This window comes from Manis javanica, chromosome 13 (assembly GCF_040802235.1).
Source record: "Manis javanica isolate MJ-LG chromosome 13, MJ_LKY, whole genome shotgun sequence".
In the NCBI taxonomy this organism is placed as follows: Eukaryota; Metazoa; Chordata; class Mammalia; order Pholidota; family Manidae; genus Manis; species Manis javanica.
Genome location: NC_133168.1, coordinates 97,636,130 through 97,692,373, shown reverse-complemented (window position 1 = coordinate 97,692,373; position 56,244 = coordinate 97,636,130). Strand labels below are relative to the sequence as shown.

At 53.9% G+C, this 56,244-nt stretch overlaps 2 protein-coding genes across 2 annotated transcripts; both read left to right on the top strand.

The window, feature by feature from the left end:
- Positions 1-30,920: 30,920 nt before the first annotated feature.
- Positions 30,921-33,032, top strand: LOC140845437 (uncharacterized). The gene is made up of 4 exons (XM_073219515.1): positions 30,921-31,126; positions 31,697-31,786; positions 32,091-32,239; positions 32,359-33,032. The coding sequence occupies exon 4, from the start codon at positions 32,370-32,372 to the stop codon at positions 33,030-33,032; it is 663 nt and encodes a 220-aa protein (XP_073075616.1). The 5' UTR covers positions 30,921-31,126; positions 31,697-31,786; positions 32,091-32,239; positions 32,359-32,369.
- A 244-nt stretch (positions 33,033-33,276) lies between these two features.
- Positions 33,277-38,188, top strand: LOC140845435 (ral-GDS-related protein-like). Its single transcript, XM_073219514.1, has 7 exons — positions 33,277-33,853; positions 34,168-34,271; positions 34,755-34,824; positions 35,524-35,589; positions 35,892-35,963; positions 36,868-36,989; positions 37,723-38,188. Exons 1-7 carry the CDS (start codon positions 33,674-33,676, stop codon positions 38,186-38,188), a joined length of 1,080 nt encoding a protein of 359 aa, XP_073075615.1. The 5' UTR covers positions 33,277-33,673.
- Positions 38,189-56,244: the final 18,056 nt, after the last annotated feature.

The following is a 56,244-nucleotide window of genomic DNA, read 5'->3' as shown; positions in this document are numbered from 1 at the left end:
GGTTCTGAGCAGCGAAATATGATCACTTTCTGATAGGTAGGTCATCTACACTAGTGAGGGGGAAGAATTTAAGTGGGAGGCACTGAAGGCTTGGGGGTCAAGTAGGAGGCCACTGCACAGCTTAGGGGAGAGACGGTGAGGGCTTGGGAACCCAGTGTGGTGGTGAGAACTGAGAGGAGACACAGACGTGAGAAAGAGCAAAGTCACTGGAACTGGGCCTGACTCGCTATGCGCAGGACGGAAGGGGAAGGCGTCCCCTGGCCCTGGGATGGCTGGGGGACAGGTACCGATACTGGTAAGATACTGTGGGCAGAGGAAGATAATGGACTAAGTTTGGAAGATTTTAGGTTTGAGATACTTGTGAGTAACCAAGGTCGGTAATGTGTTAACAAGAATTTGAATTCATGAGTCTGAAGGTCAGAAGAGTCAGCACGGGCAGCTGACCACTCGAGCAGATGGCTCACCTACGCAGGCTGCAGGAAGAAAGGAGCAGCAGCCCGTGGGGACAACCTTGGGTTTTCCCAAAATTCAGGAAAATCTTGATGCTTTTTGGAATAAGCAAAAACAATTCTACACGAAAATGTAAAGCAGGTCTCATATCAAATCCTGAGAGCCAGCTAAATGTCAGAGAAAAACAGAATGGTTAACTTAATACGATATATCCACACCCGAGAATGTTGACTATTTTAAATGATGTGTAGGAAGAGTTGACAGAAAGATAACACGTTTATGATGAAATGTCAAAAGTTTTTTACCTTTATTTTTAAGACTGTGTGTTGTGTAAACCTTTAACAATATGCATAACAAAGCCTATAAATAAATATATAAATATATTAAAGTAACTTTTCAGATAATTCCAGATTGTCCGCATAATCTTTTATAATGGGGAAACAACTGTTAAGAGTACACTTCCCCACTACGAGATGACAGCTCACATCGTAGGTGTCACCTATTGTAGGGTGGCTATATCAAAAAGAGACAGTGGCGAGGATAGGAGAAACTGTGACCCCCATAAATTGCTAGCAGAGACGTGAAATGGTGCAGCCACTTTGGAAAATGGCTTGACAGTTTCTTAAGGTTAAACGCAGAGCTACCATGTGACCCAGCAACTCCTAAGGATATACCCAAGAAAAATGAAAACATACATCCACACAAACACTTGCACAGGGCTGTTCATTCACAGTAGCCAAAGAGTCCAAACAACCCAAACATTTATTCAAATGGTGACTTGAAATGCAGGACAGCCATACAATGTAATATTATTCAGCAATAAAAGGGAAGGAAGTACTGACATGTGCTCCAAGTTGGACGAACCTTGAAAGCATCATGTTAAGTGAAAGAAACCATGCTTCAAGGACCCCAGATTGTAAGGCTCCATTATATGAAATGTCGAGAGCAGCCGTATCTTATGGACAGAGAGGACGTGGGGAGGTGGGGAGAGGAACTGGGGTAGACCAGTAAGCCGGATTGGATTTGTTTTGGGGGTGATCAAGTCCTAAAATTAGATATTGACGGTGACTGTGCAACTCTGTAAATACACCAATATCCATTGCACTGTATACTTTAAGCAAACCATCTGGTATATGAATTATAATATCTCAATAGAGCCTTAAAGAAATGTTTCCTCAACAACAAAATGAAAAGGTAACTTACTGTATGGAAGGACATATTTGCAAATGACAAAGGGCTAATATTTACCAATATGGAAGGAACTCATACAACTCAACACCAAAATAACAACAAATAATCCTATTGAAAAACGGCCAGGGGTCCGGAATAGACATTTTTCCAAAGAAGACATACAGATGGCCAACCGACACATGAAAGGATGCTGCACGTGGCTCATCTTCAGGGGAACGCAAATCAAAGCTGCGCTGACGTATCACTTTCACACCAGTCAGAATGAATGGCCACCATCCAAAAGACAAGAAAATAACAAGTGTTGGTGAGGGTGTGGAGAAAAGGGAACCCTTGGGCGCTGCTGGTGGGAGCGTAAACTGGCGCAGCCTCTATGGGAAACAGTATTTAGATTCCTCAAAAATCTGGAATAGAAATACCACACAACCCAGTAATTCCACTTCAGGGAATTTACTCAAAAGAAAACAAAACCACTAATTCGTGAAATCGTATTTGCGCAACCGAATGACAATGCGGCCCCCTGTGCCTCCACGCTGTATTCGTCTCCTCTGCTGCCTTAACCTTTGGGCCAAAAGGAGAAAGGACGAAGGGCTTCTGCTCAGGCTGCAGCCCTGCACACAGGCTTGTTGATCCTTCAAAGCAATTCGGCTGACAGGGTGAGATTTCTGTCAACAGCCCCTTACCTGAAGCTTGCCTCCCACAGGACATACGGAAATTATGTATCAAAATAATGACTGTCTTGTCAAGGAGTTTTAGGAGCATCCGACCAGAACTAAGTCGGCAAGAGTCACCTAAGCAAGGACACAGAGTTGCTCAGCTCTCCGTGGAGCCTCGCTGGCACCCAGATGTCTGCAGGCTTCTCACACCCAAACCTGCTCCCCCTCCCGTTCCCCCTCCCGTGAGCACAGAAGCAGCTCGCAAACAACCCTTAGTTAAGGTGGGGCTTTAAGACACGAGTGCCCCGTCTTCTAGGTCGGCTGGCTCTCCGAACAAAGCTGCTTTCCTTGGCCCGCCGCTGCTCCCCGTCCAGCCCCGCTGCTGCGGCGCCTCCTCCTCCAGCCCCGCGGCCGCTGCTCAGTGTCGATGCTCCTCCTCCCCCTCCTGCCCCGCCGCTGCAGCCCCTCCTGCCCCGCCGCTGCAGCCCCTCCTGCCCCGCCGCTGCAGCCCCTCCTGCCCCGCCGCTGCAGCCCCTCCTGCCCCGCTGCGCCTCCTCCTCCATCCTTTCAGCCGACAGGGGGAGAAAAGTATCTCAGCAGTGCATCGCATCTCCAGACCGAGGTTGTCATTCCGTCAGAAGGAACCTTCCTGTCCTTTCCCTTCCAGAAGCCGTCCCGCTGGCCCATCCCATTGACGGCACCACGACGCCTGCACCCAGGGATCAGGAAGCACACCCTGTCTGAGCCCCCTGATAGAGCGGTCACGGGTCAGAAGGTGGGAAATAAACGAACACAAATTCAGGGGCCTTTTTCTTTTCTTTCATTTACCATTTATTCTTTTTTTCCTTCTTCTTGATCTTCCCTTTTTCTTTTAAGTTTTATTTTGGTATTATTAATCGACAGTTACATGAAGAACATTATGTTTACTAGGCTTCCTTCTCCCTTCACCAAGACTCCCCCCCCCACAAACCCCATTACACTCACTTTCCGTCAGCATAGTAAGATGCTGTAAAATCACTACTTGTCTTCTCTGTGTTGCACAGCCCTCCCCATGCCCCCCCCATAGTATACATGCTAATCATGCTGCCCCCTTTCTTTTTCTCCACCCTTATACCTCCATTCCCACCCGTCCTCCCCAGTCCCCTTCTCTTTGGTAACTGCTGGTCCATTCTTGGGTTCTGTGATTGTGCTGCTGTTTTGTTCCTTCAGTTTTTCCTGATTCTCATACTCCACATATGAGTGAAATGATTTGGTCCTTGTCTTTCTCCTCCTGCCTTAGTTCACTGAGCATAATACCCTCTAGCTCCATCCATGTTGCTGCAAATGGCAGGATATGTTGTCTTCTTACGGCTGAACAATATTGCATTGTGTATATGTCCCACTTCTTTATCCATTCACCAACTGATGGACATTTAGGTTGCTTCCATTTCTTGGCTATTGTGAGTAGTGCTGCGATAAACATAGGGGTGCATCTGTGTTTTTCACACTGGGCTACAGTATTCTTAGGGTAAATTCCTAGAAGTGGAATTCCTGGGTCAGATGGTGTTTCTATTTTGAGCTTTATGAGGAACCTCCATACTGCTTTCCACAATGCTTGAACTAATTTACATTCCCACCAGCAGTGCAGGAGGGTTCCCCTTTGTCCACACCCTCGCCAACATTTGTTGCTGTTTGTCTTTTGGATGGTGGCGATCCTTACTGGTGTGAGGTGACATCTCCTTGTGGTTTTAATTTGCATTTCTCTGATGACAAGCGATGTGGAGCGTCTTTTCAGGTGTCTGTCGGCCATCTGAATTTCTTCTTTGGAGAACTGCCTCTTCAGCTCCCCTGCCCATTTTTTAATTGGATTATTTGCTTTGTGTTTGTTGAGGTGCGTGAGCTCTTTATATATTTTGGATATCAACCCTTTATCGGGTTTGTCACTCATGAATATATTCTCCCATACTGTAGGATACCTTTTGTTCCATTGACGGTGTCCTTTGCTGTACAGAAGCTCTTCAGCTTAATAGAGTCTCACTTACTCATTTTTGCTTTTGTTTCCCTTACCGGGGAGATATGTTCATGAACAAGTCGCTCATGTTTATGTCCATGAGATTTTTGCCTATGTGTTTTTCTAAGAGTTTTATGGTTTTATGACTTACATTCAGGTCTTTGATCCATTTCGAATTTACTTTTGTGTATGGGGTTAGACAACGCTCCAGTTTCATTCTCTTACATGTGGCTGTCCAGCTTTGCCAGCACCAACTGTTGAAGAGGCTGTCTTTTCCCCATTGTATGTCCATGGCTCCTTTATCATCTATTAATTGACCATATATGTTTGGGTTAATGTCTGGACTCTCTATTCTGATCCACTGGTCTGTGGCTCTGTTCTTGTGCCAGTACCAAATTGTCCTGATTGCTGTGGCTTTTTAGTAGAGCTTGAAGTTGGGGAGCGAGATCTCCCCCACTTTGTTCTTCCTTCTCAGGATTGCTTTGGCTATTTGGGGTCTTTGGTGGTTCCATATGAATTTTTGAACTACTTTTTCCAGTTCGTTGAAGAATGCTGTTGGTAATTTGATAGGGACTGCATTGAGTCTGTATATTGCTTTGGACAGGGTGGCCATTTTGACAATATTAATTCTTCCTAGCCAAGAGCATGGGATGAGTTTCCATTTGTTAGTGTCTTCTTTAATTTCTCTTAAGAGTGTCCTGTAGTTTTCAGGGTATACGTCTTTCACTTCCTTGGTTAGGTTTATTCCTAGGTATTTTATTCTTTTTGATGCCATTGTGAATGGAATTGTTTTCCTGATTTCTCTTTCTATTAGTTCATTGTTAGTGTATAGGAAATCCACAGATTTTTGTGTCTTAATTTTGTATCCTGCAACTTTGCAGAATTCTGGTATTAGTTCTAGTAGTTTTGGAGTGGAATCCTTAGGGTTTTTTATGTACAAGATCATGTCATCTGCAAATAGTGACAGTTTAGCTTCTTCTATACCAATCTGGGGTTCCTTGTATTTCTTTGCTTTGTCTGATTGCCGTGGCTAGGACCTCCAGTACTATGTTGAATAACAGTGGGGCGAGTGGGCATCCCTGTCTTGTCCCCGATCTCACAGGAAAAGCTTTCAGCGTCTCGCTGTTCAGTATGACGTTGGCCGTGGGTTTGTCACATATGGCCTTTATTATGTTGAGGTACTTGCCCTCTATACCCATTTTGTTCAGAGTTTTTATCATGAAAGGATGTTGAATTTTGTCGAATGCTTTTTCACCATCTATGGAGATGATCATGTGGTTTTTGTCCTTCTTTTTGGTGATGTGGTGGATGATGTTGATGGATTTTCGAATGTTGTACCATCCTTGCATCCCTGAGATGAATCCCACTTGGTCATGGTGTATGAGCCTTCTGATGTATTTCTGAATTCGGTTTGCTAATACTTTGTTGAGTATTTTTGCATCTACATTCATCAGGGATATTGGCCTGTAGTTTCCTTTTTTAGTGGGGTCTTTGCCTGGTTTTGGTATTAGGGTGATGTTGGCTTCATAGAATGAGTTTGGGAGTATTCCCTCCTCTTCTTTGTTTTGGAAAACTTTAAGGAGAATGGGTATTATGTCTTCTCTGTATGTCTGATAAAATTCCGAGGTAAATCCATCTGGCCCAGGGGTTTTGTTCTTGGGTAGCGTTTTGATTACCGCTTTAATTTCGTTGCTGGTAATTGGTCTGTTTAGATTTTCTGTTTCTTTCTGGGCCAGTCTCGGAAGGTTGTATTTTTCTAGGAAGTTGTCCATTTCTTCTAGGTTTTCCTGCTTCTTGGCATAGAGGTTTTCATAGTATTCTCTAATATTTCTTTGTATTTCTGTGGGGTCCGTCATGAGTTTTCCTTTCTCGTTTCTGATTCTGTTGATGTGTGTTGATTATCTATTTTGTTTATTTTCTCAAAGAACCAGCTCTTGGTTTCACTGAGTTTTTTCCTTTTGTTTCATTCTTCTCGATTTTATTTATTTCTTCTCTGATCTTTATCATGTCCCTCCTTCTGCTGACTTTAGGCCTCATTTGTTCTTTTTCCAATTTTGATAATTTTGACTTGAGACTATTCATTTGGGATTGTTCTTCCTTCTTTAAATATGCCTGGATTGCTATATACTTTCCTCTTGAGACTGCTTTCGCTGCGTCCCACAGCAGCTGGGGCTTTGTGTTCCTGTCATTTGTTTCCATATATTGCTTCATCTCTATTTTAACTTGGTCATTGATCCATTGATGATTTAGGAGCATGTTGTTAAGCCTCCATGTGTTACTGAGCCTTTTTGTTATCTTTGTACAATTTATTTCTAGTTTTATACCTCTGTGGCCTGAAAAGTTGGTTGGTAGAATTTCAATCTTTTGGAATTTACTGAGGCTCTTTTTGTGGCCTAGTATGTGGTCTATTCTGGAGAGTGTTCCATGTGCACTTGAGAAGAATGTGTATCCTATTGCTTTTGGACATAGAGTTCTGTAGATGTCTATTAGGTCCATCTGTTCTAGGGTGTTGTTCAGCACCTCTGTGTCCTTATTTATTTTCTGTCTGGTGGATCTATCCTTTGGAATGAGTGCTGTGTTGAAGTCTCCTAAAATGAATGCATTGCATTTTATTTCCTCCTTTAATTCCGTTAGTATTTGTTTCACATATGCTGGTGCTCCAGTATTGGGTGCATATACATTTGTAATGGTTATATCCTCTTGGTGGACTGACCCCTTTATCATTATGCAACGTCATTCTTTATCTCCTGTTACTTTTCAGGGGCCTTTTGTCTTAGAGAACGTTCTAGAAGTCTATCGTGTGGGCCTGCCAAGCTCTCCCTTCTAAGGTGGTGAATGAGGTGCTGCATCTGGTCTCTTCTCCCCGCCCCCGGCACACACACACATAAAAGGGCACAGCAGCCTGGTGGACCACCTCGGATTCCAGAGGCAGCACAGACCTCATTTCCAGTGGGCTACTCTGACCCATTCACTGATTGGTCTGAAAAGCACCTAGTTTGAGAGCAGCCTGGACCTTTGGTAGGTGGATGCCACTAGGAGACACAACCTGGAACTCCTCCCATTGCCATCCCTTCAAGGTGCACACCTGAAAATGGCCTACCGGGGGACTGACCTGCCCAAGATCACAAGGCCTGAACCAAGGCCTGACTTGCGTGGTGTTCCACGCTCCATGCCAAGCCTGGTTGGCATTCTGCCATCTCTGAGTCTGTGCATCAGACACATGTGACACCAGCCCCCAGGAGATGGAGGGGTCATCCATGTATTCCTGGGGACGTCCCTAGGGAGGAAGGTCTGGTGTGACCCTGCCTGTGCAGGTTGGGACATTGGGCAGCTCCTGGGGGGTACCGTGGCCTCAGAGGGACAGGGAACTGGGGAGAAAAAGAGGCCTGAGCTCAGCTCTTGTCTCCTCAGAGCTGGGACCCTGGTGTCATTGCCAAAGAGAGAGGGGAGGGCTCTGGTGGAGATCTGTGTACTCATGCATGGCAAGGGCCAGGAGGGTAGGCAGTCAGCAGCCCAGAGGAGCATGTGGGTGTGTCTGAATGCAGGGAGGGGCCCCGGAAATGGACCCTTGAAGAAGTGATGTCACTGAAGACACGCCCAGTAGAACCTGAATTGTGACCCGGACGGAACCCAGATCCTGGCCGCAGACCCCAGTCCTGCTCACTTGACCGGAGGCGCTCAACAGAGCAACATGCGGTCTTGTTTTGCGGAGCCTTCTGAAGGCGTGGGAGTCAGGGAAGCCGAGACGGAGAGTCCTACTGCTCGCTGTGGGCGCTGGCTCAGTGACCTCCTCCACCGCCTGTGTCCGTGTCTCCCGAGGAGCCCCGAGGTAACACAGGGCGGCCCAGAGCGGGCCCCTCCAGGGCCAGGTCACAGTGTGACCCATCCCGGGCTGAGCTTCCAACGGCCCTTCCTGTGTGTGTGTGTGTTGGGCGTGGGACATGGGTGGGACTGAACGCTGGGGATGAGGGGAGCTGTTGTTCCTGGGTGGCAGCACGTCCTGAGTTGGTGGAACCCTAGCGGGGCAGTCAGTGTCACAGCTCTGGTCTCAGCATTCAGGACGTGGAGGTGAGTGTTCAGACCCGGTACTTCCACCCACATGTTAGTCCTGAGCCCGGGAGTGTCCTCTCCTTCCCTCAGGGACTGGATGTCTAGGCAGATGGCCCCGTGTGCCTGATCTCGGGGGCACGGTTTGGGGCCCACACTTCCCCCTGCAGGGAGGTCCAAGCAGCCCCGGATGCCTCCTCCGCAGCTACGAGGCGCCAGCTTTGCAGAGCTCCACCCTGGGGTGCGACGTGCAGCTGGTGGATGGATTCACCTACTCCATCTCCCAGGACCCGGGGCAGGCTGTCTACACCCAGGACCCCGTTCCAAACCTGGCAACCTGCCAGGGCCCTCCCAGGGCTGCCCCACGAGAGTGGCCGACAGGCCCACTCCAGAGGGTCTGCAACCTTGTCCCCGGGGGCACCCCGTGCCTCTCCTTGCTCGCACTGGAGGGGGCTGGAGGCTCTCCGGTGAGCTGCGAACCTCCCTCACCCTGGTGGTACCTGGGTTTCCCACTGACTATATCCCTGCTGCCCCCCTCAGCCTGAACATGAGCCAACTGTCCCTGGGACTGAGGTCCCCAGGCTCAGGGCTCCCCGGACTCGCGTGAGGAGGAAGTGGAGAAAGCGCTCGGCACGAGTGGGACAGGCTCCAAACACCAGCCGGAGCACTCCTGAGGTCACCCTCCCTCCCGAGGAAGCCGAGCAGCCGACCACGGGACAGCGGCTCCCCTGGTGAGCACCCAACCCCTCCTCGGCACAGTCGGGCCTCTGCCCACAGCCCGCGGTGTGTCTTCAGTGTGCCCACATGTGTCTGAGCCATGGTGTGTTCCTCTGATGGGTAGGGTGGCTGGTGATCAGCCTGTTAGGGTGCCCATGGGGAACACGGGAGGAGCCTCAGAGGGGCTCCCCAGGCACTGGGTGCTGCAGAAAGGACTCCCGGCCAAGCTGGGCCACTTTGGGGCTATTACTTCTCTGTACCTGATGAAAAGCCTTTGGCTTCACCCGTCAGTGGCCTCACTTTGGAAAAGCACAAGGAAAGCAGCCTTGGCAGCAGAGGCTCACGATTCCCTGTGGCTGGGCCCGGTCCTTGTCCTCACTGAGGCCACATGAGGGGCCTCTGGGGGCAGCAGAGGGGTACCTGGACAGGTTCTGGGGGGACTTCCTTCAGCAACAATAGGTGTGCAGCACCCACTTGGTGCAGGCCCTTTGGGCACACTTAGCATAACTGCGTGAAGGAAGCAGGCACAATACTGGGACCCCGTCCCGGGGGGAGTCGGGCAGTCACCTCAGGCGTCATCCGCAGGTCATGGCCGGGGAGCGTCATGGGCGATGCCCTCACAGCCTCCTCATGTGATGGAGGGCATGACAAGCGGCCAGAGGAGGAAGTGAGAATGTGAGTTTTCACCAGGCCCAGAGGGGGCACTGCCCGTGTGCACAGAATGGGCAGGGGAGGCGTTTGGGGCTTGGGGCAGGGGGCGCCCAGCAGAGCCCAGCAGGTCACCCATCTTTGGATTCCCACGGGCGGGCTGACGACTGGGGACTTCCTACTCGGAGGACGGGAGAGGATGGGGACCCAGGACAGACACGCAGGGTCAGGAAGGGGGGTGGCAGGTGCCTCGGCAGGCAGGGGAGGGCAGAGCGGCTGGAATGACCAGGCTTCTCACTCTGCCACCCCCCGGTTATATCCTCTTGGTGGACTGACCCCTTTATCATTATGCAACCTTCCTAGGCGCCTTCCCTGGGAGCCCGAGAGTGTGTCCAGCGTCCTCCACTGCACCCAGCCTTCAATCACCCTGAAAGGCCAAGTCCTCCACCACTTGGGCCAGAAGGAGCACCTGCAGCCCACGGTGGCTGAGCTCAAAGGTGAGGGGCTGGACCCAGGGAACCGTCTAGGGTGTGCTTCCCGGACTGGGGTTCCCTTCACCCCAGTGAGGCGCGGGGAATCGGGCACGGGTTGACGCTTCCTCTGTGTCCTGCTCCAGCACAACGGCAGATGCAGCTGGGTCCAGAGACACAGAGAAGACCGTCCTCAAGGCTAGAGCCCATCCCGGAGCTCCCTGACACCCCTGAGCTGGAGCTACGACCGGTGTCACCTGCTTCAGCCCGTGGAGAGCCGGAGGATGTCCCAGCAGTGGCCTCAGCCCCGGCTCCAGGACCCAAGCTGGAGCCCCATGAGCCCTCAGGCGTGGGGCCCGGAGCACCTGTCGGAGTGGCACCGGGCCTGCCAGAGCCAGAGGTGGGCCTGGACCCCACCAGACACTGTGCCGTGAGCCCCTGGGACATCCCAGGAGGGGTCTCATGCCCCGAGCTGGAGCCCCGAGAGCCCTCGGGCCCGGGGCACGTAGCACCTACCGGAATGGCACCATGCACGGCAGAGCCAGAGGCAGGGCCAGTGCCCACCAGCCCCTGTGCCGCGAGCACCCCCTGTGCCATTAGGGAGGAACCGCTCACCATCCTGCAGTTCCCTCCCCACCTGGTGGCCAAGCAGCTGACCCTGATCTGTGCGGTGAGTGGAGCGGGCTCTCGGGGTCGGGGCTGGGCCTTCCCTGTGTCACGGGCTGCCCTCGACCTCCCCTCCCCTGACGTGAACTCCAATGATGTGCGCCCACGTCCCAGCTTCCCCACGGACTCAGCCTGTGCCCTGAGAGACCCTCCCCACGCCCAAGACTGCACTGAGCACAGGGGGACGGTAGGGCTGGCCCTTAGGGTTCCTTGCCGACCAACGAGGAGGAGTGGAGGGAAGGTGGGCAGGGCCTGGCCGGGCTGGGAGGGGCAGGGCAGGGGAGGGGTGCTCAGGGAGGTGTTGCCAGGGCCTGAGGTCCTCCAGCCATTGGCCTGGCAGTCCTCCACAGCCTCGGCACTTCAGAGGCCCCTGCCATGGACCTGATGGCGTGGGAGACACAGACACCACCAAAGGCCCAGGGTGGAATTGTTTTGGGGGAAACTGTACCTGACTGGGTACCAGCATCCACGGGGTGGCAGAATGGGAGGCAGATACCCCAGGATGGTAGGGTGAGCGGCCTTGTGCTGCAGGGAGGAGGTGAGCGAGGGTGCCTGCGAGCAGAGCCCCTCCGTTCCCCACCACTGTGGGGCCCTGTGCATCTGGTCCTGGGTGCCTCAGTGGACGGGCTGCAAAGCCCGGATGGCCACAAGGCTCACAGCACACCCCCAGCTGCCTGGGCTCCAGTTCCGACCGGTGGCTGCCTGGCACAGCGGCACCAGGGGCAGAGCTGGATGACACCCCTTGTCATCTCCAGGAGCTGATCACCAAGGTCACCCGTGATGAATGCGAGGCCTACGTTGCATACAAGCCACAGATGGGAAGAAGGTACCAGCCAGGGAAGGCAAGCATTGAGCACATGGCCCCCACCATCCATAAGGTCATGAAGAAGTTTGAAGCCACGGTTAGGTTGGTCACCACCTCCTGCCTCGGGACCCCGAGCATGACAGCCCAGGACAGGGCCCGAGTGGTGGAGTTCTGGATCCGGGTGGCCAAGGTGAGTCATGGGACGGCCCCCGGGGTCCATCCTGGCGTCTTGGGACCTGCTCCCCCCCTTTGCCAACTCTCATGATGAATGCCTGCGGTCTGCCCTGCACTGTCCCTGGGCCCTCCTGCCAGGGGAGTGCGGACCTGGACTCACAGGCCCCAGGGGGGGACAGCCATCCCTGCCCCTTCTTTGGGTTGAGCCACCCAGGAGGGCTGCTCACCAGGTACCAGGTGTGCTGGGCTTCAGGACAGGAGTTCATGGGGGGACAGAGCAGAGAAGCAGGCCACGCTCTCAGCTCTGTCTTCCCTCCCAGGACTGTGAGACCTTCCTGAATTTTGCATCCCTCCACGCGATTCTCTTGGCCCTGCAGTGCCCTCCTGTAGGTCGTCTTCAAACCACCTGGGGACATGTTTCCTGGTGGGTAGTCCTGTCCCCGGGACCAGGGCACCTGAGGGGACACGGATACCCCTAGGGCCTGGGAGTGTCCCCTCAGTCGGCTGGGACTTCCTGGGTGGCAGCAGAGCCTAGGGACAGGGGTGGTGGGCTCTTGAAGCCCCTGTGGGTTAGGGCAGCGATACCCCTGGAGGAATCAGTTTCCCGCAATGTCAGGTGTGGGGTGAAGCCAACGGGAGATCTCGAGCATGCGTTCTGCAGCAGGAGGTCTCTGCCCCAAGGACAGCGACCTGGCCCAAAGCAGATTCGCCCCCAGGACACCTGGGAATGGAGGCCCCGGGTGGAAACACGCAGCCCCCTCCCCAGGCCACGGAGTCCCCAGGGCTCAGGGCTGTGCTGGAAAGCCTCCTGCAGGCTAGTTGATATCTGGGGTCTCCAGGAAAACGGGTCTGCACCCAGACTCCCCACCTGCTGGCCACATGTCCCCTCCTCCTCTCCCCGCCCCTTAGGAAGAGCGCCTACATGTTTAAACAACTTAAAAAGATGGACAAGAAGGCTGACCGGCAGTGGTTCCACGCGGTAAATGGAGGCTAGAGGTCTGGAAGGGAGGGGTCCTTGGGGCAAGTCCTCTGCCGTACGGGGGCCCAGCCTTGGGGCAGACTTGAGGTGTGCAGGGTGAGAAGGGGGAGCTGATGGGGGAAGTAGGGTCCCCCAGGCCCCCAACGGCCTCGTCTGTCTCCTTCCCTGGCCCCAGTTGACTGGGTTCCTGGCATCCTGTGAGGACCCAGAGGACAGGTCCCTGGTCAGGACTGGGGCTGGCGCGGGGTCGGCAGCAGGGGTGGGGCCCGTGGCTGAGCAAGGTCGGCCTCTCCCTGGGTCCTCTGAGACCGTTACCCTGGGGTGCGGACCTGCCAGGTGAGCAGGGTTCAGGGAGCGCAAGACGTGCTTCAGCTTGGTGCCCATCCCACCTTATGGTGTGAGGGGAGCAGTGGTGATAGCCAGGTGACAGTGGGTGCTCAGGGCACCCTGGGACGCAGGGACCTCCCCACACACTGTGCAGGTGAGGAGCCTCTCATGGCGGCTGGCCGCGGCCCAAGGACACAAGAGAGGATGAGTGTGTGCCGGAGCTGGGGTCGCTCTAGGCTGAGAGCCTGCTGGAGGTGGGGACAGCATAGGTGCCAGGGGACGCGCGCAAGGCACCCATCAACCAAGGCCTGGTGGTGGGAGGCCGCGTGGGAGGGGAGCACGAGCACCTGAGTGTTCTGGACCTTGCAGGCGGGGAGATACCTGTTGCTGCGATGGCGGTGGGGTCGCACGGTATCCCACTACCAGGAGAACCAGGTGAGAGTTGTGTGGCACAGGTTATGGGCAGTGCGGGCGGGCCTGCACCTGCTCCTGGTACCAAGAGCCCTGAGCTGCCAGCACTGGGGTGACCAGGAGGGCGATAGCAGCTGCGTACAGGGAGAAGTTGGAGGACAGGTGCAGGGACCATAGGTCCTGGGATTGGCCAAAAGCCAGCCCTGGGAGGGACCGGGAGAGGAGCGCAGGGTGAAGGGAGGGGAGGAAGGCAGCACAGGGTGGTCCAAGGTAGCCGGGGCTGCGGGTGTGGGGTTAAAGAGAAGCTCTGTGGGCGCCCCTGAGGTAGGCGGGGACTCATCACCTCCGCACCCCCGTGGCATAGGGCATGGTCCCCTTCCTCGGATATATTCTCGATGACGTGCCCATGGAGCAACTCCCGGAATATAATGATGAAGTAAGTGAGCCCAGCGGGACACAGGGGGGCAGGATGGTGAGCTTTGGGGAGGAGAGAGCCCCAGTGAGCCCACACCTCTCAGCACCTGGCCACCCCGACTTCTGAGAGTCTCCCCTCCACACCAGGAGCTGGACCTCTAGGAGAGGACGCACGTAAGCCCCCCGGTCCTGGCCCCACGGAAGGCGGGGCTGAGGGCTAGAGGGGCAGCATCTGGGCAGGACTGTCCTCCGCCTCAGGCCCTGCCCAGGTGGAGGCGTGTTGCTCCTTCAGGGCAGGAAGCACATCAGGGGGCTGGCAGTGCCTGCCCGCCTGAGGCCCCGTCTCCCTGTCTGCCATCACGGAGAGTTGCGTGGGAAGCTTGGCCTCAGCTCCCCAGTCCATTCCCCGCCTCTCGGTAGCCCCGATCCCGGGCCAGGTCCGGGTGCTGTTTCTGGGCAGGCCGCCCCATGGAGGGCCCTGGAGGTCCTCCACCTTGAGAAACGGTGGGGACGTTCCAGCATCGTTCTGGGCTCAGGGGGCTGCTTCCGATGCACTTTGGCTGCCTTGCTGCCTTGCAGGGTGATGGTATAAAATAAGAGTTGAGTGCCCAGCCATGAAAGGTGAGGGACAGAGTCAAGAAGCCCTGGGTGGGACCTTGTCCACCCCATCCCCTGGGTCTAACGTGTCTTGAGAGAGTTAAGCCACCCAGAGCTGAGGACACTGAAGGCGTTGTCAGCTGGGGGGTGGGGGCAGCATCAAGGCCGCCTTCCTGGAGGAGGAGCTGGAGAATCAACAGTGGGAACAGGCAGGGCTGGATGGCATTGGAGGGAAGGCGGGTTTCCGTGTGAGCAAAGATCCGGGACCATCCCAGTGCCCCCACTCCTCACCACCCTCCTCGTCTGCATCCTGTCCTTTCTCTGCCCCAGGTTATTTCCATCCTATATGAGATTGGGATGCAAAGGTACGCAGCCAGGAAGTACGACCTGGATCCCGATGAGCGCTTCCAGTCCTTTCTCAAGGCTGTGGAGCCCCTGGATGAGCAGCAGAGGTGAGGCCGGCCGGAGTCAGGCGTGGGCTGCAGCTGCCCGCAGGCTCTGGGAGAAGGGACCCTGACATGTGCCTCCAGGGGCTCACAGGTGTCCCTCTGTCCTGCAGCTACATCCTGTCCTGCCAGCTGGAGCCAGAGGGCCAGAGGGCCGGCAGAAAGGGGCTGTCGCAGCTCTTCAGGCGCCACAACATTTAAACTTCCTGGCCAGGGCCAGGTGAGTATTCTGGGCGGGGGCGATCGGCAGGGGGTGGGCTGCTCCACAGCCTCAGGGAAGCTTCGGGACACATGGGGTGTGGGGGCGTCCTAAAGACAGGTGGGGCTGGGATCCCCCAGCTCCTTGGTGGACCAGTCCTGCCAGACTGAAGGGTGGTACCCCTCCCCCTCTGAGACCCAGCCTCCTCCTCTGTGACTAGGTGACGCTCAGACTTCCCGTGACAGGGACGACCCGGGTGCTTGTGATTGACAGGACCCTCCGTGCAGGACCAGGGGCCTAGAGGGCAGTGGGGACGGGGTGCAAGCAGGATAACGGGGGGAACCCGGGATAACCTGCCTCTTCTGTGCACCTGTGTGGCCCTGCAGCTGCCGTCCTCGGGCCCGCAGCCCTGGTGGTGCCCTGGCTGCGTGCGGACGAGAGCTCCCCCTTCGGGCAGGCGGCACCCGGCACTCCCAGGCCCTAGCCTGCTTCCTGCTCCTCTTCCTGCCCCTGCTCATCCTCAGCCTCTGCTGCGGCAGGTGCTCTGGCACCTCCTCCGTCGGTCGGCAGACCCGGGCAGCTCCCCAGGCTGCCGCTGCACCCCAAGGACCCGTACGTAGCTGCAGCCAATCTGGCCTCCTTCGTGCTGGGTCGTCCCCTCTGATCGTGGCCCGTTGGACAGAGGCGAGCTGCCCCACCACGCGGAGGGTGTCACCACTTGGGCACGTGGCCTCCCGTGTTGTCAACACCACCTGCTGCCTGGGTGCCATCAGCCACCGAGTTGTAGCCACACGGTTCCAGGAAAAGGTGGGGCCGTCCTCACCAGGCCTGGACATTCCCGGGATGGACACAGACACGGCGCAGTGCTGCACGGAACCACCGCCCCCTGGGTGCCCAGAGGAGGCATCCGAGGATGCAGGGGTGGCCGGCGGCCACAGGTTCCCAGGGAATGCTCCCAGGGGCGACCCTGTGCAACTTCCACCCCTCATCCCTGAGAAACAGCCTCCCTGGGGATTAAAGACGGCAGGGTGAGAGGTGACACAGAGACCTCCTCCCAAAACCACATATAATATGAAAATATAATTCACACAACTCAGCCTGAAAGAATAAAAGGAAAGAAGGCTACGCAGACTGCACACACCTAGAGAAAAGAGCAGACCTCGCGGAACAGGGTAAGGTACCAGAGCTGTGACCCGGCGGGACTCGAGCCCTTCCCCCACCGCAGCGCATCGGCGGGAGGAAGAGACACAGACCAGGGACGGAGTGGACGCCTGGCACTGCTGAACACCCAGCTCTGGAGATCTGTTCGGAGCACAAACCTACATTGCATGGTGCTCTGGTGATTAGCAGGGCTGGAATACCTGGAGAGATGGAGATTCCCACTGCTTGTGGAGAACAGGGATTCATCTCCGGCTGCTCTGGGCGGGCAGTCTCAAAAACTTCCTAAAAGCAAGAGGGCTGCTGAAGGGGCAAGGATTGCACAGAGCTTACTGCTCAGGAGAAAGGCACAGGGCTCTGGGGACAGACCATCATCGGAACCCAGAGAGAAGCCATGTGGCCGAGGCTGCCAGCAGCATCGATGCCGGAAGCTGCTGCTCCAGGGGCAGGGATGTCAGGAGCCTGTCCCATCCTCCGCTGCGGTCGGCAGATCCTCTGGGTGCCAAGTGTATGGACACAGCCCCGGCCCCTCCCTTCAGGGGAGGCCTGCTGGCCATAGGGGCAGCTGGCCACCGGAGGAGGTGAGGCCCTGGCCCTTGCTGCCCCCCCCACTGTTTTTTCAGAAGATATATTTAACTTTAATAATAAAAATAAAGAAATAGCCTCCCTGAGGGCAGTGTGATGTGGATGTTGTCCCTGGGGGTCACCCCTGTGCAGGTGGGATGCAGTCAGTCAGAGGACTGCCCCCACCCTGCTCTTTCCTCTCATAGCTCTGCCCCACAGGCAGTCATCTTGTGCCCCCCGACCCACCCCGGCCCTCAAACCCTCTGACCCAGGGTGGTCCCGACCTGTGTATGCCAGGTTGCCCTCCATTCTCCGTCCTTGCTCATAAGGTGCTCAGGAAGAGCGGGGTGCTCTAAGACCCAGGCGTGCACACCTTGGCAGCACTGGGAAGAGCTGCCCAAAAAGAACCTGGGCCTTACTGCCTGTCACCTATAGATTATGATCAGACATGAAAGTCTACTGATTAGAAGCCCCGGGGTGTCTCCTCATGTCTGGGACACCAATGCACATGTAACCCAAGTAGATCCCAGGGCTGCAGGCCACCAGTCTAGCACTGTCCCACTTGATGAGACACAGCTGCCCCACACATTTCAGAAATTCCATTGCAAAAAGGTGGAACTTGGTCTCTCAAAGCACCTCCAAGAGGTGCATGCCTTCCATTGGGGGGCTTTCTCTGAGCCCAATTTCTCCACACTTCACACCTCAAAGCTCCCAGGACCCCAGTCCTCCCCCATGGTGCCCCTCAGCCGCCCATCCCCAGGCCAGGCTGGTGTGAGGCCCCTGGTGTCCCGCTCCTGGGTCCTGGCTGAGTGGCCTGAAATCTGTGACAAATGGCTGGGGAGGCTGAGCGGAGGCACTTGGCTCTGATTCTCCCCACACGCTCCCCCAGGGCTCTCAGGATGTGTTCACCCTCCCAGGAGGGGAGGCCTGGGCTAGAGGGGAGTTCCAGGATCACCACAAACACCCCCTTGGGGGGCTCCAGGCTGGAGACAGTCTCCAGGCCTTATGCTGCACGTGGAGCCACAGACTGGGGACTGGGGAAGCAGACGTGGGCCCTCCTGACAGCCTCAGGTGACCAGGTGGCAGGAGGTAAAATCGGGATACCCAGGCCACCCTCCTTTCCCTGGTCCTGCCCACAGAACCCTCAGAGCCATCTGCCTGCATGGTGGTCCCAGGGATGACCTCAGGCTCCCCGGCCACATAGGGAGGGAGGTTTGGGCAGGAGGACGGCAGACGGGCCCCTAGCAAGGCAGGGGCCCAGGTCAGACCTGTCATCCTGCACGGCCCACCAGCCTCAACCTGACACAGAAGAGCTCTGGGCCCAGAAACAAAGCAGCAGCCCTGGGCCTGCTGGGTGGTCACTGGGCCAGCGGTCCGTCCTGCCCAGGGTCTGTGCGTTACAGCCTAGACCGCTGGTGCAGGGACACCAGGATCACACGGCGGCGTGGCCACCCTGACTGTGGGCTGCAGCCCACCTTCTCCACCCGGCGTGTGCTGGGGAGGTGGCTGGGCCCTCTGGTCCCTGGTGCGCTCCTCTGCACCCAGGCACGGGCTCTGGGGGCTCCCCGTCTTCGGGCTGTTCAGAGAAGCTGATGCTGGTGTTCTTGTTCGCAGGCTCAGAGAATGAACTTTGCAAACACTCAAGGAAGGAGAGCATGGGCGAGGCTTCTATTTACGGATAATGCAGAGGACAGAGCTCCTGGCTTGCCCCTGCCCGGAGGGGACAAGAGAGCCCCGGGGTGATGCACTGTCTAGGGGATGTAGAGGCAGGTGAGAGACAAAGGGCCAGGGATGCAGACCTGCTGAACGGTCCCCAAATGCTTATCTTCGAAGAGACACTAAGTTTCTGACCAGTCTTCCAGATTATTTTGCTTACTTGCCTGTATTACTTGCCTCCATTGCACATCATCTGATTAGGGCTAGAGGAAGAAAAGCAGCATCTGGGAAGTTAAAGAAAATGAGCCGGGCCTTTGAGCAGCTACGGTACATTTTACAACAGCCTCATTGAATGGACACAGTGAAGACATGGGCGATGCTGCAGTCTTTTCTTATGTGGGGGATATTCAAACATTTCAGGACAACTCACTCCTCCTGCCTTTAGAGTTTGAATTAATCTCACACAAGAACGCTTATGTTACTTTAGAGAATGAATGTGACTGACTTTGCTTAATTGTCTGATACGGAGTTTCAGTAAGGGTTTTATTCCGGAGGCCCTCACCCGGCTCTGTCTGCACCCACAGTCCCTGCCTCGCCAGCACTCAGGCCCCGTGGCTTCCCTCCCCAGCTGCCATCCCCTCCGAGTTCCTCCTCCAGGCTTCCCTTCCACACTCCCCAAGCTCTCTGCTCCCATGCTCGCACCCCTCTCCCCCCGCCCTCCCAGCCTTCTCCTACCCCCACCCCTCCCCTGGGCTGGGACTCCTGTTAGGAGGGCATTGTGCATTTTTCTCACTTCTTGTCCCCGCTGCAGCAAAGAACTGAAACGCAGAGACACAGTAGTGAAGTAGAATAAAAGTTTTATTTATGGAGAGAAAGTGCACACTCAGACAGAGGGGAGTGTGGGCTACCTCAGAGAGAAAGGCGCATGGAAATGTAGGGGGATCCCGCTTTTAAGGATTTTTCAGGAATGTGACAAAGGGCTAGGGGTGTGGACCTGTGAAGTGGTCTCAAGATGAGACGTGACGTTTCTTATCAGTCCTCCGGGTAATTCTGCAAAATTAGCTTAACACAAGAAATGCACTGCTCAGATTCCCTGCAGAATAGCAGCTTCGTGGTTGGAGAGCATATCATTTAAGACTGCCTTCCCTGCCTCCAAGGTGGGCTGAGTTACTGTATGTTTGCTCAAGAGCATGCTAAGTGTGGATAAAATGAAAATTCCTGGGGCCAGGATTCTCACCTGGGCCTAGTCGGCTAGCTCACCACTCATGTGGGCAATAGGTTGCTATTGACTCTATATAAAAAAGCTCCCACCCAGTGCTCTGGGTGACACGGTGACAGGGCTGCGAGGCTGCAGGAGAGCAGAGCAGAGGCTGGAGTGGTGGCAGCGCTGAGGTCAGAGGCCTAGAGGATGTCTGCAGGACGGCTGTGCAGGCAGAGAGGCCCAGGGGCAGAGACCGGCTTGCTGCATGCAGACTCGCTCTCATTGGATGGCATGTTAGGGATTGACCTGCCACGGTGGAAATAAAGTTGGGTATAGCCCTTCCACCCCGAGAGCGGTTTACTGTCATTGCTTTGATCACATTGAATCCATAGCGAACTTGCCTGGGGTTGAAATCGATCAGCAGGACATTAAAACTCTTACTTCTTCACTTCCTGGGCTTTGAAATGCAATCTTAGCTTTAAGATCGAATCTTTCCTGTCTTACTGTGCTGCGATGGCTGGGCTGGCGTGCTACGTGAACTGTCCAGTCCGCAAATTACTTGAATATACGGGGATGGAGGAGGAGAAAGAGCACATAGGTACAGGTAAAAAAATAAGCTGGGCCTTTAAGCAGGCTACGTGAGTCTCACCATGACATGATTCACTAAACACAATCAAGACAAGGGTGTGCCGAGAGACCTTCCTTTGTCTGGGGAATACTCAAGCATTCCAGGCCAGTTACTCCTGGCTTCTGGAACTTTAAGTGATCTCACTGAAGAATGCCTATATTCTTAGTTTGCTATTTTTACCCTAGAGAAGGGAGAAGCACAAGGTGCCAAAGAGCCCCGTGCACCTTATTAAGAAGTGCAGACTCTATTTCATTGGCCATACAGGGTCAGAGAAGGATTTTGAGCAGCGAAATATGATCACTTTCTTATAGGTAGGTGATCTACAGTAGTGAGGGGGAAGAATTTAAGTGGGAGGCAGTGAAGGCTTGGGGGTCAAGTAGGAGGCCACTGCACAGCTTAGGGGAGAGACGGTGAGGGCTTGGAAACCCAGTGTGGTGGTGAGAACTGAGAGGAGACACAGACGTGAGAAAGAGCAAAGTCACTGGAACCGGGCCTGACTCGCTATGCGCAGGATGGAAGGCGAAGCCGTCTCCCAGGTTTCTTCCTGGGATGGCTGGGGGACAGGTAGCGATACTGGTAATAAAGTTGTGGGCAGAGGAAGATAATGGACTAAGTTTGGAAGACTTTAGGTTTGGGATACTTGTGAGTAACCTAGGAAGAATTAATATTGTCAAAATGGTAATCCTACCTACGGCAATCTACAGATTCAAATGCAAACCCTATCAAAATACCAACAGCATTCTTCAACGAACCAGAACCAATCGTTCTAAACTTCATAGGGAACCACAAAAGACCCCGAATAGCCAAAGCAATCCTGAGAAGGAAGAATAAAGCCGGGGGCATGTCACTTCCAAAATTTCAACTCTTAGTAAATCTGCATAAAAAGTCAAGATCTACTACAAAGACACAGTAATCAAGACAATTTGGTACTGGCACAAGAACAGACCCACAGACCAGTGGAACACAGTAGAGAGTCCAGATATTAACCCAAACATATGCGGTCAATTAATAGGCGATAAAGGAGCCATGGATTTATAATGGGGAAATGACAGCCTCTTCAACAGCTGGTGTTGGCAAAACCGGACAGCTACATGTTATAGAATGAAACTGGATCACTGTCTAACCCCACACACAAAAGGAAAGTCAAAATGGGTCGAAGACCTGAATGTAAGTCATGAAACCATAAAACACTTAGAAAAAAAACATAGGAAAAACTCTCCTGGACAGAAACAGGAGCAACTTCTTCATGAACATATCTCCCCAGGCAAGGGAAACAAAAGCAAAAATGAACAAGTGGGACTATATCAAGCTGAAAAGCTTCTGTACAGCAAAGGACACCGTCAACAGAACAAAAGGACATCCTACAGTATCGGAGAATATGTTCATAAATGACATATCCGATATGGGGTTGACATCCAAAATATATAAAGACCTCACGAACCTCAGCAGACAAAAAGCAAATAATCCATTTAGAAAATGGGCACAGGATTAGAACAGACACTTCTCCAACGAAGAAATTCAGATGGCCAACAGGCACATGAAAAGATGCTCCGCAATTGCTAATCATCAGAGAAATGCAAATTAAAACCTCAATGATACATCACCTCATACCAGTGAGGATGACCACCATCCAAAAGACAAACAACAAATGTTGGCGAGGATGTGGAGAAAGGGGAAGCGTCTTACACTGCTGGTGGGAATGTAAATTAGTTCAACCATTGTGGAAAGCAGTATGGAGGTGCCTCAAAAATCTCCAAAGAGAAATACCATTGACCCCGGAATTCCACTCCTAGGAATTTACCCTAAGAATGCAGCAGCCCAGTTTGAAAAAGACAGATGCACCCCTGTTTATTGCAGCACAATTTACGATAGTCAGGAAATGGAAGCAACCTAAGTGTCCCTCAGTAGATGAATGGATAAAGAAGATGTGGTACATATACACAATGGAATATTATACAGCCAGAAGAAGAAGAAAATCCTACCATTTGCAACAACATAGCTGGAGCTAGAGGGTATTATGCTCAGTGAAATAAGCCAGGCAGAGAAAGACAAGTATCAAATGATTTCACTCATCTGTGGAGTGTAACAACAAAGAAAAAAAACCTGAAGGAACAAAACAGCAGCAGACTCGCAGAACCCAAGAATGGACTGACAGTTACCAAAGGGAAAGGGACTGGGGAGGATGGGTGGGAAGGGAGGGATCAGTGGAATAAAAGGTGCATTACTATTAGCAGACATAATATAGGGGGGCCACGGGGCGGGCTGTACAACACAGAGAAAACAAGTAGGGATTCTATAGCATCTTACTATGCTGACGGACACTGATTGTAATCGGGTATGTGGGGGGTACTTGATGATGGGGGGAGTCTGGTAAACATAATGTTGCTCATGTAACTGTAGCTTGATACCAAAAAATAATCATAATAACAACTTAATAAAAAATTGAAAAAAAGATTATCATTTAAATTTGAAGGAGGGATTAAACAATTTCTAGATAAGCAAAAGCCGAGAGAATTTAGCTCCCAGCAACCATCTCTACAGTGTATTTTCGAGGGACTGATATAGATGGAAGTGTTCCTAACATTAAATAGCTGTCACCAGAAGTAACAAAAGGGGATAGACAAAGAGTACAGAATATGACACCTAATATATAAAGAATGAGGAGGGAAAATTAAAAAAACAGCCTCCCTTAGACTGTTTGTAATAGCATACTTAACTGAGTTAAGATAGATTCTTAGATAGTAAGGAAGGTAAGGCACCCTTGAACCTTTGGTCACCACGAACCTAAAGCCTGCAGTGGCAATAAAGACATACCTACTGCTAATCACCCTAAATGTAAATGCTCTGAATGCACCAATCAAAAGACACAGAGTCACTGAATGGATAAGAAAACAAGACCCATCTATATGCTGCCTACAAGAGACGACTCACTTCAAACCCAAGGACATACAAAGACTAAAAGTCAAGGGATGGAAAGAGATATTTCATGCAACTAATAGGGAGGAAAAAGCAGGTGTTGCAGTACTTGCATTAGACAAAATAGACTTGAAAACAAAGAACGTCACAAGAGACAAAGACAGACGTTACATAATGATAAAGGGGTCAATCCAAAAAGAGGATATAAGCATTATAAATATCTATGCACCCTACACAGAAGCACCTACATACGTGAAACAAATACTCACAGGATTCAAAGGGGAAATAGAATCAATGCATTCATGTTAGGAGACTTCAACACTCCACTCACTCCAAAGAACAGATCAACCAGACAGAAAATAAGTAAGGAGACAGAGGCCCTGAACAACACATTGGAACAATGGACCCGACAGACATCTACAGAACTCTCCACTCAAAAGCAGCAGGACACACATTCTTCTCAAGTGCACATGGCACATTTTCAAGAACAGATCATATACTAGGCCACAAAAAGAGCCTCAGGAAATTCAAAAGGATTGAAATTGTACAAACCAGCTTCTCAGACCACAAGGGTATGAAACTAGAACTAAATTACACACAGACGAAAAAGCCTACAATCACATGGAGGCTTAACAACATGCTCCTAAATAACCACTGGCTCAATGACCAAATAAACACAGAGATCAAGCGATATATGGCGAGAAATGACAACAATAATTCAACAACGAAAATCTGGGATGCAGCAAAGACACCGCCGAGAGGGAAGTATATTGCAGCACAGGCCTACCTCGGGGAAGAAGGGCAATCCCATATGGACACTGCAAACTCACAACCAACCAAGCCAGACAAAGAAGAAAAACTGAGGCCCAAAGTCAGTAGAGGGAGGGACATACTAAAGAGTAGAGCAGAAATAAATAAAATAGAGAAGAATAAAACAATAGAGGGAATCAATGAAAGCAGGAGCTGGTTCTTTGAGAAAATAAACAAAATAGTAAACCCCTAGCCAGACTTATCAAGAAAAAAAGAGAGTCAACGCACATGAACAGAATCAGAAATGAGAAAGGAAAATACAGTACTGACAGCACAGAAATATGAAGAATTATGAGAGAATACTATGAAAAATTATATGGAAAGAAACTGGATAACCTAGAAGAAATGGTCAACTTTCGAGAAAAACGCAACCTCCCACGGCTGAGCCAGGAAGAAACAAAACCTGAACAGACCAGGGGCCGCAGGGACGCTGACCCGGGAACCCCCGACGGCAAGGCCGACAGGCACCTCGGGAAACACTTCTGATTCCGAAGGCGCGGCCCCCGGCGGCCCGTCCCCCGCCGCCCCGACGCGGGCACCGCCGGGCCCCTCAGCGCGCCCGGCCCTCGCCCTCGAGGCCGCCGCCGAGAACCTCCACACGCGGCAGGACGCCCTCCGGCCTCCCGCCTGCGCGGCCCCCGGCCGGGCCCAGCGAGGACCCACCACCCGCGCAGCCCGCCGAGCCCTCGCGCGGCCGCCCCCTCAGCGGCGCCCCCGCGCCCGCAGGCGGAGGCACAGGTCCACGCGGACACCTACCTTCCGGCCCGCAGAGCCGTCGCTGTCGCCTTCACCCCTGAAGCGCGGCCCGCCCGGGACGCTCGGCCGCAGGTCCGCCGGGAGGAAGGCGCCGCCGAGCACAGCGCGGGTCCACCCTCACGCGGTCTCCGCGGGGCCCGCTGCGCGGACGGGGCGGCGGCCCGGAGCATGGACGGAGCCGCGGGAGCTGCCTGGGCCTACGGCGCCCGCGAGGCTACCGACTCTTGAATGCGGCGGCGGCGGCGCCTGCAGCTACTCAGCAGCCGCCGGGCTCACTGGTTCCGCGCGCTCGCCCAATGGCTGCCGGCTCCGCGGCGCCGCCTGGCTTATTGGCCGCGAGTGCCGTCAGTCGGAGGCGGGCCTTCTCGAGACCTGCGCGCTCATTGGCCGCCAGGGCAGTCCCGCGCCGGCTGTCATTTTCTTCGATAGACTTTCTGATTTTTCATGAGATGACCCACGCGTTAGTTTTTTAAAAAATTAATCAATTAATTAATTTAGGTGTCCTTAATACACAATCACATGAGCAACAATGTGGTTACTAGATTCCCCCCATTAAGTCCCCCCCCCACCCCATTACAGTCACTGACGATCCGCGTAGTGAGACGCTGTAGAGTCACTACTTGTCGCGTCCGTGTTGTACCGCCCTCCCCGCGCCCCCCCTGCCTTCTGTGCGCTGCCCCTGCTGCCCCTCTTTCCCCTGGTCGCTCCCTCCCGAGTCCCTTTCCCGCTGGTAACTGTCAGTCCGCTCTTGGGTTCTGTGCGTCTGCGGCTGTTTCGTTCCTTCAGTGTTTGCTTTGTTCTTATGCTCCACACGAGTGAAATCATTTGGTGCTTGTCTTTCTCCGCCTGGCTTGTTTCACTGAGCGTAATACCCTCTAGCTCCGTCCATGGTGTTGCAAATGGTAGGAGTCGTTTTCTTCCTATGGCTGAATAATATTCCATTGTGTATATGCACCACATCTTCTTTATCCATTCATCTACTGAGGGACACTTAGGTTGCTTCCATTTCTTGGCTATTGTAAATAACTCACCTGTTATTAAGTTATTTAATTTTCAAGGGACTGGGGATTTTCTACATATCTTTGTATTACGGATTTGTAACTTAATGCACTACGGTCAGAGAACAAATATATTTTGTATGATTTCAATTCTTTGAAATTTAGTTCAGTTTTGTGATCTATGTGATCAATATGTTATATGCTCCTGAAAATTCTGTTGTTGTGGAGTGGGATGTTCTATTAGTGTTGACTAGATCTAGTTGGTGGATACCATTCAGTTTTTCTGCATCTTTGCTGAGTTTTTTATCTACTTGTCCTATCGGTTACTGAGAAAAAAAGTGTTGACATATCCAAGTAGATTGATGGACTTGTCTGTGCTTTCCCTTGAGTTACATTAGTTTTTCTTTTCTTTCTGTTAGCATTTTGGGATGCTTTTAGGAGGTGCTGTAATATATCCTCCTGGCGAGTTTATACTTTCCTCATGATGTTTGGAGATGGGTGTGAGCGCGCGGCCCGGTCCCGCTGCCTCTGCGTGTCTTCGGCGCGGGCGCCCCGGCACTTGCACAGCGCACCTGCTGTTGCGGGAGAGCAGCGCGGGACGCGCGGCAGCAGGGTGCCCAGGGCGGCACGTGGCCGGCGGCGGGCGGCCCGGTCCGTGCCCGGGGTGGGGGGCGGGGCTCGAGGCCACGGACACCACCCTCGGGCGGCGGGCGCGCCCAGGGACCCAGGGACGGTGGTCCCCTCCTGTGGGGCCGGGCCTGCCCTACCTCCCTACCGTGGCCAGGAGGGGAAAAGCCCTGCCTCCGGGAGCGCAGCACGGGCCGGGGGGGGGGGGGGCTAAGGCCGGCGCGGGCCGGCGGGTGGGCGCGAGTGGAGGCGATAGGAGCGCAGGGCTTAGGGGCTCCCGCGCTGCGGAGGGAGCCCGGAGGGAGCCCAAGGCCTGCCTGCCTGCGGGCTGGGGAACCCGCCGGCCTGCCCGCGGGTTGGCCCTGCCTCTGGGCGGGGTTGCCAGGCTGAAGGCGGGTGTGCCCACCGCCACCCCCAGTCCCGGACGCGTGTGGGGGTGGGGGACGAGGCCCGGCAGCCGCAGGTGGTCACGGTGGGGCGGGGAAGGCGCTGGGCGGGGGGGGGCACCCGCGGTCAGCGGGCAGGAGGGGCAGGTGACCGCGGACTCTCTTGTCCCCCCCCCCCAACGCCCACTGGCCCCAGGAGCTCTTTTCTCCGACTTTCTCTCTAAATAAAAGCCTCCCTGGCTTTCTTTCCTACCTTGATCAGTGTTTGCCAAGTTCAGTCTTTGACTCTGGGAACAAGAACCCCGGTATCATTTTAGTCTTTTAAAATTCCCCGTTCTGCCCCCTCATTGTTTCTGTGTCCCATCAAGTATTTTATCAGACCTGTCCTGTTTTATATTCCTGTGAATTACTTCCCTTTCCCCTTGAAGTCGCAGACCCTCACCCCTTCTCCTTGGTTCAGGATGACACACAGACCTCATTCTCCCCACGTAACCCCAGGGAGGGGAGATCCCAGGGCAAAACACATTTGCAAGCCAAATCAGGCAAAGGGAGAAATAGTGTTCAAAAGCCGTTTATTGCCTACAAGCAGTCGCCCTGCGTCTCCCTCCCTCTCTCTCCTGCTGCAGTGGAAGAGAGCCAATACTCCCACCAAGCTCTCCGGTCCAGGGAAGCCGTCGCTCGCCCATGGAGACGGAATACATCTCTCCACCCCTTGGGAACCCCTGTGGATGCGGACACGCACTAAAGCCAGCCCAAGAGAGTCGGCAAATATTGCAATTTTACCCACACCCTGTCTGTGGAACAGATGTCTATGGCTTCCCTGGATGTACTTGACTAAATTTTGTTACTTTTCCTCCTGTTCATCTGTTTCCTGTCAATCTGTTTCTTACTCCAGCTAAGGGAACCTCAGGGAGAGGAGAAATTCTTCCTGCCACCACCGGTCAAGTAGCTGTTTACCAAGGGCTGAACCAGGACCTCCACCTTTTTGTTGGAAGGAGCAGGATCGTGTGGAGAAAATGGAAATTATAGCCAGGCTTCTTGCCTGGGTGTCACACGTTGTAGACCTGAAGGGCCTGTTAGCACGTCTATGGGATGTTCACAGAGAGGCTGGTCAGTCTTTGGAGTGTTAGGCAGAAAATCAGCTATGAGCGGGATGAGAGGGAATTAAGGCCAGTAAAGCCCACTAAAAAAGGGACTCAAAGAGCATTCTGTCCCAGGGGCTGAGGAGGAGCAGAAAAGAAAAACAAAACGCTAGGGAAGTGGCGCAGGAATGTCTGCTTTGGACCCTTGCAAGCAGCTACTTCATGTGTCTGCACCCCAGCCTCTCTCCTACCATTTCCCCTGGAAAAGCCCTGACCCCTTGCGTGTCAGGAGGACGGCGGTTCTCTAAGGCAGGAGCCTGCCACTCCCTCATTTGCTAGCAAGTCAATAAACTATTCTTTCCTTTCCTCAAAACCTTGTCACTGTGTTTTGTGATTTGACCTCAGGGACGAGGACCGGGTCTTGGCATCAGGAGCAGCTCCCCCCACCCCCCGACCAAGTGCCCGCAGGGCCGCTCCCTCAGTGTCAGAGGCCACAGGGCCGAGCTGTCAGGGACGCAGAGCTCCCGGCTTCCTCCTTGCTAGCCACAGGGGACTGTGCCGGCCAGGAGTGCCTGCTGTGTGGCGGGTCAAGCACAAGCCTCTAGAACTCCCTGTAAAGTATACATTGAAAGCAGTACTGCCTTCCAGGAGAGCTTACAGACTGGAGTGACCACCAAGGCCTTGGAAGATGTCGGGTGGTGATTTCCACAGACCCTTATTGAAGTCACTCACTTGGCCTACTCAGAAAAAGGATGAATCTTGGAGATGACAGTGCACGATGGTCACCGTGATCGGAGTGTCTCAGATTGCAGTCACTGCTGCACATGGGGCTTCGTCACTTGGTCCCCAAGCACCCAGTGTGTAAGTATTGGTCAGGAAAATGCTCTTTGTTCTCCTCCTGTGAGTAAAGACCAGCAGGGCAGTTATCTTTCAGCCGGCAAGGAGAGAAAACTATCTCAGAGGTATGTCCAATCTCCAGACTTAGGTTGTCCCTTAGTTCGAAGGAACCTTCCTGTCCTTTTCCTTCCAGAAGCCGTCACACTGGCCAATCCCATTGATGGCACTACGCCCACTGGACCCAGGGATCAGGAAGTACAACTTGTCTAAGCACCCTGATAGAGCAGTCACGGGTCAGAAGGTGGGAAATAAATGCAACACAAATTCAGGGGCCTTTCATCTTCGAGAAGTTTCTACAAGTCTATTGTGTGGGCATGCCTACCTCTCCTAAGGTGATGAATGAAGTGCTGTACCTGGACCCTCCTCCACCCCCCACACACAAAGGGCACAGCAGCCTGGTAGACCACCTTGCATTTCAGAGGCAGCACAGACCTCATTTCCAGTGTGCTACTCTGACCCATTTACTGATTGGTCTGAAAAGCACCTAGTCTGAGAGCAGCCTGGACCTTTGGAAGGTGGATGCCAGTAGATGGCAACACCTGGAACCCCTTTCATTGCTGCACCTTAGAGGTGCACACCTGAAAACGGCCTACCGGGGGACTGACCTGCCCAAGATCACAAGGCCTGAACCCAAGCCTGACTTGCGTGGTGTTCCACGCCCCGTGCCAAGCCTGGTTTGCATTCTGCCATCTCCGAGTCTGTGCATCAGACACACGTGACACCAGACCCCAGGAGCTGGACGTTCATCCATATATCCCTCGGGATGTCCCTAGGGAGGAATGTCTGGCGTGACCCTGCCTGTGCAGGTCGGGACGTTGGGCACCTCCTGGGAGATACCGTGGCCTCAGCGGGACAGGGAACTGGGGAGAAAAAGAGGCCTGAACTCAGCTGGACTCCTCAGAGCTGGGACCCTGGTGACACTGCCAAAGAGCGAGGGGAGGGCTCTGGTGGAGATCTGTGCAGTCGTGCTGGGCAAGGGCCAGGAGGGTGGGCAGTCAGCAGCCCAGAGGGGCATGTGGGCGTGTCTGAATGCAGGGAGGGGCCCCGGAAATGGACCCTTGAAGAAGTGATGTCACTGAAGACACGCCCAGTAGAACCTGAATTGTGACCTGGACGGCACCCTGATTCTGGCCGCAGACCCCAGTCCTGCTCACTTGACCGGAGGCGCTCGACAGAGCAACATGCGGTCTTGTAGTACGGAGCCTTCTGAAGGCGTGGGAGTCAGGGAAGCCGAGACGGAGAGTCCTGCTGCTCGCTGTGGGCGCTGGCTCAGTGACCTCCTCCACCGCCTCTGTCCGTGTCTCCCGAGGAGCCCCGAGGTAACACAGGGCGGCCCAGAGCGGGCCCCTCCAGTTCCAGGCCACAGTGTGACCCATCCCAGCCTGAGCTTCCCACGGCCCTTCCTGTGTGTGTGCGGTGGGTGTGGGACATGGGTGAGACTGAAGGCTGGGGATGAGGGGGGCCGTTCCTGGGTGGCAGCACGTTGTGAGGTGGTGGACCCCTAGCGGGGCAGTCATTGTCACAGCTCTGCTCTCAGCATTCAGGACGTGGAGGTGAGTGTTGGGACCAGGTACTTCCACCCACACGTTAGTCCTGAGCCCGGGGGTGTCCTCTCCTTCCCTCAGGGACTGGATATCTAGGCAGATGGCCCCGTGTGCCGGAACTCGGGGGCAGGGTTTGGGGCCCATACTGCCCCCTGCGGGGAGGTCCACGCAGCCCCAGGTGCCTCCTCCGAAGCAACCAGGCGGTGGCTTTGCAGAGCTCTACCCCGGGGAGCGAGGAGGAGCTGGTGGATGGATTCACCTACTCCATCTCCCTGGACCCGGGGCAGGCTGTCTACACCCAGGACCCCGTTCCAAACCTGGCAACCTGCCAGGGCCCTCCCAGGGCTGCCCCACGAAAGTGTCCGACAGGCCCACTCCAGAGGGCCTGGAACCTCATCCCCGTGGGCACCCCATGCCTCTCCTTGCTCGCACCCCAGGGGGCTGGGGACTCTCGGGTGAGCTGCAAACCTCCCTCACCCTGGTGGGTCCTGGGTTTCCCACTGACTATCTCCCTGCTGCCCCCCTCAGCCTGAACATGAGCCAACTGTCCATGGGACTGAGGTCCCCAGGCACAGGGCTCCCCGGACACGCGTGAGGAGGAAGGGGAGAAAGCGCTCGGCACGAGTGGAACCAGCTCTGCTCCCCAGCCGGAGCGCACCTGAGCTAAGACGCCCTCGCAAGGAAGCTGAGCAGCCGACCACAGGACAGCGACTCTCCTGGTGAGCACCCACCCCCTCCTCGGCACAGTCGGGCCTCTGCCCACAGCCCGCGGTGTGTCTTGAGTGTGCCCACATGTGTCTGAGCCGTGGTGTGTTCCTCTGACAGGTAAGGTGGCTGGTGATCAGCCTGTTAGGGTGCCCATGGGGAACACGGGAGGAGCCTCAGAGGGGCTCCCCCGGCACTGGGTGCTGCAGAAAGGACTGCCGGCCAAGCTGGGCCACTGTGGGGCTATTACTTCTCTGTACCTGATGAAAAGCCTTTGGCGTCACCCGTCAGTGGCCTCAGTTTGGAAAAGCACACGGAAAGCAGCCTTGGGAGCAGAGGCTCGCGATTCCCTGTGGCTGGGACCGGTCCTTGTCCTCACTGAGTTCACATGAGGGGCCTCTGGGGGCAGCAGAGGGGTACCTGGACAGGTTCTGGGGGACTTCCTTCAGCAACAATAGGTGTGCAGCACCCACTTGGTGCAGGCCCTCTGGGCACACGTAGCATAACTGCATGAAGGAAGCAGACACAATACTGGGAACCCGTCCCGGGGGGAGTCCGGCAGTCACTTCAGGCGTCATCCACAGGTCATGGCCAGGGAGCATCATAGCTGATGCCCTCAGGGCCTCCTCATATGATGGGGAGCACGATGAGGGCCCCGAGGAGGAACTGAAAATGTGAGTTTTCACTGGGATCAGAGGGGGCACTGTCTGTGTGCACAGAATGGGCGGAGGAGGCGTTTGGGGCTTGGGGCAGGGGGTCCCCAGCAGAGCCCAGCAGGTCACCCATCTTTGGATTCCCACGGGCGGCCTGACGACTGGGGACTTCCTACTCGGGAGGACGGGAGAGGATGGGGTGCCAGGACAGACACGCAGGGTCAGGAAGTGGGGTGGCAGGTGCCTGGGCAGGCAGGGGAGGGCAGAGCGGCTGGAAAGACCAGGCTTCTCACTCTGCCACCCCCCGGCCTTCCCACGGCCCCAGTAAGGGACTGGCTAGGCGTCTTGCCTGGGAGCCCGTGAGTGCGTCCAGCATCCTCCTCTGCACCCAGCCTTCATGCACCCTGCAGGGCTATGTCCTCCACTACTTGGGCGAGAAGGAGGACCTGGAGCCCACGGTGGCCGTGCTCAAAGGTGAGGGGCTGCAGCCAGGGGACCATCTCGGGTGGGCTTCCCGGACTGGGGTTCCCTTCAAGGCAGTGAGGCACGGGGAATCGGGCCCGGGGTGACCCTTCCTCTGTGTCCTGCTCCAGCACTACGGCAGATGCAGCTGGGTCCAGAGACACAGAGAAGGCCGTCTTCGAGCCTAGAGTCCATCCCGGAGCTCGATGAGACCCCTGTGCTGGAGCTACGGCCGCTGTCACCTGCTTCAGCCCCAGCAGAGCCGGAGGATGTCCCAGCAGTGGCCTCAGCCCCGGTGCCAGGCCCCAAGCTGGAGCCCCATGAGCCCTCAGCCGTGGGGCCGGGAACACCTGTCGGAATAGCACCGGGCCTGCCAGAGCCCGAGGCGGGCCTGGACCCAACCAGACCCTGTGCCATGAGCCCCTGGGACATCCCAGGAGTGGTCTCATGCCCCGAGCTGGAGACCCTTGAGCCCTCAGGCCCAGGGCCCGTACCACCTACCGGAATGGCACCAGACGTGGCAGAGCCAGAGGCAGGGCCAGCGCCCACCAGCCCCTGTGCCATGAGGGAGGAGCCGCTCACCATCCTGCAGTTCCCTCCCCGCCTGGTGGCCAAGCAGCTGACCCTGATCTGTGCGGTGAGTGGAGCGGGCTCTCGGGGTCCGGGCTGGGCCTTCCCTGTGTCACGGGCTGCCTCAGACCTGCCCTTCCCTGACGTGGACTTCTGTGATGTGGGCCCACGTCCCAGCTTCCGACGGACTCACCTGTGCCCTGAGAGAACCTCCCCACGCCCAAGACTGCACTGAGCACAGGGGGACGGTAGGGCTGGCCCTTAGGGGTCCTTGCCAACCAACGAGGAGTAGTGGAGGGAAGGTGGGCAGGGCCTGGCCGCGCTGGGAGGGGCAGGGCAGGGGAGGGGTGCTCAGGGAGGTGCTGCAAGGGCCTTAGGTCCTCGGGCCATTGGCTTGTCAGGCCTCCACAGCCTCCACACTTCAGAGGCCCCTGCCATGGACCTGATGGCGTGGGAGACACAGACACCACCGAAGGCCCTGGGTGAAGTTGTTTTGGGGGAAACTGCACCTGTGTGGGTACCGGGATACATGGGGTGGCAGAATGGGAGGCAGATGCCCCAGGATGTCAGGGTGAGGTGCCTTCTGCTGCAGGAAGGAGGTAAGCGAGGGTGCCTGCGAGCAGAGCCCAAGCATTCCCCACCACTGTGGGGTCCTGTGCATCTGGTCCTGGGCGCCTCAGTGGACGGGCTGCAAAGCCCGGATGGCCACAAGGCTCACAGCACACCCCCAGCTGCCTAGGCTCCAGCTCCGACCGGTGGCTGCCTGGCACAGCGGCACCAGGGGCACATCCGGATGACACCCCTTGTCATCCCCAGGAGCTGTTCAACAAGGTCACCCGTTATGAATGCGAGGCCTACGTTGCATACAAGCCACAGATGGGAAGAAGGTACCAGCCAGAGAAGGCAAGCATTGAGCACGTGGCCCCCATCATCAATAAGGTCATGAAGCAGTTTGAAGCCACGGTTAGGTTGGTCACCACCTGCTGCCTCGGGACCCCGAGCATGATGGCCCGGGACAGGGCCCGAGTTGTGGAGTTCTGGATTCGGGTGGCCAAGGTGAGTCATGGGACGGCCCCCGGGGTCCATCCTGGCGTTTTGGAAACTGCTCCCCCCGTTCCCCAACTCTCATGATGAGTGCCTGCGGTCTGCCCTGGACGGTCCCTGGGCCCTCCTGCCAGGGTCGTGCTGATATGGACTCGCAGGCCCCAGGGGGGGACAGCCATCCCTGCCCCTTCCTTGGGTTGAGCTACAGTCCTCCACCCAGGAGGGCGGCTCACCAGGTACCAGGTGTGCTGGGCTTAAGGACAGGAGTTCATGGGGGGACAGAGCAGAGAAGCAGGCCACGCTCTCACCTCTGTCTTCTCTCCCAGGAGTGTGAGACCTTCCTGAATTTTGCATCCCTCCACGCGATTCTCCTGGCCCTGCAGTGCCCTCCTGTAGGTCGTCTGAAAAGGACCTGGGGACATGTTTCCTGGTGGGTAGTCCTGTCCCCGGGACCAGGGCACCTGTGGGGACACGGATACCCCTAGGTCTGGGAGTGTCCCCTCAGTCGGCGGGGACTCCCTGGGAGGCGGCAGAGCCTAGGGACAGGGATGGCGGGCTCTTGGAGGCCCTGTGGGTTAGGACAGCGATACCCCTGGAGGAATCAGTTTCCCACAATGTCAGGTGTGGGGTGAAGCCAACGGGAGATCTCACCATGCAGTTCTGCAGCAGGAGGTCTCTGCCCCAAGGACAGCGACCTGGCCCAAAGCAGATTCGCCCCAGGGAGAACTGGGAATGGAGGCCCCGGGTGGAAACACGCAGCCCCCTCCCCAGGCCACGGAGTCCCCAGGGCTCAGGGCTTTGCTGGAAAGCCTCCTGCAGGACAGTTGATATCTGGGGTCCCAGGAAAACGGGTCTGCCCCCAGACTCCCCACCTGCTGGCCACATGTCCCCTCCTCCTCTCCCCGCCCCTTAGGAAGAGCGCCTACATATTTAAAAAACTTAAAAAGAAGGACAAGAAGGCTGATCGGCAGTGGTTCCACGAGGTAAATGGCAGCTAGAGGTCTGGAAGGGAGGGGTCCTTGGGGCAAGTCCTCTGCCGTGTGGGGGCCCAGCCTGGGGGCACACTTGAGGTGTGCGGGGTGAGAGGGGGTCGCTGATGGGGGAAGTAGGGTCCCCCAGGCCCCCAAGGGCCTCTTCTGTCTCCCTGCCTGGCCCCACTTGACTGGGGGACTGGCATCCAGTGAGGACCCAGAGGACAGGGCCCGGGTCAGGGCTGCGGCTGGGGCGGCGTTGGAAGCAGGGGTGGGTCCTGTGGCTGAGCAAGGTCGGCGTCTCCCTGGGTCCCCTCAGACCGTTACCCTGGGGTGCGGACCTGCCAGGTGAGCGAGGTCCAGGGAGCACAAGATGGGCTTCAGTTTGGTGCCCATCCCACCTTGTCGTGTGAGGGGAGCCGTGGTGATAGCCAGGTGACAGTGGGTGCTCAGGGCACCCTGGGAGGCAGGGATCTCCCCACACACTCTGCAGGTGAGGAAGCCTCACAGGGCGGCTGGCCACGGCTCAAGGACACACAAGAGAGGATGAGTGTGTGCCGGAGCTGGGGTCGCTCTAGGCTGAGAGCCTGCTGGAGGTGGGGACAGCATAGGAGCCAGGGGACGCGCGCCAGGCATCCATCAACCAAGGCCTGGTGGTGGGAGGCCACGTGGGAGGGGAGCACGAGCACCTGAGTGTCCTGGACCTTGCAGGAGGCGAAGCGCCTGTTGACGCGATGGCAGTGGGACCAGAGGACACCCGACTACCAGGAGACTCAGGTGAGAGTGGCGTGGCCTGGTGCCACCAGCCCTGAGCTGCCAGCACTGGGGTGACCAGGAGGACGATAGCAGCTGTGTATAGGGAGTAGTTGGAGGACAGGTGCAGGGACCACAGGTCCTGGGATTGGCCAAAAGCCAGCCCTGGGAGGGACCGGGAGAGGAGCGCAGGGTGAAGGGAGGGGAGGGAGGCAGCACAGGGTGGTCCAAGGTAGGCAGGGCTGCGGGTGTGGGGTTAAGGAGAAGCTCTGTAGGCGCCCCTGAGGTAGGCAGGGACTCATCACCTCCCCACCCCCGTGGCACAGGGCATGGTCCCCTTCCTCGGATATATTCTGGATGACGTGCCCATGGAGCAACTTACGGAACATAATGATGAAGTAAGTGAGCCCAGCGGGGCACAGGGGGTCAGGATGGTGAGCTTTGGGGAGGAGAGAGCCCCAGTGAGCCCACACCTCTCTGTACCGGCCCCTACTACTTCTGAGAGTCTTCCGTCCACCCCAGAAGCTGGACCTCTACTAGAGGACCCACATAAGCCCCGGTCCTGGCCCCAGGGCAGGCAGGGCTGAGGGCTAGAGGGGCAGCATCTGGGCAGGACTGTCCTCCCCCTCAAGCCCTGCCCAGGGGGAGGCGTGTTGCTCCATCAGGGCAGGAAGCACATCAAGGGGCTGGCAGTGCCTGCCCGCCTGAGGCCCCGTCTCCCTGTCTGCCATCACGGAGAGTTGCGTGGGAAGCTTGGCCTCAGCTCCCCAGTCCACTCCCCGCCTCTCGGTAGGCCCGATCCCGGGCCAGGACCGGGTGCTGTTTCTGGGCAGGCCTGCCCCTTGGAGGGCCCTGGAGGTCCTCCACCTTGAGAAACGGTGGGGACGTTCCAGCCTCATTCTGGGCTCAGGGGGCTGCTTCCGATGCACTTTGGCTGCCTTGCTGCCTTCCATGGTGATTCTATAACATAAGAGTTGAGTGCCCAGCCATAAAAGGTGAGGGACGGCGTCAGGATCCCCTGGGTGGGACCTTCTCCACCCCATACCCTGGGTCTAACGTGTCTTGAGAGAGTTAAGCCACACAGAGCTGAGGACACTGAAGGCGTTGTCAGCTGGGGGGGTGGGGGCGGCATCAAGGCCGCCTTCCTGGAGGAGGAGCTAGAGGGCCAACAGTGGGAACAGGCAGGGCTGGATGGCATTGGAGGGAAGGCGGGTTTCCGTGTGAGCAAAGATCCGGGACCATCCCAGTGCCCCCACTCCTCACCACCCTCCTCGTCTGCATCCTGTCCTTTCTCTGCCCCAGGTTATTTCCATCCTATATGAGATCGGGATGCAAAGGTACGCAGCCAGGAAGTACGACCTGGATCCCGATGAGCGCTTCCAGTCCTTTCTCAAGGCTGTGGAGCCCCTGGATGAGCAGCAGAGGTGAGGCCGGCCGGAGTCAGGCGTGGGCTGCAGCTGCCCGCAGGCTCTGGGAGAAGGGACCCTGACGTGTGCCTCCAGGGGCTCACAGGTGTCCCTCTGTCCTGCAGCTACATCCTGTCCTGCCAGCTGGAGCCAGAGGGCCAGAGGGCCGGCAGAAAGGGGCTGTCGCAGCTCTTCAGGCGCCACAACATTTAAACTTCCTGGCCAGGGCCAGGTGAGTATTCTGGGCGGGGGCGATCGGCAGGGGGTGGGCTGCTCCACAGCCTCAGGGAAGCTTCGGGCCACATGGGGTGTGGGGGCGTCCTAAAGATCAATGGGGCTGGGGCCCCAGCTCCACGGCCGACCAGTCCTGTCAGACTGAAGGATGGTTCCCCTCTCCCTCTGGGACCCAGCCTCCTCCTCTGTGACTAGGTGACGCTCAGGAGACTCCCCGTGACAGGGACGCCCCGGGTGCTTGTGATTGACAGGACCCTCCGTGCAGGACCAGGGGCCCAGAGGGCAGTGGGGACGGGATGGAAGCAGGATAACGGGGGGAACCCGGGATAACCTGCCTCTTCTGTGCACCTGTGTGGCCCTGCAGCTGCCGTCCTCGGGCCCGCAGCCCTGGTGGTGCCCTGGCTGCGTGCGGACGAGAGCTCCCCCTTCGGGCAGGCGGCACCCGGCACTCCCAGGCCCTAGCCTGCTTCCTGCTCCTCTTCCTGCCCCTGCTCATCCTCAGCCTCTGCTGCGGCAGGTCCTCTGGCACCTCCTCCGTCGGTCGGCAGACCCGGGCAGCTCCCCAGGCTGCCGCTGCACCCCAAGGACCCGTACGTAGCTGCAGCCAATCTGGCCTCCTTCCTGCTGGGTCGTCCCCTCTGCTCGTGGCCCGCTGGACAGAGGCGAGCTGCCCCACCACGCGGAGGGTGTCACCACTTGTGCACGTGGCCTCCCGTGTTGTCAACACTACCTGCTGCCTGGGTGCCATCAGCCACCGAGTTGTAGCCACACGGTTCCAGGAAAAGGTGGGGCCGTCCTCACCAGGCCTGGACATTCCTGGGATGGACACAGACACGGCGCAGTGCTGCACGGAACCACCACCCCCTGGGAGCCCAGAGGAGGCATCTGAGGATGCAGGGGTGGCCAGCGGTCACAGGTTCCCAGGGGCGGCCCTGAGCAACTTCCACCCCTCATCCCTAAGAAACAGCCTCCCTGTGGATTAAAGACGGCGGGGTGAGAGGTGAGACAGAGACCTCCTCCCAAAACCACATATAATATGAAAATATAATTCATGCAACTCAGCCTGAAAGAATAACAGGAAAGAAGGCTACGCAGACTGCACACACCTAGACAAAAGAGCAGATCTCGCGGAACAGGGTAAGGTACCAGAGCTGTGACCCGGCGGGACTCGAGCCCTTCCCCCACCCCAGCGCATCGGCGGGAGGAAGAGACCCAGACCAGGGACGGAGTGGACGCCTGGCACTGCTGAACACCCAGCTCTGGAGATCTGCTCGGAGCACAAACCTACATTGCATGGTGCTCTGGTGATTAGCGGGGCTGGAATACCTGGAGAGATGGAGATTCCCGCTGCTTGTGGAGAACAGGGATTCATATCCGGCTGCTCTGGGAGGGCAGTCTCAAAAACTTCCTAAAAGCAAGAGGGCTGCTGAAGGGGCAAGGACTGCACAGAGCTTACTGCTCAGGAGAAAGGACAGGTAGACAGAATTGGGCGGGTGCACTCTGCCCAGCAGGTTGGGAACTCAAAACGATCTTCAGGCGCTACATCCGCCTGGCTGGCCACGCAGCTCCGAGGACCCCCACGCTGATATGCAGCCTGCTGTGTCTTCCTCCTGGCTAGACTGTACCTGGCTCGCAAACTGGCTGCCCCTGCCCTGGCATCAGGCCAGCCAGACGGACGTCCCACCTACAGCAGCTACAAACACAAAGCACAGAGGCTGACACCTGTGTGTGCGGCCACTGGTTCTGGCCGTGGAGACAGGGATAGCAGCCGGGAAACAGGAAACAGCTCTGTCCTCCCCCAAGGCACCAGCATCACTCACCTGAGAACCCCGAAACATACAAACATGAAACCTCAAAAGAACCTCGTTCAAAGCAAACTCTCAACACCAGAGAAAGGATCGAGTGAGACTGAATTAATAAATCTTCCTGAAAGAGATTTCAGAGTGAAAATCATAAACATGTTCATGGAGGTACAGATAAATATTCAAGAACTCAGTAACAAATTTAGGAAGGAGCTCCAATCGTTGAAGAGCACAACAGAGGGTATTAAAAGCAGGTTGGATACGGTGGAGGAGATGATGAATCAAAGAGAAATTAGGGAAGGGAAATACAAAGAAGCTGAGGAACAGAGAGAAAAAAGGATCTCTAGGAATGAGAGAATACTGAGAGAAATGTGTGACCAATCCAAACGGAACAATATTCATATTACAGGGGTAGTAGAAGAAGAAGAAGAGAAAAATGGGTGGAAAGTGTCTTTCAGGAGGTAATTGCTGAAAGCTTCCCCAATCTCAGGAAGGACATAGTCTCTGAGGCCACGGAGGTGCACAGATCTCCCAACACAAGGGACCCAAGGAGGATAACACCAAGACATATAATAATTAAAATGGAAAAGATCAAGGATAACGACAGACTATTAAAAGCAGCCAGAGAGAGAATTTAGATCACATACAAAGGAAAACCCATCAGGCTGTCATCAGACTTCTCAGCACAAACCTCACAGGCCCGAAGGGTGTGGCATGGTACATTTAATACAACGAAGCAGAAGGGCCTCGAACCAAGAATACTTTATCCAGCCAGACTATCATGTAAATTTGAGGGAGGGATTAAACAATTTCCGGATAAGAAAAACCTGAGAGAATTTAGCTCCCACAAACCATCCCTACAGTGTATTTTGGAGGGACTGCTACAGATGGAAGTGTTCTCAGGGTTAAATAACTGTCACCAGAGGTAATAAAAAGGGATGGACAGAGAGTCCAGAATATGATACATAACATATAAAGAATGGAGAAGAAAAAAAGGGAGGAAAAAAAGACCTTTATATTGTGTTTGTCATAGCACAATAAGTGAGTTAAGTTAGGCTCTTAGTAAGGAAGTTACCCTTGAACCTTTGGTAACCACGAATCAAAAGCTTGCAATGGCAATGAGGACATACCTACCGATAACCACCTTAAATGAAAATGGTCTCAATGCACCAATCAAAAGACACAGAGTCACTGAATGGATAAAAAAACAAGACCCAACTATATGCTGCCTACAAGAGACTCACTTCAAACCCAAAGACATACAAAGACTAAAAGTGAATGGATGGGAAAAGGTATTTCAAGCATCCTATAGGGACAAAAAAGCAGGGGTTGCAGTACTTTTATCAGACAGAATACACTTCAAAACAAAGAAACCCACAAGAGACAAAGAAGGACATTACGTGATGATAAAGGGGTCAATCCAACAAGAGGATATACGCATCATAAATATCTATGCACCCAACACAGTATCACTTACATATGTGAAACAAATACAGAATTCAAAGGGGAACTAGAATGCAATGCATTCACTATAGGAGACCTCAACAGTCCACTCACTCCAAGGGACAGATCAACTAGACAGAATATCAGGAGACAGAGCCATGGAACAACACATTACAACAGATGGACCTACTGGACGTCTACAGAACTCTCCACCCAACAGCAAACAGGATACACATTCTTCTCAAGTGCGGCACATGGAACATTTTCAAGAATAGATCATATACTCGGCCACAAAAAGAGCCTCAGGAAATTCAAAAAGATTGAAATTGTACCTCCCAGATTCTCACACAACAAGGGTATGAAACTAGAAATAAATTACGTAAAGAAAATGAAAAAGCCTACACACACATGGAGACTTAACAACATGCTTCTAAATAACCAACGGATCAATGACCTAATAAAAACAGAGATCAAGCAATATATGGAGACAAATGACAATAATTCAACAACACAAAACCTGTGGGACACAGACAAGGCGGTGTAAGAGGGAAGTACATGGCAATACAGGCCTACCTCAGGAAAAAGAACAATCCAATATGAACAGTTGAAACTCACCATTAACCAAACTAGAAAAAGAAGAACAAATGAGGCCCAAAGTCAGTAGAGGGAGGGACATAATAAAGATTACAACAGAAATTAAATCGAGAAGAATAAAACAATAGAAAGAATCAATGAAAGCAGGAGCTGGCTCTTCGAGAACATAAGCAAACTAGATAAAACCCTAGCCAGACTTATCAAGAAAATAAGAGTCGACATGCATAAACAGAATCAAAAATGACAAAGGAAAAATCACTACGGACACCACAGAGATACAAAGAAGTACTAGAGAATACTATGAAAAACTATATGCTAACAAACTGGATAACCTAGGAGAAATGGACAACGTTCTCCAAAAGCACAACCTTCCAAGGCTGACCCAGAGAGAAACAGAAGATCTGAACAGACCAGTTACTGGCAACAAAACTGAATTTGTAATAATAAAAGTACCTCAGGACAAAACCCCCGGAATAGAGGGCTTCACCACTGAATTTTACCAAACATTTAGTGAAGAACTAATAATACCTATTTATTCTCCTCAAAGTCTTCCAAAATGTAGAAAAGGAAGGAATACTTCCAAACGCATTCTATGAGCCCAGCTGATGAACACAGATGCAAAAATTCTCAACGAAATACTAGCAAACCGACTTCAAAAATGCATCCAGAAGACCATCCATCATGATCAAGTAGGATTTATTGCGGGGAAGCAAGGATTGGTACAGTATTAGAAAACCCAGCATCATCATCCATATCAACAGAAAGAAGGACAAAAACAGGATGATCATCTCCATGGATGCCAAGAAAGCATTTGACAAAATTCAACACCTATTCATGATAAAACCTCTCAACAAAATGGGCACAGAGGGCAAGCACCTCAACATAATAAAGGCCATAGATGACAAGCGCACAGCCAACATCATATTGACAGCAAGAAGCTGAGAGCCTTTCCTCTGAGATCTGAAACAAGACAGGGATGCCCACCCTCCCCACTTTTCATCAACACAGTACTGCAGGTCCTTGGCACAGCAATCAGAAAGCGCAAAGAAATAAAAGGCATCCAGATTGGTAAGGGAGTCAAACTGTCCCTGAATGCAGACGACATGATATAGTACATAAAAAACCCTAAAGAATCCACTCCAACACTACGAGAACTAATACCTGAATTCAGCAAAGTAGCAGGATACAAAACTTGGAAGCACGGGGGGAGGGCTGCTCTGGGCCCAGGCACGGGGCTCTGGGCACAGCCCGTCATCGGAACCCACAGAGAAGCCATGTGGCCGTAGCTGCCAGCACCATCCATGCATGCAGCTGCGGCTCCAGGGGCAGGGACGTCAGGAGCCTGTCCCATCCTCTGCTGCAGTGGGCAGATCCTCTGGGTGCCCAGTGTATGGACACAGCCCCGGCCCCTCCCTTCAGGGGAGGCCTGTTGCTCAGAGGGGCAGCTGGCCAACAGAGCAGGGGAGGCCCTGGCCCTTGCTGCCCACCACTGAATTTTCATGTGAAATCTTCATAAGAGTGTATATCAATAATACCTTAATAATAAAAAAAAAGAAAAGAAATAGCCTCCCTGAGGGCAGTGTGATGTGGATGTTGTCCCTGGGGGTCACCCCTGTGCAGGTGGGATGCAGTCAGTGAGAGGACTGCCCCCACACTGCTCTTTCTTCTCAAAGCTCTGCCCCACAGGCAGACATCGTGTGCCCCCCGACCCACCCAGGCCCTCAAACTCTCTGACGCAGGGGCGCCCTGACCACCGCCAGGTTGCATTTCATCCGCTGTCCTCCCTCATTAGGTGCTCAGGAAGAGCGGAGCGCTCTAAGCCCCAGGCAGGCACACCTTGGCAGCACTGGGGAGGGCTGCCCAAAAAGAACCTGGGCCTTACTGCCTGTCACCTATAGATTATGATCAGACATGAAAATCTATTGATTACAAGCCCCGGGGTGTCTACTCACGTCTGGGACACCAATGCCCAAGTAACCCAAGTAGATCCCAGGGCTGCAGGCCACCAGTCTAGCTGTGTACCATTGATGAGACACAGCTGCCCCACACGTTCCAGAAATTCCGTTGCCAAAAACATTGAACTTGGACTCTGAATGCACCTTCAGGAGGTGCGTGCCTTCCATTGGGGGGGCTTTCTCTGAGCCCAATTTCTAGACGCTTCACAACTCACAGCACCCCCCAAAACTCCCCAGTACCCAGTCCTCCCCCATGGTGCCCCTCAGCCACCCATCCCCAGGCCAGGCTGATATGAGGCCCCTGGTGTCCCGCTCCTGGGTCCTGGCTGAGTGGCCTGAAATCTGTGACAAATGGCTGGGGGGGCTGAGCGGAGGCACTTGGCTCTGATTCTCCCCACACGCTCCCCCAGGGCTCTCAGGATGTGTTCACCCTCCCAGGAGGGGAGGCCTGGCCTAGAGGGGAGTTCCAGGATCATCATAAGCACCCCTTTGGGGGGCTCCAGGCTGGAGACAGTCTCCAGGCCTTATGCTGCAGGTGGAGCCACAGATTGGGCACTGGGGAAGCGGGCGTGGGTCCTACTGACAACCTCAGGTGAACAGGTGACAGGAGGTAAAATCGGGACACCCAGGCCAACCTCCTTTCCCTGGTCCTGCCCACAGTACCCTCAGAGCCATCTGCCTGCACGGTGGTCCCAGGGATGACCTCAGGCTCCCCAGCCACATAGGGAGGGAAGTATGGGCAGGAGGACGCAGACGGGCCCCTAGCAAGGCAGGTGCCCAGGTCAGACCTGTCATCCTGCACGGCCCACCAGCCTCAACCTGACACAGAAGAGCTCTGGGCCCAGAAACAAAGCAGCAGCCCTGGGCCTGCTGGGTGGTCACTGGGCCAGCGGTCCGTCCTGCCCAGGGTCTGTGCGTTACAGCCTAGACCGCTGGTGCAGGGACACCAGGATCACACGGCGGCGTGGCCACCCTGACTGTGGGCTGCAGCCCACCTTCTCCACCCGGCGTGTGCTGGGGAGGTGCCTGGGCCCTCTGGGCCCTGGTGCGCTTCTCTGCACCCAGGCACGGGCTCTGGGGCATCCCCGTCTTCGGGCTCTTCAGAGAAGCTCATGCTGGTGTTCTTGTTCTCAGGCTCAGAGAATGAACTTTGCAAACACTCAAGGAAGGAGAGCATGGGCGAGGCTTCTATTTACAGATAACGCAGAGGACAGAGCTCCTGGCTTGTCCCTGCCCGGAGGGGACAAGAGAGCCCCGGGGTGATGCACTGTCTAGGGGATGTAGAGGCAGGTGAGAGACAAAGGGCCAGGGATGCAGACCTGCTGAATGGTCCCCAAATGCTTATCTTTGAAGACACACTTAACTTTCCTACTTGCCTACATTGCACATCATTTGGTTAGGGCTAGAGGAAGAAAAGCAGCATCTGGGTAGTTAAAGAAAATGAGCCGGGCCTTTGAGCAGGCTACGGTACATTTTACAACAGCCTCATTCAATGGACACAGTGAAGAAATGGGCGATGCTGCGGTCTTTTCGTATGTGGGGGATATTCAAACATTTCAGGCCAAGTCACTCCTGGCTTCTTAGTTTTATTTAATCTCACACAACAACGCTTATATTACTTCAGAGAATGAATGTGACTGACTTTGCTTAATTGTCTGATACGGAGTTTCAGTAGGGGTTTTATTCCGGAGGCCCTCACCCGGCTCTGTCTGCACCCACGGTCCCTGCCTCGCCAGCACTCAGGCCCCGTGGCTTCCCTCCCCAGCTGCCATTCCCTCCGAGTTCCTCCTCCAGGCTTCCCTTCCACACTCCTCAAGTTCTCTGCTCCCATGCTCGCACCCCTCTCCCCCCACCCTCCCAGCATTCCCCTTCCCCCACCCCTTCCCTGGGCTGGGACTCCTGTTAGGAGGGCTTGTGTGTTCTCCTGGGTTCTTGTCCCCTTGCCCCGCCGCAGCAAAGAACTGAGGGGCAGAGACACAGTAGTGAAGGAGAGTAAAGGTTTTATTTAAAGAGAAAAAGTGTGCCCTCAGAGAGAGGGGACTGTGGGCTACCTCAGAGAGAGGCACACTGAAAGGGTGAGGGTTCCCCGTTTTAAGGATTTTTCAGGAATATGACAGAGGGCTAGGGGTGTGGACTTGTTAAGTTGTCTCAAGATGAGACATGAAGTTTCTTATCAGTCCTCTGGGTAATTCTGCAAAATTAGCTTAACACAAGAAATGCACTGCTCGGATTCCCTCCACAATAGCAGCTTCCTGGTTGGGGAGCATATCAATTAAGACTGCCTTCCCTGCCTCCAAGGTGGGCTGAGTTACTGTATGTTCGCTGAAGAGTATGCTAACTGTGGATAAAATGAAAATTCATGGGGCCAGGATTCTCACCTGGGCCTAGTCGGCTAGCTCACTACTCATGTGGGCAATCGGTTGCTGCTGACTCTATATAAAAGTGCTCCCACCCAGTGCTGTGGGTGACACGGTGACACGGCTGCGAGCCTGCAGGAGAGCAGAGCAGATGCTGGAGTGGTGGCAGCGCTGAGGTCAGAGGCCTAGAGGATGTCTGCAGGACGGCTGTGCAGGCAGAGAGGCCCAGGGGCAGAGACCGGCTTGCTGCATGCAGACTCGCTCTCATTGGATGGCATGTTAGGGATTGACCTGCCACGGTGGAAATAAAGTTGGGTATAGCCCTTCCACCCCGAGAACGGTTTACTGTCATTGCTTTGATCACATTGAATCCATAGCGAACTTGCCCGGGGTTGAAATCGATCGGCAGGACATTAAAACTCTTACTTCTTCACTTCCTGGGCTTTGAAATGCAATCTTAGCTTTAAGATCGACTCTCTCCTGTCTTACTGTGCTGCGATGGCTGGGCTGGCGTGCTACGTGAAATGTCCAGTCCGAAAATTACTTGCATATACGGGGATGGAGGAGGAGAAAGAGCACATAGGTACAGGTAAAAAAATAAGCTGGGCCTTTAAGCAGGCTACGTGAGTCTCACCATGACATGATTCACTAAACACAATCAAGACAAGGGTGTGCCGAGAGACCTTCCTTTGTCTGGGGAATACTCAAGCATTCCAGGCCAGTTACTCCTGGCTTCTGGAACTTTAAGTGATCTCACTGAAGAATGCCTATATTCTTAGTTTGCTATTTTTACCCTAGAGAAGGCACAAGCACAAGGTGCCAAAGAGCCCCGTGCACCTTATTAAGAAGTACAGACTCTATTTCATTGGCCATACAGGGTCAGAGAAGGGTTCTGAGCAGCGAAATATGATCACTTTCTGATAGGTAGGTCATCTACACTAGTGAGGGGGAAGAATTTAAGTGGGAGGCACTGAAGGCTTGGGGGTCAAGTAGGAGGCCACTGCACAGCTTAGGGGAGAGACGGTGAGGGCTTGGGAACCCAGTGTGGTGGTGAGAACTGAGAGGAGACACAGACGTGAGAAAGAGCAAAGTCACTGGAACTGGGCCTGACTCGCTATGCGCAGGACGGAAGGGGAAGGCGTCCCCTGGCCCTGGGATGGCTGGGGGACAGGTACCGATACTGGTAAGATACTGTGGGCAGAGGAAGATAATGGACTAAGTTTGGAAGATTTTAGGTTTGAGATACTTGTGAGTAACCAAGGTCGGTAATGTGTTAACAAGAATTTGAATTCATGAGTCTGAAGGTCAGAAGAGTCAGCACGGGCAGCTGACCACTCGAGCAGATGGCTCACCTACGCAGGCTGCAGGAAGAAAGGAGCAGCAGCCCGTGGGGACAACCTTGGGTTTTCCCAAAATTCAGGAAAATCTTGATGCTTTTTGGAATAAGCAAAAACAATTCTACACGAAAATGTAAAGCAGGTCTCATATCAAATCCTGAGAGCCAGCTAAATGTCAGAGAAAAACAGAATGGTTAACTTAATACGATATATCCACACCCGAGAATGTTGACTATTTTAAATGATGTGTAGGAAGAGTTGACAGAAAGATAACACGTTTATGATGAAATGTCAAAAGTTTTTTACCTTTATTTTTAAGACTGTGTGTTGTGTAAACCTTTAACAATATGCATAACAAAGCCTATAAATAAATATATAAATATATTAAAGTAACTTTTCAGATTATTCCAGATTGTCCGCATAATATTTTATAATGGGGAAACAACTGTTAAGAGTACACTTCCCCACTACGAGATGACAGCTCACATCGTAGGTGTCACCTATTGTAGGGTGGCTATATCAAAAAGAGACAGTGGCGAGGATAGGAGAAACTGTGACCCCCATAAATTGCTAGCAGAGACGTGAAATGGTGCAGCCACTTTGGAAAATGGCTTGACAGTTTCTTAAGGTTAAACGCAGAGCTACCATGTGACCCAGCAACTCCTAAGGATATACCCAAGAAAAATGAAAACATACATCCACACAAACACTTGCACAGGGCTGTTCATTCACAGTAGCCAAAGAGTCCAAACAACCCAAACATTTATTCAAATGGTGACTTGAAATGCAGGACAGCCATACAATGTAATATTATTCAGCAATAAAAGGGAAGGAAGTACTGACATGTGCTCCAAGTTGGACGAACCTTGAAAGCATCATGTTAAGTGAAAGAAACCATGCTTCAAGGACCCCAGATTGTAAGGCTCCATTATATGAAATGTCGAGAGCAGCCGTATCTTATGGACAGAGAGGACGTGGGGAGGTGGGGAGAGGAACTGGGGTAGACCAGTAAGCCGGATTGGATTTGTTTTGGGGGTGATCAAGTCCTAAAATTAGATATTGACGGTGACTGTGCAACTCTGTAAATACACCAATATCCATTGCACTGTATACTTTAAGCAAACCATCTGGTATATGAATTATAATATCTCAATAGAGCCTTAAAGAAATGTTTCCTCAACAACAAAATGAAAAGGTAACTTACTGTATGGAAGGACATATTTGCAAATGACAAAGGGCTAATATTTACCAATATGGAAGGAACTCATACAACTCAACACCAAAATAACAACAAATAATCCTATTGAAAAACGGCCAGGGGTCCGGAATAGACATTTTTCCAAAGAAGACATACAGATGGCCAACCGACACATGAAAGGATGCTGCACGTGGCTCATCTTCAGGGGAACGCAAATCAAAGCTGCGCTGACGTATCACTTTCACACCAGTCAGAATGAATGGCCACCATCCAAAAGACAAGAAAATAACAAGTGTTGGTGAGGGTGTGGAGAAAAGGGAACCCTTGGGCGCTGCTGGTGGGAGCGTAAACTGGCGCAGCCTCTATGGGAAACAGTATTTAGATTCCTCAAAAATCTGGAATAGAAATACCACACAACCCAGTAATTCCACTTCAGGGAATTTACTCAAAAGAAAACAAAACCACTAATTCGTGAAATCGTATTTGCGCAACCGAGTGACAATGCGGCCCCCTGTGCCTCCACGCTGTATTCGTCTCCTCTGCTGCCTTAACCTTTGGGCCAAAAGGAGAAAGGACGAAGGGCTTCTGCTCAGGCTGCAGCCCTGCACACAGGCTTGTTGATCCTTCAAAGCAATTCGGCTGACAGGGTGAGATTTCTGTCAACAGCCCCTTACCTGAAGCTTGCCTCCCACAGGACATACGGAAATTATGTATCAAAATAATGACTGTCTTGTCAAGGAGTTTTAGGAGCATCCGACCAGATCTAAGTCGGCAAGAGTCACCTAAGCAAGGACACAGAGTTGCTCAGCTCTCCGTGGAGCCTCGCTGGCACCCAGATGTCTGCAGGCTTCTCACACCCAAACCTGCTCCCCCTCCCGTTCCCCCTCCCGTGAGCACAGAAGCAGCTCGCAAACAACCCTTAGTTAAGGTGGGGCTTTAAGACACGAGTGCCCCGTCTTCTTGGTCGGCTGGCTCTCCGAACAAAGCTGCTTTCCTTGGCCCGCCGCTGCTCCCCGTCCAGCCCCGCTGCTGCGGCGCCTCCTCCTCCAGCCCCGCGGCCGCTGCTCAGTGTCGATGCTCCTCCTCCCCCTCCTGCCCCGCCGCTGCAGCCCCTCCTGCCCCGCCGCTGCAGCCCCTCCTGCCCCGCCGCTGCAGCCCCTCCTGCCCCGCCGCTGCAGCCCCTCCTGCCCCGCTGCGCCTCCTCCTCCATCCTTTCAGCCGACAGGGGGAGAAAAGTATCTCAGCAGTGCATCGCATCTCCAGACCGAGGTTGTCATTCCGTCAGAAGGAACCTTCCTGTCCTTTCCCTTCCAGAAGCCGTCCCGCTGGCCCATCCCATTGACGGCACCACGACGCCTGCACCCAGGGATCAGGAAGCACACCCTGTCTGAGCCCCCTGATAGAGCGGTCACGGGTCAGAAGGTGGGAAATAAACGAACACAAATTCAGGGGCCTTTTTCTTTTCTTTCATTTACCATTTATTCTTTTTTTCCTTCTTCTTGATCTTCCCTTTTTCTTTTAAGTTTTATTTTGGTATTATTAATCGACAGTTACATAAAGAACATTATCTTTACTAGGCTTCCTTCCCCCTTCACCAAGTCTCCCCCCCCCCACAAACCCCATTACACTCACTTTCCGTCAGCATAGTAAGATGCTGTAAAATCACTACTTGTCTTCTCTGTGTTGCACAGCCCTCCCCATGCCCCCCCCCATAGTATACATGCTAATCATGCTGCCCCCTTTCTTTTTCTCCACCCTTATACCTCCCTTCCCACCCGCCCTCCCCAGTCCCCTTCTCTTTGGTAACTGCTGGTCCATTCTTGGGTTCTGTGATTGTGCTGCTGTTTTGTTCCTTCAGTTTTTCCTGATTCTCATACTCCACATATGAGTGAAATGATTTGGTCCTTGTCTTTCTCCTCCTGCCTTAGTTCACTGAGCATAATACCCTCTAGCTCCATCCATGTTGCTGCAAATGGCAGGATATGTTGTCTTCTTACGGCTGAACAATATTGCATTGTGTATATGTCCCACTTCTTTATCCATTCACCAACTGATGGACATTTAGGTTGCTTCCATTTCTTGGCTATTGTGACTAGTGCTGCGATAAACATAGGGGTGCATCTGTGTTTTTCACACTGGGCTACAGTATTCTTAGGGTAAATTCCTAGAAGTGGAATTCCTGGGTCAGATGGTGTTTCTATTTTGAGCTTTATGAGGAACCTCCATACTGCTTTCCACAATGCTTGAACTAATTTACATTCCCACCAGCAGTGCAGGAGGGTTCCCCTTTGTCCACACCCTCGCCAACATTTGTTGCTGTTTGTCTTTTGGATGGTGGCGATCCTTACTGGTGTGAGGTGACATCTCCTTGTGCTTTTAATTTGCATTTCTCTGATGACAAGCGATGTGGAGCGTCTTTTCAGGTGTCTGTCGGCCATCTGAATTTCTTCTTTGGAGAACTGCCTCTTCAGCTCCCCTGCCCATTTTTTAATTGGATTATTTGCTTTGTGTTTGTTGAGGTGCGTGAGCTCTTTATATATTTTGGATATCAACCCTTTATCGGGTTTCTCACTCATGAATATATTCTCCCATACTGCAGGATACCTTTTGTTCCATTGACGGTGTCCTTTGCTGTACAGAAGCTCTTCAGCTTAATAGAGTCTCACTTACTCATTTTTGCTTTTGTTTCCCTTACCGGGGAGATATGTTCATGAACAAGTCGCTCATGTTTATGTCCATGAGATTTTTGCCTATGTGTTTTTCTAAGAGTTTTATGGTTTTATGACTTACATTCAGGTCTTTGATCCATTTCGAATTTACTTTTGTGTATGGGGTTAGACAACGCTCCAGTTTCATTCTCTTACATGTGGCTGTCCAGCTTTGCCAGCACCAACTGTTGAAGAGGCTGTCTTTTCCCCATTGTATGTCCATGGCTCCTTTATCATCTATTAATTGACCATATATGTTTGGGTTAATGTCTGGACTCTCTATTCTGATCCACTGGTCTGTGGCTCTGTTCTTGTGCCAGTACCAAATTGTCCTGATTGCTGTGGCTTTTTAGTAGAGCTTGAAGTTGGGGAGCGAGATCTCCCCCACTTTGTTCTTCCTTCTCAGGATTGCTTTGGCTATTTGGGGTCTTTGGTGGTTCCATATGAATTTTTGAACTACTTTTTCCAGTTCGTTGAAGAATGCTGTTGGTAATTTGATAGGGACTGCATTGAGTCTGTATATTGCTTTGGGCAGGGTGGCCATTTTGACAATATTAATTCTTCCTAGCCAAGAGCATGGGATGAGTTTCCATTTGTTAGTGTCTTCTTTAATTTCTCTTAAGAGTGTCCTGTAGTTTTCAGGGTATACGTCTTTCACTTCCTTGGTTAGGTTTATTCCTAGGTATTTTATTCTTTTTGATGCCATTGTGAATGGAATTGTTTTCCTGATTTCTCTTTCTATTAGTTCATTGTTAGTGTATAGGAAATCCACAGATTTTTGTGTCTTAATTTTGTATCCTGCAACTTTGCAGAATTCTGGTATTAGTTCTAGTAGTTTTGGAGTGGAATCCTTAGGGTTTTTTATGTACAAGATCATGTCATCTGCAAATAGTGACAGTTTAGCTTCTTCTATACCAATCTGGGGTTCCTTGTATTTCTTTGCTTTGTCTGATTGCCGTGGCTAGGACCTCCAGTACTATGTTGAATAACAGTGGGGCGAGTGGGCATCCCTGTCTTGTCCCCGATCTCACAGGAAAAGCTTTCAGCGTCTCGCTGTTCAGTATGACGTTGGCCGTGGGTTTGTCACATATGGCCTTTATTATGTTGAGGTACTTGCCCTATATACCCATTTTGTTCAGAGTTTTTATCATGAAAGGATGTTGAATTTTGTCGAATGCTTTTTCACCATCTATGGAGATGATCATGTGGTTTTTGTCCTTCTTTTTGGTGATGTGGTGGATGATGTTGATGGATTTTCGAATGTTGTACCATCCTTGCATCCCTGAGATGAATCCCACTTGGTCATGGTGTATGAGCCTTCTGATGTATTTCTGAATTCGGTTTGCTAATACTTTGTTGAGTATTTTTGCATCTACATTCATCAGGGATATTGGCCTGTAGTTTCCTTTTTTAGTGGGGTCTTTGCCTGGTTTTGGTATTAGGGTGATGTTGGCTTCATAGAATGAGTTTGGGAGTATTCCCTCCTCTTCTTTGTTTTGGAAAACTTTAAGGAGAATGGGTATTATGTCTTCTCTGTATGTCTGATAAAATTCCGAGGTAAATCCATCTGGCCCAGGGGTTTTGTTCTTGGGTAGCGTTTTGATTACCGCTTTAATTTCGTTGCTGGTAATTGGTCTGTTTAGATTTTCTGTTTCTTTCTGGGCCAGTCTCGGAAGGTTGTATTTTTCTAGGAAGTTGTCCATTTCTTCTAGGTTTTCCTGCTTCTTGGCATAGAGGTTTTCATAGTATTCTCTAATATTTCTTTGTATTTCTGTGGGGTCCGTCATGAGTTTTCCTTTCTCGTTTCTGATTCTGTTGATGTGTGTTGATTATCTATTTTGTTTATTTTCTCAAAGAACCAGCTCTTGGTTTCACTGAGTTTTTTCCTTTTGTTTCATTCTTCTCGATTTTATTTATTTCTTCTCTGATCTTTATCATGTCCCTCCTTCTGCTGACTTTAGGCCTCATTTGTTCTTTTTCCAATTTTGATAATTTTGACTTGAGACTATTCATTTGGGATTGTTCTTCCTTCTTTAAATATGCCTGGATTGCTATATACTTTCCTCTTGAGACTGCTTTCGCTGCGTCCCACAGCAGCTGGGGCTTTGTGTTCCTGTCATTTGTTTCCATATATTGCTTCATCTCTATTTTAACTTGGTCATTGATCCATTGATGATTTAGGAGCATGTTGTTAAGCCTCCATGTGTTACTGAGCCTTTTTGTTATCTTTGTACAATTTATTTCTAGTTTTATACCTCTGTGGCCTGAAGAGTTGGTTGGTAGAATTTCAATCTTTTGGAATTTACTGAGGCTCTTTTTGTGGCCTAGTATGTGGTCTATTCTGGAGAGTGTTCCATGTGCACTTGAGAAGAATGTGTATCCTATTGCTTTTGGACATAGAGTTCTGTAGATGTCTATTAGGTCCATCTGTTCTAGGGTGTTGTTCAGCACCTCTGTGTCCTTATTTATTTTCTGTCTGGTGGATCTATCCTTTGGAATGAGTGCTGTGTTGAAGTCTCCTAAAATGAATGCATTGCATTTTATTTCCTCCTTTAATTCCGTTAGTATTTGTTTCACATATGCTGGTGCTCCAGTATTGGGTGCATATACATTTGTAATGGTTATATCCTCTTGGTGGACTGACCCCTTTATCATTATGCAACGTCATTCTTTATCTCCTGTTACTTTTCAGGGGCCTTTTGTCTTAGAGAACGTTCTAGAAGTCTATCGTGTGGGCCTGCCAAGCTCTCCCTTCTAAGGTGGTGAATGAGGTGCTGCATCTGGTCTCTTCTCCCCGCCCCCGGCACACACACACATAAAAGGGCACAGCAGCCTGGTGGACCACCTCGGATTCCAGAGGCAGCACAGACCTCATTTCCAGTGGGCTACTCTGACCCATTCACTGATTGGTCTGAAAAGCACCTAGTTTGAGAGCAGCCTGGACCTTTGGTAGGTGGATGCCACTAGGAGACACAACCTGGAACTCCTCCCATTGCCATCCCTTCAAGGTGCACACCTGAAAATGGCCTACCGGGGGACTGACCTGCCCAAGATCACAAGGCCTGAACCAAGGCCTGACTTGCGTGGTGTTCCACGCTCCATGCCAAGCCTGGTTGGCATTCTGCCATCTCTGAGTCTGTGCATCAGACACATGTGACACCAGCCCCCAGGAGATGGAGGGGTCATCCATGTATTCCTGGGGACGCCCCTAGGGAGGAAGGTCTGGTGTGACCCTGCCTGTGCAGGTTGGGACATTGGGCAGCTCCTGGGGGGTACCGTGGCCTCAGAGGGACAGGGAACTGGGGAGAAAAAGAGGCCTGAGCTCAGCTCTTGTCTCCTCAGAGCTGGGACCCTGGTGTCATTGCCAAAGAGAGAGGGGAGGGCTCTGGTGGAGATCTGTGCACTCATGCATGGCAAGGGCCAGGAGGGTAGGCAGTCAGCAGCCCAGAGGAGCATGTGGGTGTGTCTGAATGCAGGGAGGGGCCCCGGAAATGGACCCTTGAAAAAGTGATGGGCGTGGGACATGGGTGGGACTGAACGCTGGGGATGAGGGGAGCTGTTGTTCCTGGGTGGCAGCACGTCCTGAGTTGGTGGAACCCTAGCGGGGCAGTCAGTGTCACAGCTCTGGTCTCAGCATTCAGGACGTGGAGGTGAGTGTTCAGACCCGGTACTTCCACCCACATGTTAGTCCTGAGCCCGGGAGTGTCCTCTCCTTCCCTCAGGGACAGGATGTCTAGGCAGATGGCCCCGTGTGCCTGATCTCGGGGGCACGGTTTGGGGCCCACACTTCCCCCTGCAGGGAGGTCCAAGCAGCCCCGGATGCCTCCTCCGCAGCTACGAGGCGCCAGCTTTGCAGAGCTCCACCCTGGGGTGCGACGTGCAGCTGGTGGATGGATTCACCTACTCCATCTCCCAGGACCCGGGGCAGGCTGTCTACACCCAGGACCCCGTTCCAAACCTGGCAACCTGCCAGGGCCCTCCCAGGGCTGCCCCATGAGAGTGGCCGACAGGCCCACTCCAGAGGGTCTGCAAACTTGTCCCCGGGGGCACCCCGTGCCTCTCCTTGCTCGCACTGGAGGGGGCTGGAGGCTCTCCGGTGAGCTGCGAACCTCCCTCACCCTGGTGGTACCTGGGTTTCCCACTGACTATATCCCTGCTGCCCCCCTCAGCCTGAACATGAGCCAACTGTCCCTGGGACTGAGGTCCCCAGGCTCAGGGCTCCCCGGACTCGCGTGAGGAGGAAGTGGAGAAAGCGCTCGGCACGAGTGGGACAGGCTCCAAACACCAGCCGGAGCACTCCTGAGGTCACCCTCCCTCGCGAGGAAGCCGAGCAGCCGACCACGGGACAGCGGCTCCCCTGGTGAGCACCCAACCCCTCCTCGGCACAGTCGGGCCTCTGCCCACAGCCCGCGGTGTGTCTTCAGTGTGCCCACATGTGTCTGAGCCATGGTGTGTTCCTCTGACAGGTAGGGTGGCTGGTGATCAGCCTGTTAGGGTGCCCATGGGGAACACGGGAGGAGCCTCAGAGGGGCTCCCCAGGCACTGGGTGCTGCAGAAAGGACTCCCGGCAAGCATTGAGCACATGGCCCCCACCATCCATAAGGTCATGAAGCAGTTTGAAGCCACGGTTAGGTTGGTCACCACCTCCTGCCTCGGGACCCCGAGCATGACAGCCCAAGACAGGGCCCGAGTGGTGGAGTTCTGGATCCGGGTGGCCAAGGTGAGTCATGGGACGGCCCCCGGGGTCCATCCTGGCGTCTTGGGACCTGCTCCCCCCCTTTGCCAACTCTCATGATGAATGCCGTACGGGGGCCCAGCCTTGGGGCAGACTTGAGGTGTGGAGGGTGAGAAGGGGGAGCTGATGGGGGAAGTAGGGTCCCCCAGGCCCCCAACGGCCTCGTCTGTCTCCTTCCCTGGCCCCAGTTGACTGGGTTCCTGGCATCCTGTGAGGACCCAGAGGACAGGTCCCTGGTCAGGACTGGGGCTGGCGCGGGGTCGGCAGCAGGGGTGGGGCCCGTGGCTGAGCAAGGTCGGCCTCTCCCTGGGTCCTCTGAGACCGTTACCCTGGGGTGCGGACCTGCCAGGTGAGCAGGGTTCAGGGAGCGCAAGACGTGCTTCAGCTTGGTGCCCATCCCACCTTATGGTGTGAGGGGAGCAGTGGTGATAGCCAGGTGACAGTGGGTGCTCAGGGCACCCTGGGACGCAGGGACCTCCCCACACACTGTGCAGGTGAGGAGCCTCTCATGGCGGCTGGCCGCGGCCCAAGGACACAAGAGAGGATGAGTGTGTGCCAGAGCTGGGGTCGCTCTAGGCTGAGAGCCTGCTGGAGGTGGGGACAGCGTAGGTGCCAGGGGACGCGCGCAAGGCCTGGTGGTGGGAGGACGCGTGGGAGGGGAGCACGAGCACCTGAGTGTTCTGGACCTTGCAGGCGGGGAGATACCTGTTGCTGCGATGGCGGTGGGGTCGCACGGTATCCCACTACCAGGAGAACCAGGTGAGAGTTGTGTGGCACAGGTTATGGGCAGTGCGGGCGGGCCTGCACCTGCTCCTGGTACCAAGAGCCCTGAGCTGCCAGCACTGGGGTGACCAGGAGGGCGATAGCAGCTGCGTACAGGGAGAAGTTGGAGGACAGGTGCAGGGACCAT

Bases quoted from the DNA above. Each gene is read 5' to 3' on its own strand.
- LOC140845437 (XM_073219515.1), top strand. From the start codon at position 32,370: ATGCAGCTGGGTCCAGAGACACAGAGAAGGCCGTCTTCGAGCCTAGAG.
- LOC140845435 (XM_073219514.1), top strand. From the start codon at position 33,674: ATGGGAAGAAGGTACCAGCCAGAGAAGGCAAGCATTGAGCACGTGGCC. The intron at 34,272-34,754 runs GTGGGTAGTCCT...CCCGCCCCTTAG, and splicing joins ACCTGGGGACATGTTTCCTG to GAAGAGCGCCTACATATTTA. The intron at 36,990-37,722 runs GTGAGGCCGGCC...CTGCTGCGGCAG, and splicing joins CCCCTGGATGAGCAGCAGAG to GTCCTCTGGCACCTCCTCCG.